Source organism: Acomys russatus, chromosome 7 (assembly GCF_903995435.1).
Source record: "Acomys russatus chromosome 7, mAcoRus1.1, whole genome shotgun sequence".
Classification (NCBI taxonomy): Eukaryota; Metazoa; Chordata; class Mammalia; order Rodentia; family Muridae; genus Acomys; species Acomys russatus.
The window spans coordinates 4,197,489-4,266,544 of NC_067143.1; the positions used below are offsets into that span (position 1 = coordinate 4,197,489).

The 69,056-nt window shown below is 53.2% G+C and overlaps 4 protein-coding genes across 6 annotated transcripts in view; all 4 read left to right on the forward strand.

Annotated features, from left to right (window-relative positions):
• The window catches only part of Syt3 (synaptotagmin 3), a 17,175-nt gene extending 16,063 nt beyond the window's left edge, over positions 1-1,112 (forward strand). The window contains exons 9-10 of the mRNA XM_051148444.1: positions 1-14; positions 591-1,112. The exon at positions 1-14 is cut by the window's left edge and continues 54 nt beyond it. Of these exons, the coding sequence (XP_051004401.1) occupies positions 1-12 (12 nt within the window). The 3' untranslated portion in view covers positions 13-14; positions 591-1,112. The remainder of the gene's footprint in view (positions 15-590) is intronic.
• Positions 1,113-28,354: 27,242 nt separating this feature from the next.
• Lrrc4b (leucine rich repeat containing 4B) lies at positions 28,355-60,448 on the forward strand. 2 transcript variants are annotated; one of them, XM_051148447.1, is made up of 3 exons: positions 28,355-28,433; positions 43,686-44,023; positions 58,483-60,448. In XM_051148447.1, the coding sequence occupies exons 2-3, from the start codon at positions 43,721-43,723 to the stop codon at positions 60,307-60,309; spliced, it is 2,130 nt and encodes a 709-aa protein (XP_051004404.1). In that variant the 5' UTR covers positions 28,355-28,433; positions 43,686-43,720; the 3' UTR covers positions 60,310-60,448. The 2 variants fall into 2 exon arrangements, with proteins under 2 accessions (XP_051004404.1, XP_051004402.1); XM_051148445.1 differs by lacking the exon at positions 28,355-28,433 and adding an exon at positions 41,162-41,427.
• A 2,508-nt stretch (positions 60,449-62,956) lies between these two features.
• Positions 62,957-65,275, forward strand: Aspdh (aspartate dehydrogenase domain containing). The gene is made up of 7 exons (XM_051149422.1): positions 62,957-63,116; positions 63,690-63,834; positions 64,072-64,156; positions 64,265-64,414; positions 64,489-64,709; positions 64,778-64,932; positions 65,217-65,275. Exons 1-7 carry the CDS (start codon positions 63,053-63,055, stop codon positions 65,258-65,260), a joined length of 864 nt encoding a protein of 287 aa, XP_051005379.1. The 5' UTR covers positions 62,957-63,052; the 3' UTR covers positions 65,261-65,275.
• A 271-nt stretch (positions 65,276-65,546) lies between these two features.
• Positions 65,547-68,879, forward strand: Josd2 (Josephin domain containing 2). Of its 2 annotated transcripts, none has more exons than XM_051148449.1 (5): positions 65,547-65,776; positions 66,377-66,536; positions 67,892-68,017; positions 68,480-68,674; positions 68,775-68,879. In XM_051148449.1, the coding sequence occupies exons 2-5, from the start codon at positions 66,391-66,393 to the stop codon at positions 68,872-68,874; spliced, it is 567 nt and encodes a 188-aa protein (XP_051004406.1). In that variant the 5' UTR covers positions 65,547-65,776; positions 66,377-66,390; the 3' UTR covers positions 68,875-68,879. The 2 variants fall into 2 exon arrangements, with proteins under 2 accessions (XP_051004406.1, XP_051004405.1); XM_051148448.1 differs by having other exon boundaries at positions 65,561-65,776; positions 66,374-66,536.
• The last annotated feature ends 177 nt before the right edge of the window (positions 68,880-69,056 follow it).

A 69,056-nucleotide genomic window follows, 5' to 3' on the forward strand; every position in this document is an offset into this window, starting at 1 on the left:
AACTCAGAGTGAGGGTAAGACCGGGAAAGGCAGGTGCTCCTCAGAGTGCTGGCTGAGGGAGGAGCTCTGAGTCTGAAGAAGGGGGATTGGTGCTGGAGCCCTGGGTCTAAAGGGAGGGGGCTGGGTCTGAAGGAGAGGCACTGGCCCTGGATCCCTGGGCCTGAGGGAGGGGGGCTGGGCCTGGATCCCTGGGCCTGAGGGAGGAGGGGGCTTGGACTCCTGGGTCTGAAGGAGGGGAGCTGGGCCTGGATCTCTGGGCCTAAGTGAGGGGGCCTGGGCCTGGATCCCTGGGCCTGAGGGAGGGGGGCTGGGCCTGGATCCCTGGGCCTGAGGGAGGGAGGCTGGGCCTGGATCCCTGGGCCTGAGGGAGGGAGGCTGGGCCTGGATCCCTGGGCCTGAGGGAAGAGGGCTGGACCTGGATCCCTGGGCCTGAGGGAAGAGGGCTGGACCTGGATCCCTGGGTCTGGTGGAGGTGGCTTGGACTCCTGGGTCTGAGGGAGAGGGCCAGGCTCTCTCCATGGTGCTGGTAACAGCTGCAATGGTTGCATCCTAACTCTCTCAGGTCTCTTCCTTCCACTCCTGGTTTTTAGGTCTGGTCTAGGCCTGGGATCAGACCAGGTGCCCTCAGGACCCCATCCCTTCCTGCCCGGACTGTGAACTCATCTCCTCGAAGCCATAATGTCCGAGCTGCTGGTGCGGGGCTGCCTGGGCCTGCCCCTCCTTATCCTGGAGGTGTGAGGCTAGGAGGCTGCAGGCCCAGCTCCCTGTTTCAGGGTGGGAGGTTCTCAGCCTCCACTGTCTGTCTTCTTATCCCCAGAGTTCTCCCTAGAGGCAAGGGGCCGTGCATGTCTGGGGCCCCCTGCCCCCCACCCCTCTGTCTGTCTCTCTGTCTGACCCTCCACTGTTGTCTCAGTCTTGCTGTTCTGGCCTGTGTCCTCACCGTGAATGTCAACAGACCAATCCTTGATGTGCCCTGAGCAGACACCCTCTCCAGCGTCCGCTCCTCCTGTTCCTCTACCTGCGTCTGACCGACCCTCTTCTGCTGCTATCATCGCCAGAAATAAATATGCTCTGTGGGTCTCATTCCACCCGGGGCTCCTGTCTCCCTGGCCACCAGGAGGTGTGCTGGAGTGTGTGTGGCTCGGCCACAGAGCGATCTGTCCAAGCCTTAGCCATAGCTAAAAGATATGTTCAAATGAAACCCAAGGCCGAATTCCCAACTGTAAGAGATGAAGGGGCAGAAATTCCTTGTGTGCTTCTCACAAACCTTCCAAAGACAGACCGTCCTAGGTAATGCCGGGCACTGACCGGGCAGCTGGCGTGGAGGCTGCCTTGGCCTTCCTCTCCTGAGTACAGGCTGTCCGCCACAGCACCAGGCCTCCTGTTCTTATGCAATGACATCCAAGCAGGCACCTCGGACAGGGGCCTCCCTTATGCAATCATCCTGTCCTTAAGAATCCTAGAACTGTCCAAACCTTGCTGTAACTGACTCCGGGTTGCGCAGCATTCTGGGAAAGTGACCTCTTGTAATTTGGGCTCTCCTCTGTGAGGGGTTTGTCAGCAGCAAGGACACATGAGCAGGCCAAAGAATGAGGAGAAGTAAGCATGGGACCGGGGACACTAACAGGACTCACCCAGGGCCCGCTAAAACTCACCTGAGAGGAGATGACTTCTGAGAAAACAAAGTGAGGACCATGCCTCCTCAGATACCTCATATTAGGGGAAAGCTTCTGATTGGTCCTGCTTCAGTCATTTGATTTGCATCTCATAAGCATGTTGCAGGGCTTCCCCTCCGTCCCTCACCACCATTGGTCCAGAGGTAATGAGGACCACATCCCTTTTTTGTCTCCATGGCAAATACCTCCCAAATTTATAATTCTTTAGTCAGGAACACAGGGGCCTTTGATGGATGGTCCTGCAAGAACTGCACAGCACGGGGAAGGGAGGTGTGGGCCTCCAGATGTCGGACACACCCCACCATTGGCTCCTTGGAATTCATTCATGACTGCTTTCTCATATACGACATTTCCACAAACTCTCCCACTGTGGAAACCAGGAGCTGCATAGCTGCTGCTGTCTTTGGGTTTGATGGCTAGGGTTTCAAAATGGTGGGCTGAGCACACAGGAAATTATCCTCCAGGACCGGAAGTCAGAAGTCAAGATGCATTTGGTTGCTAAGGGAGAATCCAATCCTTGCTTGTCCCTGGGCAAGTCCGGCCTTGCCCACATGCATAGCTAACATACATCTTTCCCGTTTAGTCCCGTCCTCACAGCACTGCCCTCTGTCTCCCGCCAGAGCTTGTTTTGTTTGTGACAGGATCTCAGGTAGCTCAGACTGGCTTGAACACAATCCTGTGGCTGAGAGTGACCTTGAACTCCTGATCCTCTACCCACTCACTGGCAAGTGCTGGGGTGACAGGTGTGCACCCCCACACCTAGTTTTTGTGAAGTTGGAATGGAACCCAGAGCTTCCTGCAGGCCGGGCAAGCCCTTCTGTTGAACTATACCCTGGCCTTTCTGCTCTTTTGTTATAGGAACACCTGCTACTGGGTGTAGGAACCAGTCTAAACCCAAGATGATCTTATTTAGAGATTCCAAACTGTCCTCTCCCCTTTCCCCTCCCCTCCTCTGTGCTGCCTCCCCCCTTCCTTTCCTCTCCTCCCACCCTCTCTCTCCCAGGCTATCCTGCCCCAGTCTCCCAAGGGCTGATACCATAACCATGAATTACCACTCTCAGGCCAGCTTTGTTTTGAAGATGAACCAATATTCCATTATCTGCAAACATATGGCCTTTTGTTCACCCAATCATCTAGTACTTAGTTTGTTGTGTTGCACTTGTGCAACTGGAGACTAGTCCCAGGCTAGCCAAGCCCTACAGATTGCATCGGATCCTCAGTGCCACTCACTCATCAGTTGACAGACTCTCAAAATGAATTCCTCCCACCTTTTTGGCTTCTGTGAATAATGTTGCTGTGAACACAGGTGCACAAGGATCTCTGAAAATTCAGAGTTGGACCTAGTGGTGCACACTGTATCCCAGAACTTGGGGAGAGGCTAAGGCAAAAACAGCAGGAATTTAAGGCCAGCCTGGGCTGCATAAGTTGAAGCCAGCCTAGAGTACATGAGACCCTGTCTCAAAACAAAACAAAAGACCAATACATTTTATTATATATAAGCCAGACTTCATTATGGTCTAAACAAACAAACAACAAACAAACAAATTGATGGGGCTAGAGAGATGGCTCCCTGTTTTAAAAGTTCTGTTTTTGCAGAGCGTCTAAGGTAGGTTTCCAGCATCTACATCAGACGGCCCTCTACCACCTGGAACACCAGCTCCAAAGGATCTGATGCCCCCTTCTGGCCGCTGTAAGCATCTGCAGTCATATGCACGGACTTCTGTATATGCATGCATACACACACACACACACACACACACACACACACACACACACACACACACTAAATCTCCAAGAAAAGATCTCTCTGCCCCCCCCCCCCCAATTCAGGCTTTCATTTTATCATTTGTAGCAACCTAACAGAAGGCAACCTAACCTCTGCCCTGAATGTTGAGATCTAACTACCACAATTTATTCTCGCCGGCAGGACTTGTGCCTTATGTCCATTTCTAGAATACGTATTGTAGCCCAGAGTGATAAAAAAAAAAAAAAAAAAAAAAAAAAACCGACTGGATAGGCCTGGTACATAAATCCATGATAGGACATACCCCAAACATGTAGATTTTGGATGAGGAAGGATGGTATTAAAATCAGGAGTTAAGACAACTGAAAGAGGGCCGGTGAGATGGCCCCGTGAGTAAAGACATTTGGGGCAAGTTTGAAGGCCTGAGTCTGATCCCAGGAACCCACATGAGGAGAGAGAACCAACTTCCACATCTGGTCCTCCAGCCTTCACACATGTGGCACGCGCACACCAAGCAGTGGACACACACTTAAGTACTTAAGTGTAATTTTTTTTTTTTAATGGAAGAGTTGCCAAGGGTGAAGAAATCTTTGTAAAACACATCAGGTAAAGGATTGCTGTCCCAAATACACACCAAAGTCGGAAAACACAGCAGCAAGAAAGAACAGACAACCCAGCCAAGCAGAGTAGTGCATCCTGTCATCCCAGCAGTTAGGGGACAGGGGCCAGGATGACAGGAGGCCAAGGCCAACCTCAGCCACACGAGACCAGACTCAAAAGACAAAGCAACAAACAAAACCTAGATAACTCAATTTACAAATAAACAAGAGGCGTCAACCTTTACTAAAGATGACACACAGGTGTCAAACAAACTCCTCAGTGATACTTTTTCTGCCTACAACAAAATCCTTGATCAAACAAAGGGAGGAAGGTTTATGTGTGTTCACAGTTACAAAGGTTTCTGTAGGGCAAAGAGAAGCCTGTCTCCTTTCTGGAGACCAAGTTGTGTTTTATGAATTTCCTAGGCATGTCTGCGTCCAGTCAAGTTGACAATCAAGATTGCAAATCACTGTGGCTAGGGAAGCAGCTCGGTAGTGCCTAAGCTCGCTCAGGCGCAGCGCATCCTGGCAGAGGAAGCCGTAGTGGCGGCAACATGCAACAGTGAGTCACATCGCATGCACACTCAGGAAGCAGAAAGATGACTGCTGGCCAGCTCCCTTCCTCCTTTCTGTTTAGTCCAGGACCCCAGCTCATGAGATAGTATTGCCCACTTGATGGATTAAATAAACAGAATGAGCTAATTGGCGACGAAGCTATAATATATAAATGCAGGTTTATTAGAAGCAGCACGGGAGGGGGAGGGATGGGGAGCATATGCTGGGGGTGGGTGAGGAAGGAGAGAGGGTAGGGAGGTGGGCGGAGAAAGGGGCCCTGGAACCAAAATGTCTGGTTTATATAGTGAATTTCTGGGAGAGGGGGAGCCCCGCCCCTAGGTAGAGGGCAGGCCATGCCAGCCGCGCCCTGCAGCAGGACCTAACATCACTCTTAGGGTGGGTCTTGTCATTGCGGATAACCTAACCTGGCTAACTCCTCCAGGCACAGCCAGGGCCTGACCTAACCTAGTAATGCCTCACAGGCATGGCTAGACTCTTATTTCCGCGGCGCGTCTACATCCTGCCAAGCTGACTGAGATTGCCCGACACGACACTGTGTTAACGCGGCCTCACCAGTTGAAACAAATGTCTCATGTTGCTGTGAAGATATTAATAATAGCGGAAGTTGGGGAGGGAGGTGTTGAGGGGCGAATGAAACTCGCTGTATTTTCACTAGATTTTTTTCTAAAAGCTTACAAACGGTAATTTTTTAAAAAATCAATTAGTTAATGGAAAAGAAAATCATAGATAACAGCTGTTAGGCAAAACAAACAAACAAACAAACACGACAGGTGTCTAGACCTGAGGTGTCTACTTTGAGTGGCCACATCTGGCCATATAACAATAATGACATCTTTTGCACGTTTAAGGACTTGAGAACAGGCTCCTGACTTCCTGGACACGTGGGTTTCTTTTTTCTGGTGATAGTTCACAAAGCCTCCGGGTATGCCGGTGTTAGCAGGAGCGAGGGAGCCAATCACCAGCGGGTCTCTGATGACGCCATCAGTCACCAAGCTTTAAACAGCCGAGGGGTTCTCTGGTGTCCTCTGGCGGGAAGCGCAGGAACTTGCATGTAAGAAAGCCAGCCTGGTCAGCTGACTCAGGCTGAATTCTAGTGTCATGGCCGAAGCCCCTTGCATTCCCTGGAGACTCTACTCCACACTGCCCTCGCTCCCTGGAGGAGAGAGGAAAATTACTGAAAGGAAGCATCCAAATTCTTTGACTTCCAATCAGAAACAGGCATGAAGGCAAGCGTTGTCCAATTAGATTAGCGGAAATAGCGCGGAGTGGGGGGAGGGCGGTCAATGAATAGCAGAGTTGCCATGGCGACACGAGTTTCTAGGGTTCTCTCCATGTGCCTGGCTCTTAGCAACGCATGGTCACCTCCCCCGGTGAAAGAGAGCCAATAAGCGGGGCCTATATTCATTACGTCAGTAGCTGCCAAGCCAGCCTGCCGATACTCATGAACCTTTCCTCCCTCTCCCTCTAGAAAACACGGAGTTATTGCGCATGCGCCCATGCTCCCATGCGCTTGACGGAGACAAAAGGCGGGAAAGTGTGAGCCGAGGAGTGAGTTGAGAGGCCAGCTAGGGTCAATCAGAACAACCGCCTGACTGATTGGCGCCACTCTAAGAGGAGGCCCAGGAAAGCAGATGACCGTTTAAAAGTACAGACAGACCACAAGACACAGATTGTGAGAAACAACTATGCAGGGACACAGACTTCCCACATGCACAGCTCACAGGAACCCGAGGTATAAACCACAGCCAAGGAGAAGCAAGACGTCCCGGGGACGCATTGATGGCGTCTGGGAAACCCGAGAGGCCAGGAGATGGTGTCTGTGATGAGGAAGGTCAGAGGGGCCTGTTAGCAAGATGGAAGGGACAGAGGGAGAGAGGATGGAGCTAGACAGGTGGAGGGAACTCGAGGCAGGATCCGAGAACAGGCTCAGGACAGAGACGAACAGAAAGCATGGGGTCAGACACAGTAGTGACAAGGACGGGAGTTAGAGGAAGCAGAGAAAGGGCGCATTAGAAGCAGACCTGGGGCAGCTGAGGCAAAGGTTGCCAGGCCAAGATAGAGGGTAAGAAGTCCAAGAAAAGTATCAGAGAGAGCACAAGTACCGTAAGACAGAACAGTGAGAAAGAGAGGGGGGGGGGGACAGGACAGAACGGACTTAAGGCCAAGGAGACAGTGATAAAGGGAAAGAGATAAGGGACACAGATATAGAGGAGAAGGTGACAGTTACAAAGAAAGGGAAGACAGACAGGCCTGGGTGATAACAGTGTGGGGGACAGAAAAGAGAAGACAGGATTGACAGAAGGAATGCAGAAAAAGGTGACAAAAATAGAGAAGGTGGCAGTGATTAAAAAAAAAAAAAACGGAGGCAACAGTGACAGGCAGAGAACAAATTAGAATGGGCAGGGAAAAGTCAGTCAGGAGCAGTGCTGGAGAGCCAGGGGTTGAGCTGAGAGTGGGGCACTGTGCGGGGAGGGTGCGGGTGTGGGGAGTTTGGAGAAAGAGAAGTGGAGAAAGAGGGGAGAGAAGGCCAGTAGGCAGAGTCAGCAACAGCTTGCACCGAATCGGAGATGTGGGCAGACATCACCCGGGAGAACATGACAGGGCCCCAGTGGAAAAGATACGGACACAAGGGACAAGTCACAGACAGAACAGCAATCGGAAAAGAAATGCGGTGGGTGGGTGGGGGGCGGGCAGCGACAGACAAAAGCAAAGACAGTGGAGCTGTGCACGGAGACCCAGGGAGACCCCCGGAAGACCAAGAACCGGGGAGACTCTCCTTTGCGCCACTTCGGGAAAGTGTCCCCTCCGGCTGCAGGTGCAATGGGAAAGCTCTCCATCCAGCTTCTGCGTCTGGGACTGTATTTCTGACCCCCTGGTCTTTTTTTTCTGTGGCACACACAAGGGTGTGCAGAAGCACTTGGGGCATTGTTTTCTTGTTTGATTAATTCAACAAATATTGACTATGAATACAATGGCGTGCCAGACCTTCTGGGAGCTGGGGAGTGAGCAGCAACTAAAACACACATAGCCATGACACTTGGAACCTTGCTGTGGACAAATGAGCATATAATGTCAACTAGGGCGGGTTAAGAAAAAAATAAGCAAAGCTGAGGGGGGGTGGGAGTAATGTAAGCTGCTGATAATGGCTGGCTAGGTGATTCAGACCGCCGTTCCTACTCAGTTATTTAAAATGCCACATATGGTTTTTTCTTTACCTTAAGAGCAGTGAAGGTGTCGCAAGATTTATCAGTATAAATGAGAAGAAATAGAAGCAGGCTTAGCCTGTGGGCATTATACAATCTCTGACAACTTGAACTTTTGTTTTTCAATGGCATCTTAGAGTATGGGAGATAAAGCCAAGGGCTCTGTACCCACCCAAGACAGAGTTCACACTGGGAACTGGAAGTCAGTTGGTGGTGGCTTGTGGCCTTAAAACCTGGCACACAGTGGGGAAAGTGCTTGCTGTGCACGATCAGAGCTTGGATCACCAGAATCCACACACACACACAAAAAAAAGTTGCAAAGGCTCCATGGCTGCCTGGAATCCCATACTCAGGATGCAGAGAGAGCTGCCTAGCAAGAGTTCAGTGGAGGTCCCTGCCTCAGGAAAACCCTCTGTTCTTCAAAGGGCTTGGAGAGGTGCTGGCTGGATCTAGGCTTCGTTAAGTGGCTGCAAGCACATTTGCTAACCATTGGTCTCTAAATTGTGTGTGGTGGTGGATGTACGTGTGGGGAGGGTGGACCATGAAGGCCAGAAGTCAGTGTCCATGGGGGGGGGGACCCAAAATGTGTGTTTTTTATTTATATTTATTTATATTTCACTGCAGAATGTGCTCAAGTAATGATGGATTGTCCGTGTGTGTGTGTGTGTGTGTGTGTGTGTGTGTGTGTGTGTGTGTGTGACATGGTATATGGCCATACCCATACCAATATCCATATCTGTCTAATGGCTAGTGCTGTAGTGAGTGCCTGCTCCTGTTAGCGCCAGCTTGAGAATGTTGAATATGAACACAGCCTTTCTGTACACACTGTTTTACAACTTGAGGTTTTAGCTCCACGTTTTGTCTTAGAGATGCACCCAGAGGGATGTAAAGATCCCTGTCCCGGGCCTTGTAGAAGGAGTAGCGCTATCCCAGAAGCCCCCTGTGTTTGGTTTTGTTTGCCCATCTTCTCATGCTAGACATCTGGCCACTTCTGGGTTTCCTACCGACGATGAACAACGTTGCCGTGAGCACCGCTGCTTGGAGTTCCCCGAGGACACGTCTGTCTGCTCAGGGTCAGAAGAGGTGGAATTGCTTGCTTGGCCCGGGATGGTACACACCTGCCATCCCAGCACTGGGGAGGCAGAGGCAGGAGACTGATGAATTAGAGGCCAGACTACACAGTCTAGACCACATACAGACACCTGTCACTACGTCACCTTAAGTAAATAAGTAACTAAATGCTTTCTGCCTGCTCCAGGAAGGCAGAATCATGTACATTAGTCTCCGTGGGAACGTGCGGTGTGGCTGTCGCAACTCTTTCACTGTGGGGTTCGGTGCCAGCCAACACCCAAACAGGGGGAACAAGAGGGCAGTGGGCAGCATGGGTGTGTGTGTGTGTATGTGCGCGCGCTTGTGAGAGTGCATGTACGTGTGTGCTCTCGTGCGTATGTGTGCACACAGTGCGTGTACACGTTCCATAACAGTAGCCCCTCCTCTCACACTGTGAACAGCGGAACCCAGTGCTCACTGCTGTAGTCAGGGAAAGCGCATATTTCTCAGTTCAAGTAACTAAATATCTCTAGACTATGACTAGGGCAGCTTCAAGAATGGCTGCCTCAAAAAAAAAAAAAAAAAATTAAAAAAAAAAATGTCTGCCTCAAAAAAAAAAAGAATGGCTGCCTCAGGCAGGCAGCTGAATGCTGTGATTAGGAATGTGTCTCTCACCAGGTGCCACAGGTCTGCCATCCCCGTGACTAAAGCTGAGGGAGGAGACTCAGGAGTTCAAGGTCTGGGGTGAGAGATGACTCAGCTTTAAGAATACCTGCTCCTCCGGTGAGGAGCTTGGGTTTGCCTCTATGATAGAGTCTCTGCCTAGACTTTCCCACTGAAGGGCTGGGGGTAACTTAGTAGTAGAAAGCCGCCCTAGACTGGAAGAGGCTCTGGGTTCTGTCCCTAGTAACACACACACACACACACACACACACACACACACACACACACACACACATACACACACGTTGTGTTCCTTGTACTCAGCCCAGAAAGTCAGCCGACTTACAGACAAATCACAATAAACAAAGGTGTGTGTACCTTGGGGTTTACCGTGTACAAAAGCCCCTAACTCAAACGGGTAAATCCAAGAGCGCATCCTCTCATTCTGCTAGTGGACTGAGGTTTAACAAGAGGAATATGGGCTCCTTGATGGAGTGTGAGCAGCTGCCACGAGCACAGCAAGATGGCCGCTCCCATCTCTGGCTTAACTTCATCCCGCATAGCAACCCCTGGACCAAAGCAACACCTTTCTCCTGGTAACCAGGAAGGGCTCAGAGAATCAGTCCTAGGCCTGGGCCTTAGACACACCCCTCCTTAGCCATAACCCATCGGGGGTGGGGGGAAGGATAACGGGGTGAGGGTGGGGTGAAATCACCAGAGGAGAAGCCTTGTGCAAGAGCAGAGGCAGGTGTGTGCAGACACAAATGTGGGTGTAGGCATCACTGCCGCAGAGATGCTGGTGGCTCACCCATCCCTAGAAGCCCACAATCCGGCCTTGGAAGGGCAGAGAGGACCAGTTTCTGACTCCCAGATCTGATTTCATTGTTTTTATCCGTTTTGGCTTTGGTTTGTTGGTTTGTTTGGTTTTGCTTTGTTCATTTTGTTTGTTTCTGAGACAGGTCTTCACTACCTGTTCAGTGAGAGACCCTGGCTCAAAATCAAGATGGAAAGCCACTGAGGAAAAGTGCTGGGATTAAAGACATGCACCACCTCTCCCAGCACACATGGGTGCAGTTCTCACAAAGGCCAGAAGAGGGCGTTGGATCCCCTGGACCTGGACATACTGAAGGTTGTGAGCTGTGTGAGGAGGCTGCTGAACCAGGTCCTCAGCAATCATAGCAAGTGCTCTTGGTGGCTTAGTCACCTCTGCAGGACATACTCCCACCTTTCTTTGTTTTTTTGAAACAGGTCTCATGTAGCCCAGGCTAGTCTCACATTCCTGATCCTCCTGCATCTCATAAACAGTAAACCTTTCCATTAAAAAATATTTTTAAAACTGTACTTTAACTGGAGACTGAGATCGGGATATATCATCTGGGCGAAGAATTTTTTAGGTGCTTTATTTTATATGTGGCAATATAGCTTACATAGTAAATAATACTATAACCAGAGGATTTTATATTGCTTTAAATAAAAGAAAAAAAGGAAACATTTTCAGGCTACAAAACTCCATTCCCCCAAGACAAATATAATAAGAGCACCTCATCTTTTCTAAGTGCATTAATGAGACGGTGGCGCTTAGGAACTGGTCACAGCTAACTTTGTTTGTTTTTTTAGGACAGAGTTTCTCTGTATAACTGCCTTGGCTGTCCTGGTACTCGCTTTGTAGAGCAGGCTGGCCTTGAACTCACAGTGATCCACCTTCTTCTGCCTCCTGAGTTCTGGGGATTACAGCCATGTGCCACCGCACCTGGCTTGACCAAGGCAACTCTTAAGACGGAAAACATTTAATTGGAACTGTGCTGCACACTGGGTGGAGCCTGAGCTTATATGTGACCTCAAAGCCCCACCCCCTCAGTGACATACTTCCTTTAACAAGGCCACGCCTCCTAATAGTGCCACTTGCTATGGCCAAGGATTCAAACACATGAGTCTACGTGGGCCAAACCTATTCAAACCACCACATTCCACTCTCTGGCCCTTATAGGCTTGTAGCCATAACATAATGCAAAATGCATTTAGTCCAACTTCAAAAGGCCCCATAGTCTATCACAACCTCATCAATGTTTAAAGGCCCGAAGTTCAAAGCCTCTTCTGAGATTCATGCAATCTCTTAATTGTAATCCCTTATAAAACCAAAATTTCAAAAATCACATACTTCCAACATATAATGTCACAGGATATACATTTCCACTTTAAAACGTAGGAAATGGAGCACAGTGAGGAAATACTGGGCCAAAGCAAGACTGAAAACCAGCTGGGCAAACTCCAAACTCTGCATCTCCAACTCCATTCCGCTCTGTTGACTGTAACACACTTCTTTCTCTTGGGCTGGTTCTACTTCCTGTTAGCAGCTTTCCTTAGGTATCCCATGGTTCTGGCATCTCCAACATCTTGGAGTCTCCAAGGCAACCCAGGCTTCACCTACACAGCTGTTGCTGCTGCTGTTCCTGGTGGTCATCCCAAGGTACTGGCATCTCATGCCTTCGAAACCAGTACCACACAGGCGACCCTTACACCCTTACCCAAGTCTGGCTGCCAGCACAAGGTACAACCTTGGCCGCCTCACACAATGGCCTTTCTAGGCTTCCATGCAGGGACACCCCTGACCCACATCTGGCCTCAGCAACATTCCTTCATCATGGAGGAAGATTCCATAACCCTTTTCCTCTGTGCTTGCATCTAGAGCCAGAACCACATGGCGGAAGCCGCCAGGTTCTGCTGCCTACTGGGGCTGGAGCATGGCCCTCTTGTTTGAACACATCTTCACAGGCTTCCTGTTTTGATGTTTTCCTTCACTGCATAAGCTTAGCTGCCATGGAATGTGCTCTGAAGACCGGGCTGACCTTGAACTCAAAAAAAAAAATCTGCATGCCTCTGTCTCCTGAATGCTAGGATTAAAGGCTCTTTCTGGGGGCTGGAGAGACGGCTCAGAGGGTAAGAGCACTGTCTGCTCTTCCAGAGGTCCTGAGTTCAATTCCCAGCAACCACATGGTGGCTCACAACCATCTATGATGTGATCTGGTGCCCTCTTCTGGTGGGCAGGTGTACATGCAGGCAGAGCACTGTGTACATAATAAATAAATAAATAAATAAATCTTTTAAAAAAATAAATAAATAAATAAATAAAGGCTCTTTCTGATGGGATTAAAGGTATGTACCACCATGCCTGGACCTAAGCTTTTTAAATTTTCTTTTTATTACAGATCTTTATAAGTATGGCCATGATGCCTCAAGATCTGGATTAAAGATGTGTGTTGATCTAAAACACAAGCCAGTGTCATCCCACCTCAAGATCTGGATCGAGGGCGTGTTGTCTTACTGCCTCAAGGTCCATATCAGGCGCGCCCGACATTTCTGGATTGTAGTTCATTCCAGACAGAGTCAGGCTGACAGCCGAGAACAGCCATCACAATCCACGCCTCGTCAACTTCACCCAATCATGTCTCCTTGTGCCTAAGTGAAAACAATACCCAGGTCATAGTAATGCCTAACATGGTGTAACTATCCCTCAGACAACCTCAAATGCATATTAAATTTAGAATGGTTGGCAATGCTCCTGTCTCAACATCCTTTTCACAAGCTGGAAGCTTAGCTGGGCGGACCTTGCTCTGAGGTCACCACTTAATTTCATTTAACATCTTTAATCGGTTCCTCTCCTTGAACACAGGATTGGCTCCACTTCACTTTTTTGGTGCCCCTTCAACCCTTGAAGCATATATTTTATATTTTTGCTCTCTGAGCTGGCTACGTTTGATCAAATGTTTGTCATAAGAGTGAACAACAGGCCGGGCGTGGTGGCGCAGGCCTTTAATCCCAGCACTCGGGAGGCAGAGGCAGGCGGATCGCTGTGAGTTCGAGGCCAGCCTGGTCTACAAAGGGAGTTCAAGACAGCCAAGGCTGCACAGAAAAACCCTGTCTCAGGGAAAAAAAGAGTGACCCACAGGACAGAGTCTAGGCTAGGCTGTTTTGAGATTTCCTTTGGCCGTGCAATTAATCTACATCTCTTCATGTTAGCCTCGGGTAGACCCTTCAGGCAAGGACAAAAAGCAGCCACATTTTTCGCCACAAGAATAATCTCTAGGCTACATACTAAACTTCTTCTTCTCTGAATCTTGTTGAGCCAGGCTTCCAAAGTTCAAATCTTCCTCAGCAACACTGCCCTCTAGTGCCGGGTGTGGTGGCGCACGCCTTTAATCCCAGCACTCGAGAGGCAGAGGCAGGCGGATCGCTGTGAGTTCGAGGCCAGCCTGGTCTACAAAGGGAGTCCAGGATGGCCAAGGCTACACAGAGAAACCCTGTCTCGAAAAAATAAAAAATAAAAAAAATAAAAGTAAACCCTGCCCTCTATACTCCTACTAGGATGACCCAGGATGACCCCGTAAGCCACACGTAAAGCATTCCACTGCTTTCCTAACCCAAAGTCCCCAAGTCCACGTTCTTCCAAACAAAAGTGTGGCCAGGCCTTACCCCAGTCCCTGGTACCAACTTCTGTCTTAGGGTTTTGTTTTGGTTTTTCTTTTTTTTTTTTTTTTTTTTTTTGCTTTTCGAGACAGGGTTCTGTGTAACCTTGGCTGACCTGGACTCACTTTGTAGACCAGGCTGGCCTCGAACTCACAGCGATCCGCCTGCCTCTGCCTCCCGAGTGCTGGGATTAAAGGCGTGCGCCACCACACCTGGCCTGTCTTAGGGCTTTATTGCTGCAAAGGGACACCATGACCAAGGCAACTCTTAAGGAAAACATTTAACTGGGTCTGGCTTACAGTTTCAGAGGTTCAGCCCATTCTCATCGCTGTGGGAAGCATGGCAGCGTGCAGGCAGACACGGTGCTGGAGGAGCCCAGAGCTCTGCATCTTCATCCACAGGCAGCAGAAGAGGACCACGCTCCACACTGGGCAGCGCTTGAGCATAAATGAGACCTCAGAGCCCCGCCCCCACAGTGACACACTTCCTCTAACAAGGCCATACCTCCTAATAAGGTCACTCCCCATGGCTCAGTGTTCGACCACAATGGCCTCGGAGGAAGGGCACAAGCTGCATATTTTCGGATGCAGACGTTGTCCTTGCTGCTTTGATGCACAGAAAACTGAATCCATGGATCTACCAGGTAAACCAAACAAACCCCAAATCTGAAGGAGAGATAAACCTGTTTTTTAGGATCCCAAGTGCGGGATTGGAACGGTCTCATGAGAGAACAGGTGAGGTTAATTCACTAGAAGAGCAACCACCTCATGCAGGAGCTTAATTGTTGCCAGCTGAAAAGATCCCGTGAACAGACTCTGCGAGGAGATATATAAATGAGCCCAGGACTAGAGGTGGGGCTTTTTGGAGACTCGGGGTGGTTTTGGTTGTTCATCGCTGCACTTCAAGATGCTCCTGGAGAGAACTGCTCGAGGGAAGGCTTCGGGGCTCCAGCTCCTGCTGAGGTTTTGGGTTCTGGTTACTCTAGGTTCCAGCAGAAGAAATCCTGTAGATTGTGCCAGGAGAATCGTTCCTCGGAACTGATATCCTTACGGTTTTGTTATTGTGTCCATTAATCCTCATTTCTTATCGTTTTGGTTAGTCGGGTTATAAGTGATGTATGCTCGGTCACTAAGTTGTTAATAAAATATATTGGTTAAGAAAATTGAGCCTACACAAATCAGCCACTAGAAAAAGTTAGCTTTTATGACTCATTTGCCCACTGCCTGCATCCTGTCCTCCCTCATCATCCGGTATCACTCTCTGTGGATGTCCTTTCTAAGTATTAGGCTGTACCCACACTCACACCTGCTTACACTATGGCTAGGATCCCCAAACGAGGGGCAATGTGGGCTTCCTTCCTTCCTTTCTTTGTTTCTTTCTTTCTTTTGGATCACCTTACTTAATTTTGTACTAGGTCCATCCATTGTCCGGGAAACTTCACATACCTGTGTTTAGCTTTTCCAGGGGCTCTCCACCGCACCCCTTTGTACACTCCCGTAGCAGTGTGTAAGCTTTCCAGTCCCTCCCATGCCCACAACGACGTTGTCTTCTTCGCTGGTCCATCTGACTTGGAGAGTAGTTTTCTCACTGTGGTTCAGCCTGTTTTCTTAGGATATGTGAAGTTGAACACCTTTGGGATGGTGACTTCAGTCATCTTGACGCAACCTAGAACCATCTGAGAAAGGAGACACACACACAGGACTGTCTAGATCATGTTGACCTGTGTGTATGCCTGTGTGGATTGTCCTGGTTATGTTAATTGAAGTGGAAAGCATAGCCATTGTGGGCGGCACCATTCCCTGGGCAGGGGGATCTTGGTTTTATGTACATGAGAAGTAGTTCTTGCCTTGACTTCTCTGAAGTGATGGGCTGTAGCTTGGAATTGGGGGATGAATAAACCCTTTCTCCCTTACATTGCTTTTTCAGGCTATTAAGGTATACCAATCCGAAACAAAACTGCAACAACCTTTAAAAACTTCTTTTTATGCATTGTTTTTTGTTTTTTCTTTTGGTGTTAGGAACAAACTGGGGGCATAGGCATGGGAGTGGAGGGGAGCATGCTGGCCCTTGGTCCTTAGCACATGCACCCTTCAATGTGTTCATCAACCCCTCACACGCACTCTCTGTAAAATGTCTGCTTAGGTGTCTTGTCTGTTTTCGGGCCGGCCGCTTGTCTTCAGTTGTCAGTCCGTAAGAGCTCTTCATAGTGTTGACTTCACTTCTCTCTACAGTCCACAGCTCGTCCTTTTGTTCTCTCCACTATGACACTACGGCTTGTGTCCCCTCTGTACCCATGTGCCGCAGTTGGCAGTCTATCCTCCTGATGAAGGCTGCCACTGTGTCGGGATGGACCATGCACAGACCTGCACTGAGCTTCTTCCGTGCCCCTTTCCCGGCCTGGCATGGTTTACCTTGATCCATTCCCATCAGAGCGGCTGGGCTGAGCTCATCCTCCACATTTGCATGCCTGTTGCCACATGCTGTCACTAAGCAAGGTTTGTTTTATGATCTGCATACACGACGTCCTACAACGTGTGTTGAGGACGTGACGTCAGGCCTGGGTCTCTGATTTTCATCTACAGTGACTCCTTTATGTGGGCGTGGCCTCCATGCCCTGTCCGTTCTCTCACACTGTAGAATTTCCATGCTCACTTTCTGAGCTTGATGGCTTGGGCTTCACACGTGACTCCTTGAGTGAATTCTCACGTAGGCGGTAGGAATTAAAGTTAAGTGTGAGCCATACAGGTTTCTCCTGCCCCAGGCTGCCCTGCCACGGATCATTTTTGACTATTTAAATTTTTTTAAATTTATTTTTAACTTTCATTTTCTGTGTATGAGTGTGTTGTCTTCATGTGCATGTGCTTCCCATGTGCCTGTCTGGTGCCCGTAGAGGCCAAAAGAGGATGTTGGATTCCTCTGGAACTGGAACCACAGATGGTTTTGAGCCACGGTGTGTGTGCTGGGAACTGAACTGGGCTTCTCTGCAAGTGCTGTAAACTGCTGGACCATCTCTACAGCCCCTACTTTGGCTTTTTAAAAAAGGATATTTATTAATTTGTGTGTGTGTACACACACACACACACACACACACACACACACACACACACACGGATGCATTTGGAGATCAGAGACAACAGCTTTTTTCTTCTATTTTGTGGGCCCTGGAATCTAATAGGTCATCTGTAGGCTTAGATATTTCAAAACCTACTTTATTTGGGGTTCTTAAATCTTCTACCTTCCTTCTAACCCACCAACCCGAGGTAGGGGGGAAAAAAGTTAATAGGAAAAGGAGGTTGTGGACCTGCTTAGAAGCAGTTCCTCAGGGTGATCCCGTGGGCTGGCCGACTCTTCTGTATATTGAGCCTCCAGCTGCTCTTGTAGCCATTGTTCAAGTGCCTGCAGTTTCTCTTTCGCTGTGATACACCGTCCTTGCCACACAGGTCTGTTCGACAACCATTTTAGGGGCAAGGCTGTTGTTATGTCCACAGCTGTTAAGCTGTTGGCAGGCACCCTTGCTCACCAAGCCGACTTACTGGCCCTGCTTTGACTCTTTTTTTTTTTTTTAACAGCAAACCACTGATTAAAATTATGGTTCTTTATTCTGCCCTGCATTATCTGTTGTCACTGCAAGCCCACACTCCCCAAGCTCTCAGAGATTTTTGCCTACGTTTGAAATCAAATAATCAGGTTTTGTTTTACGAGTTGTCCTGGCTCTTTTTTGTTGTTGTTGTTTTTGGGTTTTTTTTGTTTGTTTGTTTGGTTGGTTTTTCAAGACAGGGTTTCTCTGTGTAGCTCTGGCTGTCCTGGACTCGAGTTGTAGACCAGGCTGGCCTTGAACTCACCAAGATACGCATGCCTCTGCCTCCCAAGTGCTGGGATTAACGGCATGTGCCACCACTGCCTGGCATATTCTAGCTCCTTAAGATCCTCTGGGTTTCCAAGGACTTGTCAGACTGAACCTGTGTGTTACGTAAGAAGCACACTGGGCTCTGCGGGGTGCAGTGCCCAGCCCACGGGGGTGGGCGGTGGGGGGAGTGCCAAGCTTTCCACCCTGCAAGCATCCGGGCCCTTCTTCCTCCAGAGGCAACGTGGCACTCAGGGAACATGGCGCCCTTCGTTAAAGCTGTTTCTATGTACTCTTTATGTTTGGTGCTATTTTAGCAGGACTTAATTTCTTTCATCTTCATCTGGTATAATTAATTCCGTTGAATATAATTTAAAATGCCCCGTTGACCTTTCACCTACATGTTTGTTGTAGAATCTGGCTTTGCAGATGGCTCCAGGCTCTCTGAGTTTCTCTGCATCTTTGAGACGTTGCCTGGCAGGGCCTCCCCTGCGCTGTGCTCCACACTGACTCGCACCCATAGCTTTCTGAATGTTAAACACACACTGCTGGTACCCTAATCCCTCACCCACAACGTCTTAACCTTTTCACATATTACCGTTCTGATCTCCAGTATTTTATTAAGGATTTTTTTTCCACCTGTGCCCATGAGGGATCTCAGTCTATAATTTCCTTTCTCGTGATGTCAGGTTCTGGGGTTGGACTCTGCTGCCCTGTGAGATGGTTTTGGAAAGGTTTCTTTCTTAGCTAATTTCCAAAAGCATGTGTGAGAGACCAGGACTTTCCTCTTGTTGGGTGCTGAGATTTCCCCCCTCGCACCCACTGCTGCCCCACCCTGTAGGCCCATAAACACTCTCACCATAAGCACAAGAGCTTGTTTTCCTCTCTCCTTCCTGACATCCTGACGTCATCGTTGGGTCATCCTGGGTCTGTCTCTGCTGATGGTGGGCTGGTTTGCATGATGGGTGGCCACATGCTCCTGTCTTTCCATGTTCGCTGTTATCTGACTGTCCAGAACTGTGGATGCAAATGGTATGAAACCTGCCTGGCACTGTCTTCCTCTCAGAGGGTTGAGGGTGTTCTAGAAGACACTGTAGGCTGTGTCAGGCTCGACTTTGACTCACTGCTGTGGCAGCCTTAGGGTATATCCTTCTTCCAAGGTGTTGTTGCCCATAAGGCCCCTCTGAGTTGTCAGCACCTGGGTCCCAATAGGCCCTTCCACTCTGGCCATGCCAGGACCTCTGCACCAGGTGCCAAGCACTTCACACCTCTCATTTCTCTTTGCCACTCTCCCAAAGCAGCTGCTCACTTTGGGGCCTCCTGGAACCCTGCCCTAGACACATATATCCAAGACCTTGACCACAAGTCTGAGCCTGCATCCCTGCACTGTGTGCTGGTACCTACATCCTGCAGTTTCTCTCCACACTGCAAGTCCCATCCCTTTCAGAACCTTCCAGATGGCCTTCCTCTGTCTGGGCTCATGGGAGGAGGCTCCAAACACACTTGCAATTACGAACATGAATGGTAATCTGGGTTCTCATAAGTTCAGGGGAAGGAAGGATCACTTCCTGTCTCCGCCCTATTAGAATCAGTCTACTGGGCGTGGCAGTGTATGCCTGTAATCCCAGCACTCTGGCAGGCAGAGGCAGATGGATCTATGTGAGTTCCAGGCCAATCTGGTCTACAAAGTGAGTCTAGGACAGCCAAGGTTACACAGAGAAACTGTGTCTCGGAAAAAAAAAAAAAAATCAGTCCTCTTCTGTATGATGGGTGCTTGCACACAGTCACCTCATGGGCTGCGTTGGGTTCTTGCACACAGTCACCTCATGGGCTGTGCTATCTCAGGTTTGTTGCCTACAAGAGGAAGTCAATGTACTGTCTCACTCATCTACAGGAGCAGGACTTCCCCCCACATGTGGTATCTATAATGAAGAAAATACAATTTGTGTCTGTACAAACAGCATTGCCAAGTGGAGGGAGCATGTGCCTAGGAGTCCTGCAGAGTATGCATGGGCTACAGGACTTCCTCACTAGGCGTCTTGTGTGGCCCTCACACCAGGCGCCCTCATACCTACCTCACAGGGCCACCAGGGGCTGAGAAACACACAGGCGCTTTCAGCATACTCAGAACATTCAAGAAAAGTACCTAGGGGGCATGGAGAGATAGCTCAGAGGTTAAGAGCACTGACTGCTCTTCCAAAGGTCATGAGTTCAATTCCCAGCAACCACATGGTGCCTCACAACCATCTATAATGAAATCTGGTCCTCTCTTCTGACCTGCAGACAGACTGCTGTATATATAATAAATAAATAAATCTTTAAAGGAAAAAAAAAAAAGGACCTAATATCTTGTTAAGCTGGGAGGTGGTCTGTGGGTTTATGTGTGTGCACCTGTGTGGAAAGCAGAGGACACTCTGGGCTGTCATTCCTCAGGCACCAACTACCTTGTTTCTTGAGACAGGGCCTCTCACTGGCCTGAATCTCACCAAGAAAGTAAACTGGCTGGTCAGCGAGGCCCCAGGGACCACCCTTTCCCACCTCTCCAGTACTGGAATTACTAGTGTAGGCCACCATGACTGGCTTATCTATCTGTCTGTCTGTCTGTCTGTCTGTCTGCCTGTCTGTCTGTCTATCTATCTGTCTGTCTGCCTGTCTGTCTGTCTATCTATCTATCTGTCTGTCTGTCTGTCTGCCTGTCTGTCTGTCTATCTATCTATCTATCTGTCTGTCTGTCTATCTATCTATCTATCAATCATCTATCTACCTATTGTTGGTTTGGGTGCTAGGAATCCAACTCATACACTTGTGTTTATGACGATACTCTTCTGGGTCATCATTCTTAGTCCCTGTGAGATGACTTCTGTATACAAGGAGGCATTTAAAGGGCACACAGGACTTCATAGTATGTGCATTGTTACACACAGCAAATTTAATGGACATTCAGTTTGCCTGATGTTTCCTGGACTCAAGGAAGGGAATAGCCAATGAGATGAGACAGGTTTTTGTTCTCAGGTTTACCTCTAGGGAAGGAAGCTCGCTGAGTAGCAAGGAAGTGAACAGGAGACTTTATCGTCAATGAGAGTGTGGCCAGGGGTGAGAAGAGGGTGGTCAGACTGAGACCAGAGGATGAGAGACAGTCCACAGAGGGCACTGTGTGAAGAGGGACTGGTGCAGAGGTGCTGGGGTGCGTAAGCTCGCTGAAGCAGGAGAAGTCAGAGTCTGGGTGAAGGGTGATGGAGCTGAGCAGCATCAGGACCAGGCCAGGGTGCGGACTTGGATGGTTAGATATGGTGAGCACAGAGTGCTGCTTTCCGAGATAGCATGACAGCAATTGCTTGTCACTAAGTTCACTCCACCTACCCTGTGGAGGCTGGCCTGGAGGGATGTGACAGTGACCATGATCAAGCCAGTGAGGAAACCTGCAGTCGGCCTTAGGAAAGAGGGTGGCTTTTGACGCTGAGGTAGCAGAAGTGATGGTAGCACGGGGCTTTTGGAAATGAATACGTTTTGTATGTGGTGCTCTGGGAATGGATGATGGATTGGACCTGGGCAAGAGAAAAGAGATTTCCTCCATGCCGTCGTCAGCTGAGCTGATGTACTTCATGGTGAGGATGGCTGGCGTGGAGCCAATGTGTGGGCTGGTAGCATGGCTGTGCGAGCTCTGCTTGGCCCACCAGATAGGGAAGGCTTGTCAGGCATCTATGTGTCTGTATATGGGGTGGAGTGGAGCCTGAGCACCCTTGGGGGGGCACTGACTGAGTGCCTGTGAGAGGCACTGCACGTGGGACCGTGTGGGAGAGAGGGAACTGGAAAGAGAGCCTGGACCCTGAGCTCTGTGTCCAGGGTTAGGGACCAGGAAGTAGAGGCAGAGTAAGAAACCCCTAGATGCTGATGCGTCAGGTGATGGAGGCCTGAGAGCAGTGCCCACGGGGCTTCGTGGAAATGAACAAGAATATGGTCTCCACAGGGAGGGAGCTGTAGCGGAGCGGGGCATAGTGATGACCATGTCTCAAGGCGGGTGATACCCAGCACTCTTAAACGCTATGCAGAGGTGGAGTGCTGCGCTAGAGGGGGGTCGGGTAAGGGGCTTGTTGTGGGTGACAGCAGTGTCCCTACAGCTCTTCTCCCCTTACATGTTCATGGGAAACACTCAGGTACGCACAACATTGGAAAAACTGAGTTAAGTGTGCATAATCCACTGTCAGGGACCTTTCTCACTCTGACCAAACACCTGGCAAAAAAACCACTAGAAGAAGGCTGTACTGCGGTTTCCGGAAGGAAGACACAGCAGCCTCCGTGGTAGAGGGAGCAGGAGCCTGGACTCTGCACGTCTTGACACATGAGAAAGCAGAGATGGGGCAGGAAGTGAGGCAAGGTTGTGAAGCTTTAAGCCCCTCCCCCTTGTGACCCACTTCCTCCAGCTAGACCCTCACTTCCTAAAGGCTTTACAACTTCCTACCAGAGCTCGTCCATCTGACATGTGTGTTTTTGTGTGGACCTCCAGAGAGGACGCCTGTCCTGTGACTGCAGCGTCATCTCCCAGTCCATCTAATGACAGTAGCACGAGCTCCATGATGCTTCTAAGAAAGTCCAAATTCACACCATCCCAGTCGTTCAAAAACTATCCCCTGGGCCTTCAAAGAGATGCTTCTGGGGCTGGCTGCTTTTACAGAGGACCTGAGTTCAATTACCAGCATCCACGTGCTAGCTCACTACAATTCCAGAGGATCTGGCACCTTCTTCTGGCTTTCATGGGCACTGCACACACATGGTGCACAAACATACCCATACATGAAAAGTAAACTAATTTAAAAATTTAATACAAAGAATTTTTAAACTAGGATGGCAGCAGGAGCCACACACTGTACCCACGTGATCTCTACTCTCAGACCAGAGCAGGCTATCCTCTATTTTTTTTGTTTTGTTTTGTTTTTAAGGAACTAAAGATTGACCCTAGGACTGCAAGTGCTCTACTCCTGAGCCACGCCCCAGCCCCTCACTCGGGGATTCTAGGCAGGGGCTGCACCACTGAACCACACCCCAGAACTCTTTTACTTATTTTGAGACAAGGTTTTCCTAAGTTGCTCAGTCTGCCCTTGAACTCATTCTGTAGACCAGACTGGCCTTGAGTTTATGATCTTCCTGTCTAAGCCTCTCAAGCAGCTGGGATGATAGGCCTGTGACACCAAGCACAGTCTTTCTGAACAGACTGGTATGTTAGTTGTCCTCAAGAGTGCCTCATACTCTGGATCTGCTGGCTGATCCTTCACAGTGCCTAGCGTGCTCCTGGCTCTAACAAGAAGCTACTGGAGGGTGAGAGGATTTGCTTGGCTCACAGTCTGAAGCTCCAGTTCATCATGCCCGACATGGAAGTGGCTAAGTTTCATGGCTGTGGTTGTGAGGCACAAGGCAGCTCACCCACATGGCTGTAGCCCCTCATATCTTGGCAGAGCAGGCAACAGAGAGAACTAGAGGCCGATTGTGCTAAACTTCAAGGCCCATCATCCTGGTGCTCATAGGCTTAGGCAAGACAATCAGGAGTTCACGGTTATCCTCAGTTACCTAGGGAATTTGAGACTAGCCTGGGCTACTTGAGAACCCTGCCTCAAAAAACAAGCAGAAGGTATCAGTCATGACCCATCACTCTTTCCACCACAAGGGCACTGCCATACTGATGCTAGCCATAATAATGTGTGTATGCATAAACACACACATACATGTGCACACACAAAACCACAATACCTTCCATTCCTTTTGAATCTCCATATCTGTGAGTGGGAACTCAGTCCAGAGGGGTCCTGTGACGCCTATTTACAGCTGGCTTCCGGGTACAGAAGCTCTCTCTAGCTTACTAAGTATTTCCCATTGCTAGAGACGGAAGCAGCCATTTCCCCCAAGGCTTGTGGGAAATCGCACATTGAAACCAAGCTCGAGGTGGCACACGTGCCCATTCTAGCCACATTTCCCACTCCCTGAGGGTGGCCTCACATTGGCCAAGATAACAAATCACCCCAATGCGCTTAGTGGCTTCAAACAGCAAAACCACCTCGTTCCCGTTCTGTCTTAAGCTTCCTGAAAGTCAGGAGCTAGGGAAGGGCTTGACTGGGAAGTTCTGGCCCTTGATTTCCGAAGGGAGGGCTGAAGACTGGGAGCCTCTCTGTAGGAGGGGCAGCTTCCTCCCTGCTGGGCAGCCTTGAGAAGTCTATCAGCTCAGAGACCGGCATAGACCCACAAGTGACGCAGAAGCTGCAGCCCCTTCCTGGTCTCACCATGGAAAAGTCACAAGCCGCTGGCCGGAAGGTCACATTATTTCTATTCAGCCCTAAGTCAGCTCTCTACCCTCCCCATGTAGGCTCCAGTAATCAACTCAGGCCAACAGGCTTTATGACAAGAGCCCCTACCCATCGAAGCACCATCCCCACCCCCACCCCCTCCACTGTTTTGATGTTGTGTTTGGAGACAGGGTCTTAATACATAGCTCAGGCTGGATTCAGACTCCATCCTCCTGCCTCAACCTCACGAGTGGTGGTATTATGACCTGCTTAACCTGGTTTTGGTTTTGTGTGCGTGATGCATGTATGTGTGTGTACACACACGTGCTGTGTGTGCATGAGAGTATGCAGGTGTGTTTATGTGCACACATGTAGTGCACACATGTATGTACAGCCATGTATATGTATAGGTAAGTGTATGGTGTACACCTACATGTGTGTGCATGTTTGTGCAGATGTGCAGAAGTATATGTATATTTGTTCCTGTATGTGTAGGTATGTCTATATGCATATGTGTATATGTGTGTGCAGGCTCGTGTACATAGCTGTGTATGTGTACATGAAGAAAGTAGAAGTCATTGTCAAATGTATTTCTCAGTTGTTCTTTGCTTTTTTATGGTTTTTTTTTTTTTTTTTTTTTTTATGTGTATGAGTATTCTGCCTTCGTGTATGCACATGAAGGCATTACACGAGTGCCTGGTGTCCTCAGAGGCCAGACGAGAGCCCTGGATGCACCGAGACTGAAGCTGGAGATGACTGTGACCTGCCATGCGGGTGCTGGGGACGGGCTCCTCTGGAAGAGCAGCCAGGGCTCTTACTGCAGAGCTGTCTCTCCCGCCCTTCCACCTCCTGTGAGCCGGGGTCTCTTGCTGAGCCTGCCTCGGCTGCCCAGCCACCCTGAGGACGTCTCTCCTCCTGCTTGGTGCTGGAATGCTGGTGCACACCACTGTCACAATGGCTTCTCCACGGACGCTGGAAGCCTCTAACCTGGTGCCTCGAGATCATGTGCATCTTCAAACCTTTGTGGCTTGAAGGATCACTGCCCTGTCTCCTCCTGCTCTACAGCTATTCTGATGGTTTGGGAAATAAAATACCACACAGACAGTTGGGGGGGGGGGCGGGGGACTTTTGCTCGCAGTTTCTGAGAAGTTTCACTGCATCCTAGGGGGAGCTGGTGTTGGGGATCTTGGTGTGTCCTGGAGAAGAAGCCTAATGTGGGGCCCAGTGTGTTCTGGGGGCTGATGTTGGTGATTTCAGTGTGTCCTGGGGGAGCTTGGCGTGTGGGGGTCTCAGTGTATCCTGGGAAATCTTGGTGTGTAGGGGGCAAGTCTCAGTGTATCCTGAGGAAGCTTGGTGTTGGGTGTTCAGTGGTCCTGGGGAAGCTTGTTGTTGGGGGTTCACTATGTTCTGGGGGCTGATGTTGGAGGTCAGTGCATCATGGGTTGCTGCTCCTGGGGTCTTCCTGCTTCCTGAGAAGACACCTGTCACTGAGGTAGGAGGCTGAAGCCATTCACATGGCAAGGGCCCAGGAGTAAAGATCTAGACCTTCAAAGGCCAACCCCAGTGGCCCACTTCTGCTAGACATCAAAATGGTGCCACCAGCTGGTGACTCAACACTCAGTGCATGAATCTGTAGGAGGCTTCTCGAGCCCAAACCGTAAGACCCACCGAACGGAGGTTCCAGTGTGTGCAAAGCCACGCCGAAAACACCGGTGAAGGGACAAGGCTATGACACAGTAGGTAGAGCATGTGCCTCCAATGCTAGCACCGGTAGGTTCCATGCTCAGCACAAGTCATGTGACACACAGAAGCATCAGAAGTTCAAGGCCATCCTCCTTTACGTTGTGAGTTCGAGGCTAGCCTGTGGTCCTTGAGACTCTGTCTCAAGGCTGCTGCTAATCCAGGGCCAGCCTTTGCTGAAGGTTAGGGTGTCAGGGCAGAGCTGAGGTGGGACTGGGCGGCACAGAACTAGGTGGCGCAGATATTGGCCTTGCATCTGCTGAAGTCTCTGCTCTTCCTGCCTCTCTGTGTCTCTGCTCCTCGCAGCCTTTCAGAAGAGCCTCCCCCCTCGTTGCTGTCATCTAATGGCCCCACCTTGCCTGCTCCTATTTCTTCCTTAGTATCCAGGCCTGGATGCAAACCCACCTCCCCCAGGCCTGTGGGTCTCTCTGCCCCAGCCCCCTACCAGCCTCTAGCTCCTTCCTGTTCTCTTATTCTCTTTATGGTCTGTGCACCCCTGGAACAGGCCCTTGAGTTACCCTGTCCCTAAGACTGTGAGCTGGCCAGGGTCAGGGGCTTGCCCGTCCACCCTTCCTCTACCCAGACAGGCAAGCCTGAGTCCAAGACAACCAGAAGCTTCCTCCTGCCATCCCCGATGGACTCTCTTGTAACCACTGGGTAGACAAGCAGGGGCCTGCAGACCTTCAGCCTCCACACACCCACAGTCCTAGCAGCTTACCCTAAAACCAAGAATCCTGCTCCCCAGCAGACAGGCAAGAATGATCTGGGGTGCCACCAGGGACCCTAGATCTTTACCAAGTCTCTCATTGCAGCTCGTCACCAGATTTCAGCACTGCCGGCCACCTCGTAGGCTCTGGTCCTGCCTGGGCCCTCTTGAGGCTCTTTGGTTGTCCTCCGTGGCTTTCAGATCTGTGTGTCCCCCAGTACCTATTCCAGCTGTTTCTAAGGCACCCGCCCATGACCTCACCACTCTAGGTCACTCCCAAGAGGGTTCAGGCTCTCAGCAAATGTCTGTGTGGCTCTTTTCCTTCCAGCTCCCTGGGCTGCCCACCTAATCTCAGGCTGTCGGAGGGTTTTAAGGACAAGGCCCCTGGCCCTGAGAGAAGGAGCCTTAATCTCTTCCCTTCTTCCCTCTCCTAAGTTAGTGGCCAGGCCTTGGGAGAGGGGGCGCTCAGGCAGGGAAAGCTTCTGCCTACCTTTAATACTGGAAGAATTCGGGGTGCCAGGCTAGAATGAAACCTGGCTCCTCTCAGCCCTCCTAGGTTCTTGTCCAAGGACCCTTCCTCAATGCCCAGCCTTTGCGGGAGGTGGGGGGGAGGAGAGGGGGGGACCAGTGAGCAGGGGAGAACATCCACAGCTAAGTGGAGAAGAGTGGCACCCTTGTGACCTCTCCCAGGCATCCTGCCCCACCCCCTCTTCCCTAGGCTGGCAACAGAGAGCTTCGCACCTCTCAGCATGTCCCAGCACCCTCCTCTTGCACCTGGGAAGGTGAGAGCGTAGAGGAGGCTGGGCCTTGCCTGACAGGTCTGGGGTGGGGGCTCCGAGCCAGCACCCCTGACAGGCCCAAGACAGGCTCCACTCTCCACGTGAGTCTCCCTCCAAAGCCCTTCCTTCCTGGAATGGAGAAAGACTCCATCTTCTCATCTGATGAGAAGTTCGAGAAAAGCCAGGCAACTCCTTGTCCTGGCCTCCCAATACCTACCCAGCTCTACTGCCTCCCCGGGCCTCTCTACACCACCCACTGTCGGGTCCTGCCACTTCCTTCTGGAATTAGCAGCATTAACCCTCATGCTTCCTACTTCCTCCGGCCCCCTCCCTATATACTTCTTTGGCTTTCCTTCTCTTCCCGTCCCCTCACCCCATTCCTTCCCAGCCTCCCCGCCCCCAGCCCCCACTGCTCTCCCGCTTTCCAACCTCCCTCTTCTCCACTTTCCCATCAGGTCTCCGCCATCCCACCCAGTCTATAGAGGTCTCAGAGTTCTCTAAGTTCGAACCCCATCCCCCTCCTCCCTCCCTCCCAACGCCGCTTACTCTTCCTCTTCTCCTAAAACCCTTTCTCTCCTCCACTCCCCTTTCTCTCCCATCTCCCTCCTCCTTCCCTCTCCTCCCTCCCTCCCTCCTTTGCTCCCTTCCCCCTTGGCTCTGGCTCCCCTTCCCTCCATCCTCCCTTTCCCGTCTCCCTCCCTGTGCCCCCTCCCCCTTCCTCGCCGCCTCTCCTGCCCTCCCTCCCCAGCTTCCCCGGCCACTCTCCCCTCAGCGCCCTCCCTCCTCCTCCCTCCTCCTCCTCCACCTCCTCCCGCTCCCCACCAGCATCAGTATTCCGCTCGCGTCCGCGGGACTCTCGGCTGCTCTCGGCGGCTGCCGCACCGTCCGAGCGGGGGCCGGGCCGGGCCGGGGCCTGGGGGGGTGGGTGGGGGGAGCGGCAGGGCCGCGGCGGAGGCGGGCGGCGGCCAGGCTGGCAGGCGGCGAGCGCGGTGCGCGGGCGGGCGGCGGGCCGGGCGGGGGCGGAGCCGCGACCCCGAGGACGCCCCCGGCCCAGGCCCCGCGCCCCGAGCGGACCCCTCGGGGCATGCCGCCCCTCGCCGGGAGCCCGGAGCCCGCGGTGAGTCGGGGCGCGCGGCGCGCGGGGACGGGGCAGGACCGGGCTGGTGCGGGGCTAGATGGGGACGCGGATCGAGGATTGGGCGGACTGAAGGGAGATGCAGAACCGGGATGCGGGCTGGGTCCTGGACAGGCGCCCCCGGCGGGGCGACCGCAGCTGTCGGACCCGCTGCGGCCCGGGGCGGGAGTAGGCTCCCCCACGCCCTCCTCCCCGCCGCCGGGGGGCGTGCGGGCGATGGGGAGGGGGAGAGGCGGGCACGGGGTTTCCTTGGTGACCGCGCCTGGCAGGAGCGGTTGCCGTGGCAACCGGGGAGAGCCGGGGAGTTTGGGAAGTGAACATGGGAAAGCCAAGAGGGGGTGACTGGAGAGGGAGGCAGCCTCAGATCCCACTCCCCAGCACCGACCCCCCCACACTCTGACTGCGCGTCCCGCCCCTACCTCCTCCCAGGACCCCCTTTCCTTGACCCGCATCAGGCCTCAGGGCTGCGGTCCTCGGTCCTCGCGTGTCTCCTTAGGACCCTAGCTCACCAGGGCTCTTCTCGAGGGGACCTCCCCAGTCACTATGGGCCTCCCTCACACCTGTTCTTCTAACTGCGCTTCCGCTTATCGGCCCATCGCTGACCCTCTCCCTAAAGCATCCTATCCTTCCACCCTCCTTCCAGGAGACCCACCCAGCTTCGGTCTGCGTTCCTCTAGGCCTCATTCTTCTTGCCTTGAGCCCGGAACCTTGCTAGCTGGCACCCCTTTCTCCTCAACCCAGATCTTTTGGAGGCCCCAGTCGTTGACCCTTCTTCCTTCAAAGATCTGTCTTTCCGTCTTCTCACCTAGGGTACTTGTATCCCGCCCACCCCTAAATCTCAGACCCTTTCCAGAACCCTCTCCCAGTCTCCTTTCTCCTAGCTGTCAATCCCAGGCCAAAAGCTCAGGGTCGGTCCAGCGTCCGTCCCAGGTCTCCACTGTCAGTTTCTCCAGACTCCACCTCTTGGGCTGGGGGACCAATCTCTCCGCTAGGTTCTGAGCCCCCCCCCCCCCCCCCCCAGTGTTCTTGAGCACCATTTCCTCTCTGGGCACTCCCACCTCTGGCCCTTCCTTGCCTAGCAGCCTCGGGTGCCTTTCCCCTGGTTGGGGAATCCTCCCGGGGAGCACCCCAGCTGGGCAGTGGAGGAGCCTGGGGTGCCCCTCCGCGCCCCCTCCCCAGCTGGGAGCTGCAGTCGCGCCTCCCTCTGCATCACCCATCGCTATGCACCTCACATCCTGAGTCCAGCCGAGCAGCGCCAGACAGGAACTCTGGGCTCCAGTGCAGCTGTAGTAGCCGAGTAGAGGAGGCTTTTCCTCCTGGTCGGGGCAGCTCCCTTCCCCACTGCTCCTACCCCAGACCCTTGACTAGGCTCAGCCACTCTCCTTTGGAGCATCTTCTGTCTGATGACTGCTGCACTTCGAGGCTTCCCTGTCCCCTTCCCACCTGCCTCCTCCTCCTTCCTGGGCCTTCTCTGAGTCCTTCTGGTCCTCCGCCACCTGATTATTCAAATACACACAGAAGAAAAGGGAAGCCAAAGAGAGGCTGTTGGGAGACACTCAAAAGGGAGCACACAGACATGGGGAGCCAGAGAGAGGAATGGCTACACACACACACACACACACACACACACACACACACACACACAAGGGTTTATTGCAGGGAGACAGGCAGACAGACAAAGGGAGAGAGACAGAGGAGACAGACACAGATAGAATTTCCTTTAAGGGAAGTCAGTCGGGAGGTAGGAAGGACACACATTCCCACTGAGCGGACAGAGAGCCAGAGCCTGGGACCCACGAACCACTCTCCCAGAGCTAGAGAATATTCTGCCACCCAGAAGCAGAGACGAGTGTGCAAGCAGCACACACTCACACTCCACGCACATGCACACACACACACTGTGGAGGAAGTCCCCACATCTGGAATCCTGTGCTCACGGTGACTTGGAGGGTAGGACAAAGGCCGAGGCTTTCCTGCGCACATGCTCCTCTCAGAGACAGAAAGCCTAAAGCAAGTGAGGCCCTGCAGCTGGCCCCGCCTGCAACTGTACAAATGAGTAACCCCACTGTCCACAACATTGTAGTGGGCTATGGTGGAAGAGAGTGTGCCAGACAGATGCCAGCATCTGGGGAGCCCCGGGCAACTGCAGTTGCCCCTCACACCCCTAGGAGCCAGGAGGTAGCTTCACCAAGATCTGCCATCTCTGGCCGAACTGAGGCTCAGAGGGCCTCTCATGGCTGGGCTGGCAGGCAGAGCGCAAGCACACCACACCATAAAAGCTACTCTGCAGCAGAAGATGCTCAGCTTTGCCTCTTGCAAGGACTCTGCTTTCCTGCCAGCGCTCCCTCCCCCAGCATCCGTTCCCATGTCCAACCCATCTTCTCTACCAGGTGATACCATTCCTCTATCTATCTATCCATCTATCTATCTATCTATCTGTCTATCTACTTCACCCTTCCCGCCCCCCCCCATCTGGCCTGGCCCCCCCCCCCCCCCCCCCCCGCCCAGGGCACCATCCTCAGTCTGGGACTTCCTGTCAGCCTTCTCCTGCATCAGCCTTGGGTCTCCCATATCCCTGACTTGTCCCTGAGGCCTGTGGTCCCCTGTGATCCCACCGTTCAATGGCCTATGACAACCCAGGCAGGGCTATACAGTGAGAATCTGTCCCCAAACAACAGGTGTCCACAGAGTAAGAAAGAGACTTGGTGGGGCAGGAAGAGAAGCCACGGGGAAGCACAGCCACCTCCTGCGGCCACCTGTGCCAACAGCAGGGAGAGTCCCTTAACTGGAGAGGAGCCCACATACAGGTTCCCAAGGTTGATGGCTACCTTGCAGGTGGCCCTGCAAGCAGCCACCACGTCAAGTCACACATGGCCTGTCTTCCTCCACTGGCAGCCACTGGGGCACCAGCTGCAACCCAACAGTCTTGCTCTCTGCTGTGTCAGCTCACACACAGTCAATGGCACACTGAGTTTCCCTGGAGGCTTAAAGGGCAACTGTACCTTTGGGTAGGAATGGAGAACAGGAACCCCGGGGACACAGAAAGATGAGCATGTGGTCTCATCTCCAAGTCAGGGGGGCAGATGCTGGCCCCTTGATGGGGTTGACCATGGCCAGCAGCCAGGAGGAGTTCACCCATGTTCTCTCCAGAGCCCTGTAGGGAGCACAAGCTTGTGTCTAAGTTTCAGAGTTCCTGCTTCCTGACAGAAAAGCCTCTCTTCCTGGTCCTGAGGGTAGGATGGTTTTGCCACAGAGGGTAGCAAGAGAGTAACCACAGTGGCAAGATGCCCCCTTGTTGCCTGGAAACTCATGCTAGGCTGTTATCATGGGATGCTGGAGTGGAGGGGCTGCAAAGACCTAGAGATGGCAGAGGGTGGCTGCTTTAGGGCTGGCCGGAGCCCATCCCAGAGTGCACTGCGAGTGTGGCTGTGGGTTTCTGTAGGATTTGGGCAAGCTGAGCTGAGTAAGAGCTGATGAGGGCAGAGGGAAGGAGGTGAGGGCAGTGGCAGGTGCTGTGTTTTGACTCTGTGAGGAAAGTGGGGAGCTCCACGGTGCAGAGGAAAGCTCTGATCTTGCCTAGAAAACCCTGGGACAAGAGCCTGGTTCAGTCTCAACAGTATTTCCGGGGTGCCTCTGAGCCAAGATTGCACAGGGTTTATTCCATTCCTGGTGGGGAGGCACTGCCACCTTATCCAGTCTGACAGCCGACTGTGGCCCATAGGTATGAAGTGCCCTCTCCAAGGTCAAAGATCTCCAGAAGGGTCCTCCCTCGGCCACTCTGCACACTGCCACGCGTCCCTGGAACTATTGCTTTACCCAGCAGAACTGAGACTAGGACATTAGAGACTCGTGGACACTTGAACTTCTAAAAAGTGGTTAAAAATCTGATCCTGTCCTGGTGACACAGGCCTGTCATCTCAGGCACTTGGGAGGCTGAGGGAGGAGGATGATAAGTTCAAAACTAGTCTAGACCACTAGACCACCCAGCAAGACCCTGCCTTAAGATTAAAAAAAAAAAAAAAAGACTGGTTTGGGCATTGATGACCTGGCTATACAAGAGGAACCCTGTCTCAAAAATAAAAGCAAAAATCAAACAAACTAACTATGCACAGACATACATGTGAGCAAAACACCCACACAAGTAAAATAGTAAAAATAAATCTAAAAGAAAACAATTTTAAGAGCACTGTGTCACGGCTTAGAGGTAAAGCAAGTGCCTAGAGGGGGCTGGGATGTGGCTCAGTGGTAGAGCCCCTATCTGAAATCCTCCAATAAGGGACTAGGGGTGTGGCTCAGAGGTAGCGCTTCAGCCTAGAATCTCCCAGTTGGAATTCCTGTCTAGAATCTCCCAGCAAGTGAGGCTGGGGATGTGGCTTAGTGGTAAAATGCTTGCCCCTAGGCAAGAAGCCCTGAGTTCAATCCTTAGTACTTTATTTTTTTAAAAGACTCATGTGTGTATGTTTTGCCCGCATGAATGTAACTATAGCACATGCCTACCTGGTGTTGAGGAGTCAGAAAAGAGCATTAGATGTCTGGAATTTAATTACAGATGATTGGGAGCTGCCATGTGGGTGCTGGGAACTGAACCTGGGTCCACTACAAGAGCAGCAAGTACTCTTAACCACTGAACCCATTTCTCCAGCCCCCCCTTAGTGCTATATAATTTTTCTAATTATTCCATGTATTTGGTTATTGAGGGTATGTACACATGGTGTCATGAAGGTCAGAAGATAACTGGCATGTGCATTTTCTCTCCTTCCACCACATGGGTTCCAGGGTTCCTCAGTTCCTCGGGTTTGGCAGCCACCTCACCTCACCAGCCCCAGTTCTCAGCACTTAAAGCAACAAGAAAAAGTTTCATAACTTGGGGCTGTCTGTCTCTCAGGCTTGGTCCTCCTGTAACCCCGGAGAGGATGGGGTGCTCCTGGCCGACTCAGGCTTAGACAGTGGGTGTGTCTGTGGGAAGGACACCTGGACGGTGGACTTAGGGGACCCACTGCCCAACATATGAACAGCTCTGGCTCAGTAGGGAACGATGGGGTTCCATATGGGGCAGGGGCCGCGTCACGGAATCGGGGACAGGTGGGCCTTTCACCCCAGCGAGAATAAATTGTCGCTTTTTCCAAGAGTCTGAGGCAAGAAGGTTGTCGTGAGTTTGAGGTCAGCCTGGGCCACCATGTCTCAAAAAAACAAAACAAAACAAAAATTTAAAAACCTAAAGAAATAGATGTGAGTGGTACATTTGAATGTAGAGACCATGGAGGGTCCTGTACTGTGCCTGTCTTTTGTGTGTGTGTGTGTGGCATCTTTATAGACGGTGCAGGGGTGCGGGAGGTCACTGTCTGGGCTCCACCCGGCTTCCATGCCCTCCCTTTCCTCACCCTTCCTCCTAGGAGGCTGTCTAGGAGAGGGAGGAGGGTATTTTCTTACAAAAAAAGTTTTATCAGGAGCCCATTGAAGAAATGGGATGTCTCCTAGGAGCAGGTAAGGCTTTGGCCCAACACTTTCCAAGGCTTGGTCATGGTGGCAGGTTAAGCTCAAACAAAGCCTACACTAAGCCCCAGCCCTCTGCTGCCCTGGATGGGGTGGCATGAAGGGCTTCTTCCTTCCTAGCATGGGCGCGGACAGTGGGGGACACTGAGCACTGAGAGCTTCCGCCTTCCACTTTGGGAAACACAGAACTGGCACCCTCAGCTCCTGCGCATGGAGGAGCCCCAGGGAGCTTGGACACTCATGCTTGTCTGGGAAAGCCTGTTGTGTTTTCATACAACTTTATGATTTTCATGGCTTTCACTATTGCCTTTGGTTTTCCCTGTTCTTTGAGACAGGATTTCAAAATATTTGTAGCACAAGTTTGCCTCAAACTCACAGCACTCTTCTTGCCTCTATCTACCCATTGCTGAGGTGATGGGTGTGACACACCACACTTGGCTACTACATGCACCCTTTGTTTCACAGAAAATGTGAATGCATTAACTCAGAAACAGAAACAGGCCCAGTAGCCTTCTCAAATGTGTCCAGGGTGTCCACCTGCCTAAGCCTCGGCAGTAAACAGTTTCCATGCCCACTGCCACCAAGTTCAAGGTGTAGGCACAAGGAATAGCGACCTGCCACGGAGCCCACCTGAGTGTGTGTGTCCATCACGACCACGTTGACTACACCAAGCCTCGGAATACTCTTCTGTGAAATGGGCTGTCGTGGCTACACCGCAAGGGCTTCTGGTAGAACCAGGTCTTCTCTCCAAAACTCTATAGAGGAGACCATGTCCCACCATTGCTATGGGAACTGAAACAGAGGCAGCTCCACCCAGGGCTGGGGTCGGCCACACCAAGCCACGTTTCCAGGCATCACACGTGGCCACTGGTATTCAAATCCTTCTCAAGGGAGTGACACACTCAGGCTGTGTGTGGTGGTCTCCAATCATCAGCACGGCACACAGAAGGCGGAGGCAGGAGAGTTTTAAGTTGAAACTCAGCCTGTAGTTACAGGGGAGTGCTCAGTGGCCAGCTGTGGTTGGTAGCCACCGAGCTCCGTCATGTGGCTGAGACATTTCTGTAGCTGGTGGGTCCCCACCTCCATCTCTCTGTTACCTAACACTGCTCACGCTGCCCAATGCTCAGTAGACACAGCAGGGGAGTGACCTCAAGGGCAGGTTGACAGCAGCACAGGACAAGAGTCTTGTCACATTTTTTTTCTTATTGATATTCTTTTGAGACAGGATGTAACCCAGATGACTTTACACTTCCTGTGTGGCTGAGAGTGACCTTGAACTCCTGGTCCTCCTGCCTCTACTTCCCAATTGCTGGGATAAGAGGTGTGTGCTACCATGCCTGGCTTACATGGTGCTAGGAACAGGACAGAGGGCCTGGTGAGTGTTGGGTGACCTCTCTACCAACTGAGCCACACTCCCAGCCTGTGTGTTTGTTTGTTTCTTATTTAGAGGAGGCTGAGACGGGCTCCTGCCGACAACCCAGATTGGCCTGGAACTCAGAGCAACCGTCCTGCCTCCACCTCCTGAATGCCAAAGTCACAGATTTGAACCACCAGATTCAGGCTGCATCTTACTTTCCTGAGTCTCCTGCCCTCTGCTGGAGTGTGTGTGCACTCACACTGCCTGAATGGCAGCAGAGGCCTATGGAATATGCACTAGGGGCCTGTCTGTGCCCAGCTGCCTGCTCAGGGCATTTCCCTTAGTGGCTGTCAGGCCAACAAAGGAGCAGGGCCCTCTTCTGCCTCACCTCTTCTTCTGCCTCACCTCTTCTGCCTCACCTCTTCTTCTGCCTCTTGGTTCTGATGGTTTTGCCAGTTTGTTGTCTTTTCATTCTTCCCCCCCTCTTTCACCTCGGCTCCAGCCCAGCCCCGCTTGCTCCTGCCTCAGCTCTGACTTCTGGCTCCTTCACTTTAGGTAGAAGAGATGGGTTTTTGCCTCCTAGCACTCAATCTCCCTGTAACTTTTTCCAGTAGCCTGCTGGCTAGAGAAGACCCCTCTTGCACACCCCTCTTGCACACCCCTCTTGCACACTCCTTCCCCTACCCTAACTTAGGTACCCTGTGTCCTTTGCCCTGCTGTCTCTCAGTGGTGCTACCAGCATGAGAAGAGAGATTGGGACTGTAAGCCTGCATTCAGGCATCTGGTCCCTGTCACCTTCTAGTGGGAACCGGACAGCTGAGAGACCAGGAAGTTGCTACACAGAGAGGCTCGGTGGCATGTCACCATAACAGAGACCAGAGTTAGGGGAGATGTACAGACTGGGTCGGGAACGTGCAGCAAAGCCAGGCCCACCTCCATGAATGTCTGGAGGAAAGAGACAACTCCTGCTCCTGACAAGCCACCACTGTGTGCTGTGGACACTGCCTGTGCTTGGGGGGACACCTGAGTGGCCCTGGGCAGCCAGACCTCTGATCTGCCCTTTCCTCAGGGATCTTTTGCTCCCAGCTGAGAGGACATCAATATTCAGGGTTGCGTTAGCTCTTACTGTGAAAGCCCTGGGGACAAGCACTGGCTGAGAGGGACAGGTCTGCGCGTATTTGCTTCCGCCCTGAGCCTACACCACCTGCCATCCCCCCGCCTCCTCAGCCTTGCTTATGACTGCTGTCCAGGAAGAAGGAAGTCTTCAGCTGTCCAGGCTGTGGAGCCTCTCCTCCACCCAAAGTCGGGGAAGCCCTCTCTTAGCTCTAGCCCTCTTTGCTACCGCACAGCATACAGTTTCCACTCTTGTCCTCACCTGATGAACTTACTCTCGGGCACAGGAGTGTGGCTGACACAAATGCTTCCTGCCTCCCTTTTCTCCTCACCGTGCCTCCCCTGAGCCCCCGAGTTTCCGATCTGCCATCTGCCTGAATCCTCTCAGGCACTCAGCCCAAGACATATCCCTGAGCTGGAGCTGAGCGAGCAGCAATGTCGCCAGTGTGTGTGTGACTCCTGAGAGTCAGCAGAGTGGGACCAAGGGTCAGCGCCCAGGGGCTAGAGGAGTGTTCTGTGTTGGGTCCCTTGTGGCTAGGAAGGAGACTACTTGACCAGCCTACACCACAGCGACCTCTGTGGTCCCTGGAGTCTCATGACTTCTGGAGGCAGCGTGTGTGTGTGTGTGTGTGTGTGTGTGTGTGTGTGTGTGTGTGCGCGCGTGTGTGCGCGCATGCATGTGGGTGTGGGGGGTGTGTCTCACCAGAGGTCAGCCTCAGTGTCCCTCAGATCTGCCCTGTGGATTTTGGGTTTAGTTTTGGTTTGGTTTTCCTTTTTTCTTTCTTTCTTTTTTAACATTTATCATTTTATGTGGTCAGATGACAGCTTGCAGGAGTCTGTTCTCTCCCTCCATCAAACTCAGGTTTGGCTGTGGGCAGCTTTACCTACTAAGCTATCTCATCAACCTCATACACCCTGTTTTTAAACAGGGCATCTCCCTGGCCTGGGGCTCACCTATTTGGCTAGACTGTCTAACCAGCAAGCCCAAGGGTCCTGTTTCTTCCTCCTCAGTACTGGGTTACAAATACACTCCCAAGTCTTGTTTACATTGCTTCTGGTGACTGAACTCAGCAAGCACTTTACCCATGGAGCTATCATCACAGTTGTGTGTGTGTGTGTGTGCGCGCGCACGCTCACGTGCATGTGTGTGCAACATATGTATTGATGCCTTGGCAGTACTTGGAACGGAACCTTGGGCTTTATGCAGCCTTGGTAGGAGCTCTACCACACCCCGAGCCCCTCACTGGGGGATGCTAAGCAGATGCTCTGCTGCTGAGCCATGCCCCCAACCCTCTTTTTCTCTTCTTCTTTAGAGACAGAATTTCATTAAGTTGCCCAGGCTGGCCTTGAACTTGGATTCTTCCACTCAGCCTCTGCATAGCAAGCATAACAAGCCTGTGCCTCCATGCCCAGCCGCTTTCTTAACTCTATAGTTGACCTTGAGCCCGTGTCTAGACATGTCTGTTTGTGAAATGGGGATGCCAGCAGTTCTTAGAGGGCTGCTGCCCACAGAAAAGCATGTTCCTCAAGAAACACTGCAGAAGGGTGTGCTGTCCACACTCACTGCTGGTGTGTTCACAGCTGTGTGCTGCGAGCCTGCTCTAGTGCAGCCTGTGCCTGCAACCACTTCAGGGGCACACTAGTTTGCCAGTGTGGAGTTTGTGGGCAGGTTCTGGCTCCAAGCAAAGATGAGCCTCCCCTAGTGGCAAGTTATTTAGTGGAGCACACAGAAACACACTGGGATCTAGCCAGCCAGGTGGCAGTGTGGCACGGAAGGAGGGAGGGAGAGTTGGGACACAGGTGTCCAACCAAAAGCAGTGACCTCCTGGGGACAGGTGCAGACCTCAGGTGGAGGGATATCCCAGACTGGTCTGTCTGACTTGGGCAACTCTTAGAGTGTGCCTGGATTGGGTACAGGTGTGTCTGTGACAAGAAGCAGAGATATAACCTAACAGGAAAGGTGTGCAGCCCAGCATCCACACCAGTGTGTTCGCCTCTTTCTTTACCTGGAATTCTCTGAGTGTCACAAGTTTTAAAACCAAACAGAAGGGCTGGAGAGATGGCTCAGCAGTTAAGAACACTGATTGTTCTTCCAAAGGTCCTGAGTTCAATTCCCAGCAACCACATGTTGGCCCACAACCATCTATAATGTGATCTGATGCCCTCTTCTGGCCTGTGGATGTATATGTAGACAGAGCATTGTATACATAATAATAAATAAATAGATTCTTTTAAAAAAATTTTTTAAAAAGAAAGAAAAAAAATAAAACCAAACAGAGAGCAAAGCAAATGAGACCCCACTCTTGGAGAATGTGCATCCCAGTAGACACGGTCTGAAAAGTTAGGTAGCAGTAAACAGCCGGAGAAAGGAAATGCAGCAGGTGTCATTGACAGAGAAAGTGACATGGCAGAGAGATGCGGGTGGAGTGAAACCCCCTCCCCCAGGCTGGTTCTCTGCCCTCCTTGGAGTGAGGTCTTCACCTTTATCTGTGTGATTGGGAAGTTGCTGGGTAGGCCCTGAACAGCTACGGGTGGGATCTGGTTGCCATGTTGACAGAGTCCCTCTGGCCACCTGTGGGACCAGACACATGCTCTGGGAAACAGCCATAGAGAGACCCGGTGGCAGTGAGATGGAGGCTAGTTTAGGAGCTAGCTGAGTTGACCTGTGAGCATTCTAGTGTTGAGACAGGAGAGCCTGTGTTCAACATGCTACGCTTCCGCCTCCAGCCACTCTGGCAAGTACCTGTATTAGCCCTCTCATGGTGGAGGGCACCAGAACTCAAAAAACTGAAGACTTATGGCAGATTTGGAGATCCAACTCAGTCCTTTCCCAGAGCTCTAACCAATACTACCTCCGTTTGTAGCCCATGGTATGCTGAGCCTTGTTCCATGTGTAAGCACTGGTTGGCATTTGCTTCGGTGCCTGGAACATAGTGGGGTCTTCATAAACAGGTTTTAGATAAAGTAATAGGAAAGAGGAGAGGTGACAGATGGGCAGAGACAAAGAGGTAGAAGAATGGATGGGTGTGTGGAGATGGGTGGATGGATGGGCAGATGGATGGATGGATGGGCAAATGGATGGAGGATGGGCAGATGGATGGATGGATGGATGGGCAGATGGATGGATGGATGGATGGATGGATGGATGGATGGATGGGCAGATGGATGGATGGGTGGATGGATGGATGGATGGATGGATGGATGGGCAGATGGATGGATGGGTGGATGGATGGATGGATGGATGGATGGATGGGCAGATGGATGGATGGGCAGATGGATGGATGGGTGGATGGATGGATGGATGGATGGGCAGATGGATGGATGGATGGATGGGCAAATGGATGGATGGATGCATACATAAAGGGGTAGATAGAGACATAAATGGATGGATGAACAGATAAATGGATGGTTGATGGATGGATAAAGAATGGAGAGATGGCTAAAGGGAAGGATGAATGGATATATAGATAAATGAATTTATGAATGGATGATGGGTGAATGAGTAGAAGAGATGGATGGACAAAGAGGGGAAATAGACAGGTGGATGGAAGGATAGATTATATAGATGAGTGAATGGATAGATACACAGATGGGTAGAGGGGTGGATACACAGGTGAGTGGATGGACAGATGGATGGATGGATGGATGGATGGACAGAGAGAGGAATGGATAGATGGGTGGATATGTAGATGAATGGATGTTTGGGCAGACAGATGGAAGGAGCAGTGGATAGATGAAGGGAGACATTACGTGAATAAGTAGAGTGTAGCTTCCCAGCCTATTCTGCAGAGGGCACTAGGAGGTGGGTATTAGTCTGTGGCTGAGGCAGGGTGGGGTGGGGCATCAGGGGTAGTTTTCTTTGTGGCAAGAATGAGTACAGATCCCAGCCGAAGGACAGGTTGATGGTGGCATGGGCCTAAGTTGGCTGGCATAGGTTTGCTGGGATATTAGAATGGGGTTAAATCAGTTGTCCATGAGGTAGCGGTTGGGGGGAGGGGGTCCTAGAACAGCCACAGGGGTGTCAGGATAGACCGAGGATGCATGGGGGATGTCTTGGTCCAGCGGCATGGAGTCCACGCGGCCGAGCCTGGTTCTGCAGCTGAAGCTGGTGTGTGTGTGTGTGTGTGTGTGTGTGTGTGTGTGTGTGTGTGTGTGTGTGTGTGCCATGAGGCTCTAGCTTGGCACAGTCCAAACCCCTCTCCCCTGGCAGCACAGCCGACAACCTTCCTCCTCCTCCTCCCCCCCATTTCCCCCGACCTTCCCTGACTGCCCAGAACCAACGGGTTAATTAGATAACGGAGCCTTTGATTAGCGGGGGAGGGGGAGGCCACCCCCTGGCTGAGCTAGCTGGGAGGGGGAAGTCGAGTGAGGGTGGAGGGAAGGAGGGAGGGAGCGCCCTCCCCGCTGGAAGGAGAGAAAGAAGGAGGGAGGGGGCGGGGAGGGAGCGAGCTGGGCTCTGCACTGCCGTGTGACTAGAAATTGTAATCGCAGAGAAAGCGAGCAAGGCAGAGCTGGGAGAGGGACGGCGAGGCAGGCCCCAGGACAGACAGACAGACAGACAGACGGACAGTGGGAACCTGACTGAGCCAGGCTCCCAGCAATGACAGGGTGACAGGGGACAGTGGAGGAGAAGGACGGACAGACTAGGGGTCTAGTGATCTTCAGGGAGGCAAGACAGAGTGGGGGGAGCTGGGGAGAGGGGCAGAGGCTGTGTCTGAGTGAAGAGAAAGGGAGCTGGTGTGGGGAGAGCTAAGGTGGGGGGCGAAGGACCAGAGGAGGCAAGGGTTTGCTTGTGTGGTGGCCAAGAGACGAAGTCCACGCTCCCCTAGAGGGTGGGGAGGGCAACAGAAGGGGGGGGTGCAGGGAGACCCAAGAAGCCCCTGCGCCCCCCCCAGCACAAGCTCAACGGGTAGCAATAGGAAGCCGGGGTGGCAGGGCCCCAGGGCAACTGCAGGCATGCGGAGGGGGGGCCTGGGGCACAGAGAGAAGGCCATCGGAAGCCAAGCCACCAGGGTGAGTGTCCCTCAGTGTGCATGCTCTGGGAGCGGGAGACAAGGACAAGGAGATGGTGGCAGGAGAGGCGGGAGGGGAGGGAGGGGAGCTGCTGCAGAAGCCTGGATGGGGTGTGCACTGGCAGCCTTCGTGGGGGAGGAGACCCGGCAGCGGGCGCTGGCCTGGGGGGATGGTGGGCTGGGTGAGTGAGCACCACCACTGCACCAGACCCTCGGCTTAGAGGGTCCCCAGCTGGCCGTTGCCAGAGCCTCAGGAAGTGGGAATAGTGGACCCAGGGTGGGCTGATGAGAATGCTCACTGGCCACATGTGTGGGAACAAAGACCCCCCCACACCCCCTGCTGAGATGGGCCAGTATAGGGCAGGGTCTGGTCGCCAGCCCTGAGGCAGGGGACCTTCTATCTTTGTCTCACTCTCATCCTCAGCTTCTCGCATGTCTCAATATCTCTGTCTCAGCTGCTGGGGCCATCTCTTCATTTCCGTGTCTCTTTTCTTGTCTATCTCTCTGTTTCTGCCTCTCTGTCGTGGTCTCCGGTCTCTTGGCCTCTGTCTTTCTCTGTCCAGGTTTTTGTCTTTGCCTTCCCTCGCGCCCCCCCCACTACCTCTGTCTCTATGTCTCTCACCATCTCTGTCACTGCTCCTTGGTCTGTCTCTCTGTCTCTCCCTGTATCACTCCCTATCATCTCTCTCTGTGTCTCCATTTCCAGCCCTGCCTTCACACACTTGTTCCAGCACACAGCGGCACACACATTTCTATCTGGGTTAAAATCTTGGAGGCTGCAGAAGTGTGTGTGTGTGTGTGTGTGTGTGTGTGTGTGTGTGTGTGTGTGTGTGTGTGTGCACGCGCACTCGCGCTCATGCGCACCTGTGTGTGGGGGGGGGGGGTAGCAGCCTTGTGTCCATGGATTGGAGAGGCCGTGTGTGAGGGTGTGTCTGCCCCTGCTGTTTGTATGAGTCGGTGGGTGATCATGTCTATGGGGACCCCCCTCCCTGTCTCATGGGGACTCTGTGTGTGTGTGTCCACTTGGGGACGCTGTGTGGAGGGGGCCATTGGAAGCCAGAGGGTAAATCCTGAGGCCAAACCCCTTGTGCCACCCAGTGGGCCTTGAGATGGCCTGGCACACAGTCCGGCAGCTTCCACTGGCCCTCCACAGGCTGGGGGGCGGTGCCTGCTGTACTGGCTGCAGTTACTGTCCCTCCTGCGAGCCCCATTTGGTTAGCCCGAGTCCCTCCCACCCTGGGGCTCAGGAAAGCTGGGAACAAGCTGGAGGGATACGGTGATACTGACTTCCCTAGGCAGAGACATGGGGTCCCTACTGCCCCTTCCCTCTCCATCAGCTCCGCCAGCCCCATCCTGCGACAGCCGCTGCTGGCACAGGTCCCACCACAGGCCCGTGTTCCCTCACAGCACCTGCAGTCTTGAAGCACAGAGCCACCGCTATAGTCTCCAACTGTGCCACCATAGGGCAGGGCGAGGATTGCCCCCCCCCCCCCAACAGCCTCTCACCTCTTCCCAGAAGCCCAACCACCTCCTTTCCTCCAGAGCCTGGGCAGAGTGAGGGGTGGAAAGGAGGGGCCACAGAGCTAGGCCCCTGTGGCTGGAGCTGTCACACCTGGATGGAGCCAGCCCTGCAGGAGGAGGGGCTGGAGGAATGAGAGGCTGGGTGTGATGGGACTTGCTACCGCTTTGAGCTTCTCCCTGGCAGGGCCTTTACCTCACTATCATCTTTCCCTCTATCTCTACATATTTACTGTTTGAGATCAGTGCAAAAGCATAATTTTAAAACATTTTTTTACAGTTCTGGGGGTGGAACCAAGGGCTTTGGACACACTGGAAATGTGCTCCACCGCTCAGCCACATGTTGCCTTTTTGGTTTTGAACAAGGTCTCACTGCATTGCCCAGGCTGGCCTTCAATGTACTCTCCAGCCCAGGCTGGCCTGGAACTTTCCATGTTCCTGCCTTGACATCCTGAGCAGCTGAACAGACAGCCCTGCACCCCACAGGCCTGGCAGCATCTGAGTTTGAATCTAGCTGACTTTGCCGTTTACTAACCAAGTGACCTTGGGCACAGATGTCCTCTTTCTTGCCTCACTTATCCTGTCTGCAGAATGGCCCAGGGAAGGATGGGCCCAACACAGGCAGGCCAGGTCCCTTACCTCTGAGCAGGGGTCGGGGCTTCTGGGGAAACTGAGCCTGATGAGTCCTGAGCAACCTGAGTCCCCAATGTTTACTGACCAACGTACTTTCTCCTCCCACAGCCCCCCAGCGTGCCCTCGGAGTATGAACATTGAGGATGGCGCACGCCCACATCCGCGGCTTCCGGTGCCCCTTGCTGCCACCTGGTAGGATGTCCTGGCCCCACGGGGCTCTACTGCTCCTGTGGCTCTTCTCCCCACCCCTGAGGGCCGGTGGGGGCGGTGTGGCCGTGACTTCAGCTGCTGGAGGAGGCTCCCCACCAGCCACCTCCTGCCCAGCAGCCTGCTCCTGCAGCAACCAGGCCAGCCGGGTGATCTGCACGCGGAGGGAGCTGGCCGAGGTGCCCGCCAGCATCCCTGTCAACACCCGCTACCTGAACCTGCAAGAGAACAGCATCCAGGTAAGCCTGCCTCTGTCACTGTTTGGCCAAGGCACAAAGGGCGCAAGCCTCTGCCTAGCTCCTCATTCCTCTCACCCTGGGCTTTCTGGTGTCTGCACATCAGTTTTTGTGTCTTCGCCCCGCCCACCTTTTGTGATGTATTTATGCAGGCTGTGTGCGGTTTCCTGGGGTGCCTGTTGCGCCTCTACACCCACAGGCTAAGGTGCCTTGAGGTAGCCAGGAGAGGCTTTTCTATCTCATCCTCGCTGGTGTTGACTTGCCGTGACATCTCCCAGAAAACCTCAAAGCCTTCTTCTAGGAAAGTGGGGGCTGTTTTCTGTCCTGAGGAGCCAGAAGGATGGATGATGGGGACCAAGTGGTTGAGGGTTTAAGGTTCGCACTAGCATAATGGCCAGTGGGGGCTGCACGTGACTTTAGTTAGTCTTTGGCTGGTGCACAGCTTTCCCCATGTAGTGTGTAGGGGGCCCAGGGGCTGTGCTGGTGGCAGAGAGGGCTGTCAGGAGCCACCTCCCACCTCTGCAGTGACAATGACTGGAAAACTGTCTCTTCAGCGGGAGGCTGAGATGGAGCTGCCCTGAGTGCTCAGTGGTCTCCTGTCAACTGTCAGCAGCTGTCATCAGACATGGGGGAGGAGGGGCTCACCCAAGTGAGGATTTTGTTGCTGGTTGATCGGTTCTTGGGTTTTGTTTTGCTTTTCTATTTAGCTATCTGTCTGCCTGCCTATCTATCTATCTATCTATCTATCTATCTATCTGACATAGGATCAGCATCTCACTCCACATCACTGGCTGGTTTGCAACTTTTTCCATATCTCAGGCTGCCTTGAAGCCTGCCTTGTAGCCCAGGTTGGCCCCAACTTGTAGTGACCCTCTTAGCTCAGTCTCCTGTGTGCTGGGATTACGGTTGTAAAACCACTACAGTTGGCTGAAGGCCACCGCTTTAAAGGCATCTAGTCAACTCCCAAGTCCTCATGCAGACTGCCTTGTACCCATTTTATATAGAGGGGAGAGAAGAGGGCACCCTCACCGAAGGTCCCAAACCCCCAGTCCTCAACAGAGGGGTCAGTGGCCCCACATAACTCTACTGGAGAGCCAGACACTGAAGAATCGAAGCCCTCAGGGGCACAGGCTCTTTCTGAGTGTCTGGGAAGCCAGGATGGATGAACCAGAGATGCGTGAGACACAGTGCCACAGTGCCACCACTGCCCCTGGGGTTAGCCGTGTCTTCTCCAGGCCCACCTCACCAGCTGCCGCTTCCAACAGGCTATAGGTCATCATTTCTGCCAGTTCACTTGAAGTCTGCACCCACATCTCTCCAGCTGCAGCCTCAGCTGGGCTATCCATGTCCCTCACTAGGGACAGACCCTCTGCCCCAAAATGGGCATCATCAAAGGACGAAAAGTAGTCATAGAAATAAGAAGACTCTCATAAATCACACTCCCCGCCGTGGAGGCTACTGACCTTCCTAAAAGCTGAGATCCAAAAGAGAAAGCCAGGTGGGCCTGGCCTCCCTCAAGGGCCTGCCTTCCAAATGACGGGACCACCAGCTGCCTTGAGAGCAAGGCGGGTAATGCTGGCTCGGCACGGCAGTGTGTGCTTACAATTTCAGGAGGGTGACTGTGAAGGCCACCTGCGCTACGTAGTGAGTTCCAGGTCTCTCTGTGGGCCACAGAGAGACTGTGTTTCAAATCCAACCAATAAACCAACACACAACAAAAGAAAAAAATTAATGGCTTTAATTATCCATATTTTTAAAAAAAATCAACACATCCCACCACCCAGATATAAATAACTCCTATTTACATTTGTTTTCATACCTTTCTGGGCTTATGTAAATGCGTCTTTTAATTATTTATTACAGAATGAATACAAATTAATTTAGGAAAACTAGAAAATACACCTAGATAAACACACAGAGACAGAAGCTTCTCGCAGCCCTACAGCTCTCCTTGTCTGGAGTCCCCTAAGCCAATGTCCCCAGTGTAGCCCCAGGGCCCTTCCTGCCTGGCTAACAGGAGAGTGCTTTGCTTTCTTGTGTGTGTGTGTGTGTGTGTGTGTGTGTGTGTGTGTGTATGTTTTGGTGATGTTTATGTGCATGCTCATGAGGAAGCCACAATTACTCCTCACCTTTTCTTTTGAAGTGGGGTCTCTCTCTGAACTGAAGGGCAGGGATCACTAGGCCAGCAAGCCTCAGGGATTGTGCTGTCTTCCTTCCCAGTGCTGGGGTTGCAGCTGTCCATCACCATGCCTGCCTTTTCTTTCTTTCTTTCTTTCTTTCTTTCTTTCTTTCTTTCTTTCTTTCTTTTCCACCCCAAGACAGGGTTTCTTTGTGTAGCCCTAGCTGTCCTGGGCTTGCTTTGTAAACCAGCAATCTACCTGCCTCTGCCTCCCAAGTGCTAGAATTAAAGGCGTGGGCGCCAGCCACCACGCCCTGGCCACACCTGGCTTTTCAATGGGTGCAGGAGCAAACGCTGGGCCTCCGGCTTCTGCGTCAAGCATTTTCCTGCTGAGCCATGGCCTCAGCCTGCTTTCTTTTCAGAAATAAGAATCACAGTGTTTAATGTTGGGTTTGGCACCTGGTGATGCACCCAGGAACATCTTTCTCGGAGCTGTCAGTGCCAGGCCTTTGTTTTTGCAGCACTAAGGAGGGAACCTAGAGCCTGCAACATGCTGGGCAGGGACTCTTGTCATTGAGCCATGCCTCCATTCCCTCCCTGGGGGATTCTAGGCAGAGGCTCTACCTCTGAGCCACGCCCCCTGCTCCTCACTGGGGGATTCTAAGCTCTACCACTTGGCCACGCCCCTGCCCTCTTTTCACTTTTTATTTTAAGACAGGTTTTTCCATCAGTTGCCCAGGCTGGCCTTGAACCTACTGTATAGCCTAGGCAGGCACACTGTGAGCTTGTCATCCTCCTGCCTCCTACCTACTTGAGGATCTGAGCTGCCAGGCCTATGCCACCAGATTTGGCTTGCTTTAGGGTTTTTGAAACAGATTCTCACAATGTGTCTCAAGCTGGTATTGAATTTCATCTCCAGAGTGCTGAGACTACACACATGCACCAGCAGGCCTGCCTTCCAGTGTGGCCTGATAAAACCATAGGGTCTCTGTCATCAAGAAGAGACTTGTTACATGGTCTGAGGTGCTACACACACTACCTTACCCACAGCAGCAGAAGGGTGGGGGAGGTGGGCAGTATGGCTCCATCCGAGAGCACTCGCCTTGCCTTTGGGTCCCAGCACGGTGACAGCAAGCACTAAAGAAAAACTACTTAGCTCTCAGTTGCAAGTGGAGATAGCTGTGCCACATCTCCCCCATTACTCCAGCCTCAACACTAGGACTGGGCCTGCAGCGTCAGAGTTCAAGATCAGAGAAGCACCGTCCAGTGGTGTCATTTGACCATGTACCTGTGCTCCATGCACCCAGAGCAAGAGTCTGGTGAGCAGTAGGCTCTCTACAGACACCTGAGCACAGATGCAAGCCTGCCCCAGCACCTGCAAGCCTCCCCCAGCACCTGCAAGCCTCCCCCAGCACCTGCAAGCCTGCCCCAGCACCTGCAAGCCTCCCCCAGCACCTGCAAGCCTGCCCCAGCACCTGCAAGCCTCCCCCAGCACCTGCAAGCCTGCCCCAGCACCTGCAAGCCTGCCCCAGCACCTGCAAGCCTGCCCCAGCACCTGCAAGCCTGAAAGACTCCCAGATTCCCACCACCTGTTCCCATAGAGCCTAGCCCGGGAGTGCCACGCAGGGGGCAGGGGCACTGGACGGACTCTTAGGGTATTGATGGGATCCTGTCTCAAATGTGGCCACCTTGGTCATGTGTGTAGGTGGAAGGCAGAGTGTCTAGCCCAGGGCTGGGACAGTGGGGGGCCCCATAGGCTGGAAGGGGAATCTTCTCACTTGGCTTTATTTAGGTTGGTTGATTGGTCGGTTTGTGGAGCTGAGTGTGGAGCCCGGAATATTTTATTTTTCTTAAACCAGCAGTTGCCCGCTGGCCTGGCCGTCCAGATGGGCCAGACTCCACAACCTAACAGAACCTGCAGCCTCAGGGTTACTCTGGCCAGGTGACAGGCCCAGCCCTGGAGAAGTTGGGGTGTGGGAAACTCTTTCCCCGGAAGCTGTTCCACCTGGCCTTCTCCCATCCCCATCTCGCTCCCACCCCTCACAAGCATCCTTTGATGCTCATGCTTAGTCTCTATATTCCTGCACTCTCTCTCTCTCTCTCTCTCTCTCTCTCTCTCTCTCTCTCTCTCTCTCTCTGTGTGTGTGTGTGTGTGTGTGTGTGTGTGTGTGTGTGTGTGTGTGTCCATTTCTCTGTGCTGGGATCAGGACTGTAAACTGTATACCTAGTTCTTTATGTGAGTGGTGCCCTGCAGAGTGATCTCCACAGACGGGTTCTTGTGGGGTATTGCAGCCATGTGTGCATTTAACTTAAAAATGCAGCTGCCTCTACAGCGGCGCTGGTGCCGTCCTTCCCCCATGTACCACTGGAAGGAAACAGACTTCCCTTCCACATGAGGGTGGCCTAACAGCCACCATGCCACACTTCAAAAACCTGGGGAGTGAGTTACCCCATGCTCTTGGGCACAGTAATGGCTGGGGAAGGGATTCCCCCAAGCTCCCTGTGGGTTCTGCATGGGGTCTCAGAAGGTCTTAAGACACTTTGAAGAGCCCCTGTTAGCAAGGGGTGGGGCTACACAACTGACATCCCAGCCTCAGAAGGCTGAGGCAGGAGAATTTCCAGGAGTTTAAAGCCAAGGTGGGCTACACAGGGAAATTCCATCTCAATCAATTGATCAATAAAAAAAAAAAAAAAAATACAAGGAGGAACTCCAAATGATCTCCTGGCATTTTAAAGCTTCTGGAGAAGGCCTTGGGAGACATGGCCGAGCTGTTAGGAGCACTTGCTGCTGTTGCAGAGGACCTGGGTTCAGTTCCCAGCACCCACATATTGTCTGACAACCTCCCAGCTTTGGTGTCTTTTTCCGGCCTCTGGGGGAACCAGGTACACACATGGTACAAATGCATACATGCAAGCAAAATATACATATGCATAAAATATTTGAATTAAACAATTTTAAAAGGCTGGTTCTTGCAGAAGACCAGGTTCAGGCCCCAGCACCCACCCACAGAGTGGCTGACAACCACATGAAACTCCAGTTCCGGGGGATCTGACTGCGTTTCCGGCTTTGTGGGCCCTGGACGTGTGTGATTTACATACTTGCATGCAGAATACCATGCACCTAGTAGTAAATAAGTCCTTTCGTTGTTTTGTTGTTGTTTGTTTGTTTGTGGACAGGGTTTCTCTGTGTAGCCCTGGCTGTCCTAGAACTCACTTTGTAGACCCGGCTGGCCTCAAACTCAGAGATCCGCCTGCCTCTGCCTCCAGAGTGCTGGGATTAAAGGCGTGCACCACCACACCCAGCTATAAATAAATCTTTTAAAGAAAAACTTCACAGGGAACATACAAAAATACTACCTGTGCTTCTCTCTCGAGGTTGCTCTCCGGGGGGGATTTAACTTCCCCATGATGTTTCATCTTCTAAATAATTGTTCACCGAGAGCCTTGCATGTTTTCTGCTCAGGACAAGTAGATGGAAGTCGCAGGGGCAAAGCCCGGTGTGGCAGAGGCCTGGCTTCCCCGGGTGCTCAGGAGGCTGAGGCAGCCTGGGAGACTTGGCAAAGCTAGTTCTCTATGTGTAATGTAAAAAGGCAGTTGGGGTGTAGGTCGGCAGTACAGCCCTGCCCAGACACCCCCAGTAAGGGGCTGGGTGTGGCTCAGTGGCAGAGCCCCTGCTGTAGGTAAGGGCAGCAGGGCACACCTGACAGAGGAGCCTGGGAAAGACCACACACCTGCCTTCTTCTCTGCACTGTTTGCTGGGTTGGGTCCTTCTCCCCTTTCGTTGTCTTTTTTTAGGTAAAGTTCCATTCATCTCAGGCTGGCCTTGAGCTCACTGTGTTGCAGAAGAAAGCCTTGAAATCCTCATCCTCCTGCCTCCACTTCCCAAAGGATGGGATGACAAAAAAAGAAAAAAGTCCCACCACGCCTAGTTTATGTAGTGCTGGGAATGGGCTCCAGGTTTTGTGCATGCTGCCTGAACACTTCACCAACTGAGAGATAGCCCCACCCCTGACATTCTTTAGAGTGTGTATGTGTGTGTGTCTGTGTCTGTGTGTGTGTCTTGTGTGTGTGGTATTTATGTGTGTGTCTGTATCTGTGTGTGTTGTATGTGATGTGCATGTGTGTGTGTGTCTGTGTGTGTGTGGTGTTTATGTGTGTGTATCTGTGCATGTGGTGTGTGTGCTGTGTATGTGTGCATGTGTATGTGTGTGCTGTGTGTGCATGTGTGTGTGATGTTCGTGTGTGTGTCTGCATGTTGTGTGTGTGTGTGTGTGCTGTGTATATGTGCGTGTGTGTGTGTGCTCCTCATGCGTGTGTGGAGGGCTGAGAACAACTTCAGGTTCCATTTCTTGGGTAGCAAGCTCGGCCTGTGAGGAGATCTCTCACTACCCTGCTGCTCAGCTGTCAGGGTGGTCATTACCCTGCGTGGTGAACTCCAGGATCCCAGGCTGAAGCCACAAACACCTGCCACCACACCTGGCACTTTTTCCTCTTTTTTCTTTTCTTTTCTTTTCTTTGTGGGTTCTGAGAAACAAACTCCAGCCCTCCTGCCAAGGGGACGAGCTCCTTACCAACTGTGTCTCTCCCAAGGCCTGGTTTTTTTGTGTGTGTATGGGGGTTGGGGTCGTTTGTTATCTTCTTTGTTCATGTGGGGAGGATGTTAACATTTTGTTGACAATTGGAAAATATAAAATGGGGGAGGTTCCATCTTGTGTGGCCGTGTGCTCCTGCATGTGACCACAAGTGCCCAAGGGCTGCAGTGCACCCGTGGAGGTCAGAGGACACACTTGGAGTTGGCCCTCCAGTCCACTCTGTCGTAAACAACTAAGTGTGCAGTTGCCTGAGTACTTTTGTCCAGCTTATGTGGCTTCTGGGAGTCTGAACTTAGGTTCTCAGTCTTGTATAGTGTTGGCGGGGGTGGGGTAGGGGTGGGGTGGGGTGGGGGTAGAAACAGTTCTACTCTCTATCTCAGGCTGGCCTGTAACTTCCCATAACCCTCCAGCATGCTGGGACTGCAACCATGGAATAATATGCCCTTCCTTTGACCTCAGTCCCATCCCCACCCATCCTATGCCCTGACCTTAAACACTGTGACCAAGAGGTTCTCAAACACAGCCACCTTCCTCCTCATCCTGGGGTACACTTCCTCCTCATCCTGGGGTACTCTTCCTCCTCCCGAGGCACTCTTCCTCCTCCCGGGGTACTCTTCCTCCTCCCGAGGCACTCTTCCTCCTCCTGGGGTACTCTTCCTCCCACAGCTCATCCACCTATGAGTTCCCACGTACTCCCTGTCCAGGGACATACAGGGCCCACTCACACCCTCCCTCCGGCGCATTATGGAATCTGCCCAGACCTCCAGTTCGTCCCGTCACCCCATGTGCAGCTGCTGCACTGAACACTTGAAACTGCTGTGTCCTGCGGTGCGCCTGACGGCCTCTGCACCTCAGGGCTGCCCACCCTGACTTGGGTGGACTCAGGCTCTGAGACTCAGCGATGGGAGTCATCTTTCCTCACCACCCAGGAGAGGAAGGGAGGAGGGGACACAGCAGCCCTGCAAGCCCTTAGTTAGCTCTGACAGGGAACACTGAGGCCGGGCCAGTGAGACGCAGAGGAGTGAAGCCATGGTCAGCAGGCATTAGGACTCGGCTTTTTCAACACAGCTCCTCACACTTCCTAGTTCATGGCAAGAGGGGAGGAAGGAGGCCAGTCCAAGCCTGGGGGTCTAAGTTGCCGATCTGGTGGCAACATGTGGCCCCAGCCTTGTGCTGGTCACCGACGAAGTCCGTGTGGATGAAGAAGGCAGCTTATTAACACAACAAGAGATAAACACAAGAGGCTGCCATTGAAACAGCTGGCGGGGGACAGGCAGCGAGGGGGTTGGGTTGTGTGTGTGTGTGTGTGTGTGTGTGGTGTGTGTGGTTTGGGTATGGTGTGTGTGTGTGGTGTGGTACGTGTGTATATCTGTGTGTGTGCTGAGTGTATGTGCGTGGTGTGTGTATGCATGTGTGGTAGGTGTGGTGCGGTATATGTGTGTGTAGTTTGGGTGTGTGTGATATGGGGGTGTGTGTGTGGTGTGTATGGTGTGTGTGTGTGTGTGTCTGTATGCGTATGTGTGTGTGCTTGAGTACATGTATGCGGTATCGAGTATGCATGTGTGGTGGGCATGGTGCTGTGCGTGTGTGTGTGTGTGTGTGTGTGTGTGTGTGTGTGTGTGTGTGTGTGTGTGTGTAGCACAGAAGTTGGCATCAGGTATCTTCCTCTGTCCCTCTCCACCTTTTTTTACCTGAAGCTCATTCATTTGGCTAGATCGGCCGGCCATCCAACCCCAGGGATCAGCATGCCTCTACCTCCCCAGTTTTGGGGTTACAAATGTATACTTGTGTACCCAGACTCTTGTGTGGGTTCTGAAGATCAAATCAGGGCATCAAGCTTGCATGGGCAGCACTTAACCAACTTGGCCACCTCTCTAAATTCAAACACAAAAAGTTGTGTCACACACAAGAACTAAGACAAGCATCACGCTCATAGGGTTGCTCAGCTCTAGCTCCCTGCTTCGTTACAGTCAGATGTATGAAAACAGTCTGTCTTAATAGCATTAGGGTGAACGGTCCACTTAATCATTTTCCTACCACAGTTAAATTTTTAATAAAGGATCTCCTGACAGTTTGTTTTCTTAAAAGCCCCCAGCAGAACACAGTGTGAATCACTCGACTCCGGTCCTGGTTGCACACTGCAGCAGGAGGGCACAGTGCTCCAGCGGGGCCAGGCTGCACTCTGGTTCCCTTATACACTGGAACCCCTGCACCTCTAATGCTGGGGGAAGGAATGGCTGTGCCGGTGAGAGCAAGCAGACAGGGAGAGCAGGATTCCTTCTCCCATGTCCTTTATACAGACTATGTCATTCTGGGCTTTCCCTGGGGACAGATGTAAACAGGACAGACACAGCCTGACTTCAAAGAGCCCATGGTATGATAATTAATCACTCATTAAGGTGCAACTGTGCTGCTTCCAGCCTGCTGGGCCCCCGTACCCCAACACCATCTGAAACACTCCAGACCAGGTGTCCTCCCAGGCAGAAAGTGTGGCCCGGATTAGGGGCGGATCTTCTCACCTCAAAAGATCTGGATTAAAGGTACATCTTCCCACCTCAAAAATCCACAGTAGAAGTGGGTCTTACCATTTCAAATGATTTTTTTTTAATCCCTCACTGTTGTGCCCAGCCACTTGCGTTTTAGTTCATTCCAGGTGCAGTCAGGTTCACACCCAAGAATAGCCATCACAGTAGCCTTGTGACTCTGACCCCAGCCTCGGAGGACATCCAGAGTGTTTCAGATCGTGTTGGGGTACCGAGGCCCATCACCCCAGCAAGCTGGGAGTGCCACAATTACACCATTATGGATGATCAATTATCATAACATGGGCTCTGTGAGGTCAGGAGTGTGTCTGTCTGTCCACGTCTGTTCCCAGGGAAGGGCTCAGAATGTCAGAGAACCTCTTAGAAACATCCCTCAAAGCCAATGTGGCGGTCAGTGCCTGTCCGGGGCCCCAGGGCCGCGGGCAACCCTTCCTCAAAACAAACTAACAAACAAAGAAAAAAGAGAGTGTTTGTCTTAGTCAGTGTTCTGTTGCTGTGAAGAGACACCATGACCACGGCAGCTCTTATAAAGGAAAGCATTTAACTGGGGCTGGCTTACAGGACCACAGGTTTAGTCCATTGTCACCATGGCAAGGTGGCAAAGCAGTGCTCGGGCAGACACAGCTCTAGAGAATCAGCTCAGAATTCTACATCCTGGTCATCAGACAGTGGGACGAGAGAGGCATTGGTCCTCGACTGAGCCTTTGAAACCCCAAAGCTCACCCACAGTGACACACTTCCTCTAACAAGGTCACGCCTCCTGTTCCCTCGAGAAGCACCACTCCCTAAAGACCAAGCAATCAAGTATATGAGCCTATGGGGGCCGTTCCCATTCAAACCACCACGGTGTTCTCAGGGTAACCGCTTGAGAGAAGAGGAGGTCTATAAATTCTAAAGCAGTAGAGGGTGAATGGAACCACAAGAACTCCAGTCCACAGGAGAGGAGGGAAAGGGTAGGCGCCAACACCAGAGAGCATTGTAGGAGTGGCTTCTGTGTGTTCATAACTACAATAAAAGCAAATGAGCTACACTTTCTACCAAAAGACAGGGACTTTAGGGTGGGGTTGGAGCTGAGTTCCTAGAGTGATTGCCTAGCATGCACGAAGCTCTGAGTTCAATCCCCAGCCCTGTGTAAACCAGGCGTGGTAACACTCTCTTATAACCCCAGCACATGGGAGGTGGAGAGAAAAGGACCGGGAGGTCAGGGTCTCCCTTGGGTACATAGTAAGCTTGATGATCTTTGCCTGAAACTAACAATCCTGACCTCTTGAACTCATGGCAACCGTGCTGCCTCAGCCTCCCGAGCACTAGGATGGTAGGCATCAGGGCACCCTGATTCTGTCACTGAGGGTTTCACTCTCTGGAATTGTCACCCATGCCGAAAGATCAGCAGGCGGTCACCCACCACAGCTGGAAAAGCAACTTGAGGAAAGAAGGGTTTATTCTGACTCACCAGGGGCTACTGTCCAGTGTGTCAGTAAGGGCATAGGGGGCAGGAGCATGAGGCATCTGGTCATATTGCATCCAGCCCACAGGTGCTTAGCTTAATTTCATTAAATCCAGAACCCCCAGACCATTGGATGGTGCCACCCACATTCAGGGCGGGTCTTGCACTTCCATGAATCCAATCTAGAAACCCCATCACAGGTGTGCCCAGAATCTTGTCTCCTAGGTGAAAAGACCTTGTAGACCCCATTAAATGAATAATTTATGCATCGCAAGGCCTTACTTTCCCTGGGCTATTCAGTCACCAAGGCCTTGCACTGAATGCTGGGAGTGCAGAGTGCAGACCTCATTGCCATGGTCTCGAGGTTCACAATCCAGACAGGGATATGGCATGTCAAACCAGTGGCAGCCAGTATGATGGGGCTAGTGAAGATCTGTGTGATGAGTCAGACCACATGGGTAGGGTGAGCAAGCAGGTACCAAAGATGGCTTTCCTGGGAGCTCCAGAGAATGAAGAAGCGAGGATCTCAGGAGAGGGCCAAGAACCCCGACAGAGTATGACCAGGAAGGGGACCTGGGTGTGTCCCTGGTGTGACTGGAACAGAGGAGTGGGTGTGTATGTGTCTGCATGTCTTTGTGTGTGTGTGTGTGTCGGCGTGTGGGCGTCTGTGTGCGCACGTGTGCACGCACCAGCACAGTGAAGTCACTGAGGTCAGAACTTCACACGGATGACTCTGGCCACCAATCGGAAGAGACGATGTTCAGGAAGAAGCAGAAGCCAAAACACAGGACAGGTAGTGATCATGATCTGTTGAGTTGAAAACTTAGAACAAAGTATTCCTGTGGGGTTGCAGTCACGATGTACCTGACCAGCTGAACACAGAGCCTCACACACGCTAGGCAGGGGCACCACCACTGAGCCACACCCCAGCCACTCGCTGCATTAAACGCGTATTATTAGGTCCACATTTCATTATTTCTTGGTCTCTGGACCTGATCTCTCTGACACACCCAGATGTGGGCTTTCCTAATATCCCAGCACTTCTCAATCGAATCAACATTATTGGAATTGGTGCTTCTGGCACACACCTGTATTCCCAGGTGCTCAGGAGGCCAAAATAAGAGGCTTGGCTCCAGGTTGAGGCCAGCCTGAGCTACAAAGAAAAACCTGGTCTCAAAATATGGTTTCAAAAGTTTAAAGTTATTAAATTTTATTTATTTTATTTATTGTAGGTTTTTGTTGTTGTTGTTGTTTTGTTTTGTTTTTGAGACAAGGTCTCTCTGTGTAGCCTTGGCTGTCCTAGAGTCACTTTGTAGACCAGGCTGGCCTCGAACTCATAGTGATCCACCTGCCTCTGCCTCCCGAGTGCTGGGATTACAGGTGTGTGCCACCACGCCCGGCTATTGTACATATAGGAGACTGAGGGCTGGAGAGATGCCTGGACAGTTAAGATCACTTGCTGCCCTTGCAGAGAACCTCGGTTCAGTTCCCAGCATCTAGTTCCAAGGGATCCGATGCCCTCTTCTGGCCTCTGTGGGTACTACACACAGGGTGGATATACACATATACAGGCAAACACTTGTACACACAAAATAAATATTTTTCTAAAAAGAAGAAAATGGATGTGTGTTGAATGGGTGACATGGCTGAACTCTTGTGTTTTCTGGACTTCCCTTGCTATTTTTTTCCTAAAAAAGAAGCACAGGAAAGAAAGGCTTTTAAATGCTTAGTCTGCTTGTGGGACCAGATAGTATCCCTCTACAGCCCCTCCCTCTGTCCCTCACAATTGAAATCCCAGTCCAGGCTCCATTCACTTAACCTACCACAATGAGAGTTCCTGAGATTTCTTCTTCGGGGCTATGGTGGGGGTGAGGTTGAGACTTGGTCTCACTGCATAGCCCAGGGTGGCCTCCAATTCACAATAATCCTCCTGCCTTGAACTCCTGAGTTCTGGGGTCAATTATGTGCATGAATCACCATGCTCTGCTTTCACACACCTTCCATCCCTTTGCTCTAAAGCCCCAGCAGCTCCGTGAATCACCAAGGTGCTGAGGCTGCCACTGTCCTCATGAAATGTGGTTGTGGCTCAGTGGCAGAGCATCACTTAACACAAGTGAGGGCCTGGGGGTGTGGCTCTGTGGCCAGTTGCATCTGAGAGCCTCCAGGTCCTGGGTTCCCCAGCACCTAGAAAGAGTGGGTGTCCCAGATGGGAGTCCTGTGAGGGGCTGATTTTAAGCTTGTTCTGCTGCAGAGGGCAGCTCTGCTCTTATAAACCCAGAACCAAGGCTCTGGTGGGCTACACACAGCCACATGGGCACCGCACACCCACTGGGGGTACAGCCGAGACATCCACCACAGCTAGCTACCCTGACCTGGCCTTGGAAAGGAGAGGAGAGTTGACTGTGAGAGGCGAGAGGAGTGTGCTTGGAGCCTGAGGGAGGCTGAGGCAGGAGTGAGGCTGCCGTTCTGAGAGCCTGGTAGGACCTGAGATAGCACAAGGAGGAAGAAGGCAGGTGATGGGCTGGAGGAACCAGGCCCAGGGCTCGCTAGGGGTTGGTAGAGTGCCCGCCTAGCATGCAGAAAGTACAGGGTGCCGGCCCCAGCGCTGCTGTATAAACCGCAGGTTGGTGAACGCCTGCAACCTCAACAGCAGGAAGGTAGAGGCAAGAGGACTTGGAATTCAAGTCATCCACGGCTATATGTGAATCCAAGGCCAGTCCATCTCAATAAAGTGTGTATGGGACACCACTGTCCCTGCCATCTAGGTGTGCAGCTTGTATGGGGTAGGAGACTTCGCCGCAAGTGGTGAAGTGTCAGGTCTGTGAGTCTAAACACCTTTGCAGGGAGGGCGTGGTAGATGAGGGGGGATGGAGATGGGGGTAGGGATGGAGAGGGGATCACTGAGGGCCAGGGTGCCAGGGCTGACGCCCTTGGGCTGCCTGCCGTAGGGTGGTGCTGCAATGAAGGCTTTGGGTTAGCAGGCCAGGGCTCTAATCCCTAAAGTGGCATGCCCTCCAAGCCCATGAGAGCAACAGTCAGGATCCTGACTGGTGACAAGACGCCAGTACTCAGGAGGCCCCAACAGCCCAAGAGCGTGTTCGTGGTCTCTTGTCAGCTACCTACCTTCTGCCACCCTCCCTTCTTGAGGGATTTGACCCTTGACCTTGGTCAAGTGACAGGTCCCATAAGAAGGTGGTGGGGGAGGAGCGTGGCTGGGAAAGGACTGTGCACCCAGCAAGCCATGCAGTGAGCCTCTTCTGCTCCTTTCTGAATCAGAGAGATTATAGGACTGTTGAAGGGTGAGTTACAGGTGTGTGTGTGGAAAGCATCCTAGGCCAGAAAAAAACAAAAAACAAAAACAGGAAGAAGCCAGTCGTGGAGGCTCAGACTTGTCATCCCAGGTAGTCAGAATCCTGAAGCGCAGAGATCAAAAGTTTGAGGCTGGTCCCAGGAGCTTACTGAGACCCTGTCTCTAAACACAAAGTAAAAAGACAGCTTGGGGTGAAGGCTAGTGGGAGGGCACCTGTCTAGACTCCCCCAGAGAGGAGCTGGAATGTGGCTCGGTGTAGATCACCCATGTAGAATCCTCCCGGGAGGGGCTGGATGTGGCTGAGGCATGGAGCCCCTGTCCCACTCGTTGGAGACCCTGGGTCTTTCCTCAGCACCACATACTGATCACTGAGCTTCATCCTCCTGCTGTAATCTGGGTGGTCCTGCCGCCCCCAGGCTTGTCAGGTGCACTGACACACATCTCCCCGCAGGTGATCCGAACGGACACATTCAAGCACCTCCGGCATCTGGAGATCCTGCAGCTGAGCAAGAACCTGGTGCGCAAGATCGAGGTGGGCGCGTTCAATGGGCTGCCCAGTCTCAACACGCTGGAGCTCTTCGACAACCGGCTGACCACAGTGCCCACGCAGGCCTTCGAGTACCTGTCCAAGCTCCGGGAGCTGTGGCTGCGCAACAACCCCATCGAAAGCATCCCATCCTATGCCTTCAATCGTGTGCCCTCCCTGCGCCGCCTGGACCTGGGTGAGCTCAAACGGCTGGAGTACATCTCGGAGGCGGCCTTCGAGGGGCTGGTGAACCTGCGCTACCTCAACCTGGGCATGTGCAACCTAAAGGACATCCCCAACCTCACAGCGCTGGTGCGCTTGGAGGAGCTGGAGCTGTCGGGGAACCGGCTGGACCTCATTCGCCCCGGCTCCTTCCAGGGCCTCACCAGCCTGCGGAAGCTGTGGCTGATGCATGCCCAAGTGGCCACCATCGAACGAAATGCCTTCGACGACCTCAAGTCGCTGGAGGAGCTGAACCTGTCCCACAACAACCTGATGTCGCTGCCGCACGACCTTTTCACGCCCCTGCACCGCCTGGAGCGTGTCCACCTCAACCACAACCCCTGGCACTGCAACTGTGACGTGCTGTGGCTTAGCTGGTGGCTGAAGGAGACAGTGCCCAGCAATACCACATGCTGTGCACGCTGTCACGCACCAGCGGGCCTCAAGGGCCGCTACATCGGTGAGTTGGACCAGTCGCACTTCACCTGCTACGCCCCAGTCATCGTGGAGCCCCCCACAGACCTCAATGTCACCGAGGGCATGGCGGCGGAGCTCAAGTGCCGCACAGGCACATCCATGACCTCGGTCAACTGGCTGACACCTAACGGCACGCTCATGACGCACGGTTCCTACCGTGTGCGCATCTCAGTACTGCACGATGGCACGCTCAATTTCACCAACGTCACCGTGCAGGACACGGGCCAGTACACATGCATGGTGACAAACTCAGCCGGCAACACCACTGCCTCGGCCACACTCAACGTGTCGGCCGTGGACCCCGTGGCTGCGGGAGGGCCTGGGAGTGGGGGGCCCGGGGGTGGGGGCGGTGCAGGGGGCGCGGGAGGCTACACCTACTTCACCACAGTGACTGTGGAGACGCTGGAGACTCAGCCTGGAGAAGAGGCTCAGCAGCCCCGGGGTACTGAAAAGGAGCCCCCGGGGCCCACGACGGATGGCGCGTGGGGTGGTGGCCGGCCTGATGCTGCAGCCCCGGCCTCAGCGTCTACTACGGCGCCAGCCCCGCGCTCCTCACGGCCCACGGAGAAGGCATTCACGGTGCCCATCACGGACGTGACAGAGAACGCACTTAAGGACCTAGACGACGTCATGAAGACCACCAAAATCATCATCGGCTGCTTCGTGGCCATCACCTTCATGGCCGCCGTGATGCTGGTGGCCTTCTACAAGCTGCGCAAGCAGCACCAGCTGCACAAGCACCACGGGCCCACGCGCACCGTGGAGATTATCAATGTGGAGGACGAGCTGCCTGCCGCTTCTGCTGTGTCGGTGGCCGCAGCCGCTGCTGTGGCCGGAGGCGCGGGCGTGGGCGGGGACAGCCACCTGGCCCTTCCAGCGCTGGAGCGAGACCACCTCAACCACCACCATTACGTGGCGGCCGCCTTCAAGGCGCACTACGGCGGTAACCCAGGAGGCGGGTGCGGGGCCAAGGGCCCCGGCCTCAACTCCATCCACGAACCTCTGCTCTTCAAGAGCGGCTCCAAGGAGAATGTGCAAGAGACACAAATCTGAACCCGGGTGTGCGGGGACGCAGGATGCCTGCTTGCCGCGCAGTCCTGGTGGCGCCGCCCGCCGTCCTGCAATGGAAAAGGACCTGGAGATCAGGAGAGGTGGCCCCGCCCTCCGCCTTGCCGCGTCCTCTGCCCACCCGCCCTGCCCGCCACCTTCCAGGGGAGAGGAGCTTCTTCGAGGGGCACCCTTTCCTCTCATCCCAACAACCCTCCTTTTATGGCTCTTTCTTTTTTCTTTCTTTTTTTGCAGTTTGACGCCTGTCCTTCCCTCCTACTCCTCCACCCTCAAAACACAAGAGACAGACAACTTCACCAGAGCCCAGGGGGCAACTCCGACAGTGTCCCCAACAGCGAGCTCCACTCGCGGCCCTGGCCGGCCCTACCCGCCCCACAGACTCTTTTGATACTGAAGGGAAGTTTGCGTCAATCACTACCTGCTCTGTAATTACTTTAAAAAAAAAAAAAAACATGGAAAAAGTTAAAAAAAAAAAGTTTTTTTTTTTTGTTTTTTTTGATCATCAAAGTATTGAAGACAGACAGAGTACAAAGCCACTGTGGGTGGGACCAGGAGAGGATAGACAGCCATCTATGCTGTCCTCGAAGGAGGAGAGAGTGTGCAGCCCAAAGTTACGTAGCTCTGGGTCTCTTCATCCCCAAAATTACAGAAGGAGCAGGCTCACCCAGCACACAGCAGCACGGTTCCATCTTCCCAGCCGCCCTTCCAGGACTGTGCTGGGGGCTCTGTCGCTTGCCCTCCTCCCACGTGTCTCTGTCTCAGTCTCCATCTTCATCTCTGCCTCTCATTCCTTTCTGACTGATGCCTCCCCAACACACACACACACACACACACACACACACACACACACACAGCATACAACCCAGAAGGGCCCTAGGACTGCAAAGCTCCAGGGTGGCATGGAACAACAGAACTGTGGGCTGTTGGGGTTCTGAGTGCTGGAAGTCCAAGGTCACACTGCTGGCCGAGCAGCCCAAAGCTCGGTCCCGGCTGCCGGGGCCAGAGTGTGCCTCCCCTGAGTAGTCACACTGTCATGCTTTTTATAGGGTTATGCTGCCGCAGAGCCCCCTAACCTGACCATCTGCAGACACGGCTGTCCAGAAAGGCCACCACTGATGGTCTGAAGGTCAAGGCAGACACAGAACTTTCTGGGTGGCACTATTGAGCACATGTCCCTGGCTACTCAGGAGACGGAGTTTGTACAAGGGAGGTGCACACAGAATAAACAAGCCTAGACCACAGGAGGGACATTGTAAATGGACCAGGGCACGCGGAGGGCAGAGTCACCTGTAACGAGGAAAACATGCAGCCAGGCAGGACAGGGGAGTTCAACCTCCAGAGAGCTAGGGCTCCCCAGGAAGTCTGCAGCAGCCCAGGGAGGCAGAGAGGTAGCCAGAGCCTGACATACAGCTCTCAGATACCTGGGGTGGGCTATTGCAGCTAATGTGGCCTGTCCTAACATCCATACACAGCAGATCTACACCCTATATGGACACTAAAGGCCCCAGGGTGCATACCTCTCTACCAGAGGTGGGAGAGCAGGAAGAGCCCCCCTCAACTCCTTGCACCTTGTGTGCCTGCCCCCTTCTTCCCGGCCCCACCTCTTCCCTATGTTTCTAGCACGCGCGCGCACACGCGTGCGAACACACACACACACACACACACACACACACACACACACTGCATCTTCTCTCCCACCCCAGCGCTAAGTGGATTCTTTATCTGTCTGGCCCTATCTCCCTCCTCATCAGGCTCCTCTGTGCTGATGGGGTCTGGGACAAGGCTATTGCGCATGCACTGTAGCTTCTCGCTCCATCTTTCCTGCTTTCTCTGCAACCATCTCGGCTAGAATCCTGGTTACCATGGCAACACTGCGGCTGTACCAGGTGGCAATGGGGGCAGGGAGCTGGCCTGCTGCAGCCTGCCATGTCCCATGCCAGGCCTTCCAAGCAGTGCCTGGGCGCATACTGAGGGCATGTAGAGACTCCCCCAGCCATGTAGGTCCCTTGTCCATGGGTGGGATAGGAGACAGGAGAGGAAGCAGGGATGGGACTGTGGCCTCAAGGTGGAGTGAGTGGTGGACAGCTAAGGTGAGCTCAAGGGCAGTGAGACACTGGAGTGAGAGGGAGGACGACAGCCAGGGCTGAGAAGCATGGAAGACAGAGGAAAGCAGGACACAGGTAGGGCATGCCGGACCACATAACATCCCAGCAAGACCTTTCCACTTAGACCTCAGGGGGGAATGGCGATCAAGAGGTCTGCGAGGGGCCTGATAGAAAACCCAAGTTCCTGCGCCCGACCCCCTTCTTTCCCTATACCAAGCAAAATGCGGTTTCCATGGCAACCTGCTGGCCAGCCTGATGGGGGGACCACAAAGGGAATTTTCTACCTCAACAGGATGGAGAATGTGGGCTGCACCAGTGGGGTAGGGGGCACATGGGGTCGTGAGAGGCCTAGCTCCCAAGCCACCATGCCAGCCAGCACAGGAGGGCAGAGGGCTTGCAAAAAAGCGCCCTCTCTGTCTGTCTGTCTGTCTGTCTGTCTCTCTCTCTCTCTCTGTCTCTCTCTCTCTCTCTGTATGTGTGTGTCTCACCATCCATTTTGCTCCCTCCCTCTGGCTCCAGTAGAGAGGGTCAAAGGTCAAACTCCAAAGATCATTCACTGTCCAGACCTGGTACAGGGGCCAACAAGCACAGGAGATCCCCTACAGGACACGGTGCTAAAGGCCATGGCCACCACTGTGACCCCTCAAGTCCCTCAGAAGGTGGGAGTGGTGGGCTATGGACGCCTGGGTGAGTAAGAACTAGCTTGGGGCCTCCTTCCTTGGGCCTGTTCCTAAAGGCCCAGAAACATCTCTGCTCCCACATACCTTTCACCCCAGTCTGCCAGCCCAGCCTGCCTTCTGCCCATTCACTGGGCCCCTGTCTCTCCTCTCTTTCTCTCTCTCTCTCTCTCTCTCTCTCTCTCTCTCTCTCTCTCTCTCTCTCACACACACACACACACACACACACACACACACACACACGGCCACCACTACCACCACCGTGTTTTGGGGGAGGGGGTCTGGGTCTCTCTTTCTCCCTCTCTCTGGATTTCTGGCCATGTATTTTGTTTGTCCCTCTCTTTCTGGGTCTCTGTCCCTCTCTCTGGGTCTTGGTCTCTGTCCTCCCCACCCCACCCCCCGCCCATCTCCCAATGTGTGTGTGTAAGGACTCCCCACCCACGCCCCATCTCCATGTGTATGTGTGTGTCTGTGTCTGTGTGTCTGTCTGTATGTGTGTGTGTGTGTGTCTGTGTGTGTCTGTGTCTGTGTCTGTGTACTCTCAGAACTCTCCTGGGACCTCCCGCCCTTCCCCTGTCTGCAGGACAATCCCTTGTGTCCCGCCTTCTGGCTCAGGGATCAGAACTGGGTCTAGAACTTGTCTTTGTGTGGAACCGGGACCCTGGACGAATGGCAGGGAGTGTGCCCCCTGCCCTGCAGCTCAGAGACCTCACCACTCTTGAGGAAAGGTCAGTAGCCCACAGCAGGAGCCTTCCCAAAGCTGCTTCTTGTCTGTCAGGCAGACAACCCCTTTGACCCTCTCTGGGTCTCGGTGCACATCAAAGATAAACTAGAACAAGCCCGCCATCGTGTTTCCCTCCCACGCCAGGGTAAGGAGTGATACCCCTCCAAACCCTGAGGAAGCTGGGAGACAGAAGACATGGCTCTTCTCCAAGGCCCTCTTCCTCTGTGTCTCCCTCTCCCAGGCACCCTGACCTTGTGGTAGAAGTGGCCCACCCCAAAATAATCCAGGAATCCGGGGTGCAAATCCTGCGCCATGCTAACCTCCTGGTGAGCCCCCTCCCCCGTCAGTGACTCTCTTTCCATGCTGGGTGAACCCCACCCTACAGCAGTGATCCATGTCTTGGCCTTGCCTCTCTCTACCGTCCATCACCCAAGGTGGGATCTCCCTCAGCTCTGGCTGACCAGACCACAGAGCAGCACCTGCTGGAGGCTGCAAACCGCTGGGGCCACACTGTGTTTGTGGCCCGCGGGGCCCTGTGGGGGGCTGAAGACATCAGCAGACTGGATGCAGCTGGGGGCCTCCAGGTGAGGACCCTCTGGGCTGCCACCAGAGGCAACCTCAAAGAGTCTCAACCTCCTGACCCTGCCATTGCTTCCAGAGCCTTCGAGTCACCATGGCCACACATCCTGACGGCTTCCGGCTGGAGGGACCTCTGGCCGCAGCACACAGCAGTGGGCCCCGCACAGTGCTCTATGAGGGCCCTGTGCGTGGGCTCTGCCCCTTGGCCCTCCGAAACTCTAACACCATGGCAGCCGCTGCCCTAGCTGCTCCCAGTCTGGGCTTCGACCGTGTCATTGGGGTGCTTGTGGCTGACCTTAGGTGAGCAAAGGGGAGTTAGGTGACCCGGCTGTGTACACGCCGGATGAACTGACTGCCCTTTTCTGCAGCCTCACTGACATGCACGTGGTGGACGTGGAGCTGACAGGCCCCCCAGGGCCCACGGGCCGCCGCTTCGCGGTGCACACCCACAGAGAAAACCCAGCCGAGCCCGGGGCTGTCACCGGCTCTGCTACTGTTACAGCCTTCTGGCGCAGCCTACTGGGTGCGTCCAGGCCCCTCCAACCCCTCGGCGTTTGTGCTCTACAGAGCTCACGTGTTGGGTGTCTAACCCCAGTTTTCCATCTTTGCCTGTCCTTCCTTCACATCCCCAGGATTTATGAGCCTCTCTTTCCTGCCCCGCTTCCTCTCGCCTCCTGTGTCCCACCATCCACACCCCACATCTCTTTCTGAGTATCCTCTTTGGGTTGTACCACACTACCGTTTTCAAAGCGCACGTTCGCCTGCGTGTGTCTGTGTTGTCATCCTAGTCTTTCATTCTCCCCACAGGCTGCTGCCAGCTCCCCTCCAGACCGGGGATCCGCCTCTGCTGACAAGTCTCCCTCCCCCCACTATCCTGTCAGCTCAACCACTATGTGATCAGTAAACATCAGAGTTTTGTCCGTCGTTCTCTTTGGCCTTTTTGATTCCTTGTCCACCCCCGCCACACACCTCTATTACGTCACGCTTCAGCCACACGTCTTGCGTGACGCCATAGCAGCGAGCACATGAGGACACACGCAAACTAACCTCCCAGAAATTATCACGAGATTATTAGTTACTACATTTCCCAGAAACCTCTAGGCAGCAGTGTGCCCTGGGAGAACACGAGAACTGGCTGCGTAGACCGACGGGAATTGTAGTCCCGCGCGGCCGAGAGGCCCTGGAGGACTTCCGGACTGCGCTTCCTATTTAGACGCCCCGAGGAGGTCTTCGGGAATCGCAGTCCGCTGCGCTCGAGTCGCCGGGAGCTGTAGTCCGTCCCGTCTGCCCAGTCAGCGTGGTACCACCGGGTTGCTGTCTAGGGAATGTGAAAGCGGCCGGTTCCAGAGAGCAGAGAGGCCGGCCGGGTGAGGGCCCGGCGAGAGCCTTGCGAAGGAGGGTGGGAGCGTGCCTGGTTGCCAGGTGACAGGAGGGGCTCCTGTTGCTTAGTGACTGGGAGAGGGCCTTGTTGCCAGGTGAAGGAAGGAGAGAACCCTGGTTATTGTTGAAGGGAAATCTTCCGTTGCTAGGCGACCAGAAGAGACCCTGTTACCCGGAGACGGGGAAAGAGAAGTCCTCCATTGCTAGGTGATCAGAAAATGGACCGGGTTACCAATGGGGTGGGGTGTGTTCTGTTGTTTGGGAACCAAAAAGGTATTGTTTCCTAGGGACAGACGGGGTAGATAGTCCGTTGCTAGGTGACGTTGATCTGGACCCTTTTGTTTGGGGTGGGTCTCTATTGCCAGGTGAGCAGAAAAGAGCCTTTTACCCCTTAGGACTGTGCCCTGAAGGTGCCTCTGTGCTCTGGAGACAGCCTGGGGAACAGGATCAGGGGCCACACATCCTCCTAAGCTGGCCCCAGCGCCCATCTCAATGGCCCTTGCCCAGGAAGGAACACAGGAATCTGGAGACCCAGATGACCCAAGTCCTGGGTACCTAACAACTTCTCCTTGTCCCACCCCCAGCAGGAGCCGAGGAGGGCATGTCTCAGGCACCGGAAGCGCGGCCGAGCCCACCCTCAGTGTATCACGAGCGGCAGCGGTTAGAGCTATGCGCCGTCCACGCTCTCAACAACGTTCTCCAAAAGCAGCACTTTAGCCAGGAAGCTGCAGATGAAATCTGCAAGAGGTGACTGCCGTTGTTCCTGGGCCCTGGAAGAGCGGGGCTGAGAGAGGCACGGGAGCCGGCCTAGAGTCCCAGCAGGCCCAGGCCTCAGATCCAGGAGCTGTTGTCTGCCTCAGCCCCAGCTTTGGCCTCGAGCTCTCTTATCTCAGCCTTTGTCACAGCCTTCCAACTATCTGTTTGTCTCCTCCTATACCCAGCCCCAGAGCTGCCTGGCCCCCGACTCCCAACTCCACCCTCACCCCTCTTGGGTTGCCGGGAACTCCTAGGGAGTAGCCCAGGTCCTCCTGCCTGAACTCAAGACCTTGAATGCCCTGGTCCTGGCCTTCCTTTCTGCAGCTTTACTCTTTCACTGCTTTTCTTGGTATCTCTGAGCTTTCCCACAGGCTGTTCCCGTGTTACCCAAGGCATTCTTTTTTTCTGGTTACCTGGGTGCCATTCACAGTTTCAGCCATCACTTTCTTGAGAAACTCTCTCCCCATTCCCACCTCTAGGCCCTTCAGTCCTTCCACGGACACTCCAGCCTGTAGTCCGTTACTACAGGGCAGCCTTTGCCTCCTGTCACTGCTGCTCACCCCAGTACCCTCAAACTTTAGGAGATGGTTGAAGACACTTGTCTCTCCTGCCACCAGCTCTTTCGTGCCAGGGCCGTGCTGACCGGCTAGAGCTGAGGCAGGTGTAATGAAAAGGAGACGGCTGGGGAAACAGAGCAAAGTGACACGGCTCTCCAAGGGGCCAGCTCTACAGAAGAGCAGGGCAACAGAGCTGGGAGAGCTAGAGGGACAGCTGGGGATGGGTGGCTGGTAAGAGCTGGTGCTGAGGCTATGCAAGGCCCACTTGCCTCTGGGGGAGATGGGACTCTGTGCCGGGACGATGGGGCACCAAGGAGGGTTGTGAGCACGGTAGCATAGGGGATAACCTATGCTAAGAAAGAAAAGAAAAAGAAAAAGAGGCACTCTGTTCAAATACAGTGGCATGAATAGCATTGTCAGCCAGAGCCCAGTCTGAGGGTCTGAAGGCTCCTCTCTCAAGAGGCCATGATGACAGGGGTAGATGGAAGGGCAGAGACTTTTTCCAGGCCACTGGCACTCATGGGAGAGGGACAGGGCAGCTCAGGTCTTCTGGAGGTCAGAGGTGGGCCAGAGGAAGATAGAGACTGAGACGGGCTCCTGAGTGGAAAAAGACAAAAGCCTTAGCCAGGCCAAGAGTGAAGGGGTCAGGGGTGGGAGGGCAAACAGGACTTGGGGCCTGATAAGCTGTGTGGGCGTTGAAGAGAGGAGTCAAACACCAGGCCTCTCTTGTGTGGGAAAGTAGAGGCTTTTCCAGGATTCCAAACCTTGCCTCTGCCTCCTCACCCCCAGGCTAGCCCCAGATTCCCGGCTGAACCCCCATCGCAGCCTCCTGGGCACCGGCAACTATGATGTCAACGTGATCATGGCTGCCCTGCAGGGCCTGGGCCTGGCCGCTGTGTGGTGGGACAGGAGGAGGTAGGGCCCAGGCTGTGTGCTGCACCAGTGCTGGGTATGCGGGGTGACGAAGAGGGTGGCTTGCAAGAAGACAGCGGAGGGTTGTGCCAGGCAGGCTGTAACAGATGTGGCCTGACTGAACGATGGGTTGGAGCTGCATATGGAGGCCCTGGCTCAAAAAAGGCAAACGTAAAAAAAAAAAAGTTGAGAGTCTGGGGCTCCATTGGCAGAAGGCTTACCTAGCATGCATAGGCCAAGATCCCACCCCCAGCACTCCATAAACTGCTGTAGTAGGGTGCCCAACTGGGACACCTAAGAGCCACCCTAAACAAAGCAAAGCTGGAGAGGACAGGAAGGGGGTGACGGCTCAGTGGGCATCGCTCCTCATGCTGGGGAAAGAGGGTTCAAGGGCCTCTGTGGCCCACAACCCAGGCATTAGTGACTCTGGAGGCTCATGCTGTATCCCCCCTCCCCCTCCCCCAGGCCCCTGTCCCAGCTGGCCTTGCCTCAGGTGTTAGGCCTGATCCTGAACCTGCCCTCTCCTGTGTCGCTGGGTCTGCTGTCCCTGCCACTGCGCCGCCGCCACTGGGTGGCCCTGCGTCAGGTGGATGGCATCTACTATAACCTGGACTCAAAGCTTCGGGCACCTGAAGCCCTGGGGGGCGAGGATGGTGTCAGGTGAGTGGTACAGGAAGTGGCAGGGGCCGACCCTGGAACTGCCCTGCAAGAGGACCTGCCTGGACCGCTTGGACCTCAGTCTCCCTGCATTTCCCTTCAGGGCCTTTCTGGCAGCTGCCCTGGCCCAAGGCCTATGCGAGGTACTATTGGTGGTGACCAAGGAGGTGGAAGAGACCGGCTGCTGGCTCCACACAAGCTGACGCACTGCCTAATAGCTGGCTACCTGCTGCCACACTCCTGAGTGTCCAGTGCCTGCAAAGGGCCTGCAGCTCCAGGCCCCTGGAGATCTGCATCTTGCCCTAGGGTCCCCATTCCCTCCACCACTGCTGCCTCAATAAATCTGCTCTTTTGCTATCTGTGCCTGAGCTCAGCTCCTGGGGCC

Bases quoted from the DNA above. Each gene is read 5' to 3' on its own strand.
- Aspdh (XM_051149422.1), top strand. From the start codon at position 63,053: ATGGCCACCACTGTGACCCCTCAAGTCCCTCAGAAGGTGGGAGTGGTG. The intron at 63,117-63,689 runs GTGAGTAAGAAC...CCCTGTCTGCAG, and splicing joins GGTGGGCTATGGACGCCTGG to GACAATCCCTTGTGTCCCGC. The intron at 64,415-64,488 runs GTGAGGACCCTC...CATTGCTTCCAG, and splicing joins ATGCAGCTGGGGGCCTCCAG to AGCCTTCGAGTCACCATGGC.
- Josd2 (XM_051148449.1), top strand. From the start codon at position 66,391: ATGTCTCAGGCACCGGAAGCGCGGCCGAGCCCACCCTCAGTGTATCAC. The intron at 66,537-67,891 runs GTGACTGCCGTT...CCTCACCCCCAG, and splicing joins GCAGATGAAATCTGCAAGAG to GCTAGCCCCAGATTCCCGGC. The intron at 68,675-68,774 runs GTGAGTGGTACA...ATTTCCCTTCAG, and splicing joins GGGGGCGAGGATGGTGTCAG to GGCCTTTCTGGCAGCTGCCC.
- Lrrc4b (XM_051148447.1), top strand. From the start codon at position 43,721: ATGGCGCACGCCCACATCCGCGGCTTCCGGTGCCCCTTGCTGCCACCT. The intron at 44,024-58,482 runs GTAAGCCTGCCT...ATCTCCCCGCAG, and splicing joins TGCAAGAGAACAGCATCCAG to GTGATCCGAACGGACACATT.